We start from the raw sequence: 71,906 nt of genomic DNA on the forward strand, positions 1-71,906 counted from the left end.
AATTTTTTTTTCTGCAAGCTTTGTTCTTTGCTGCTTTTTCTTGCTTCAAGAATCATTTTTATGATTTTTCAGATTATCAAATAACATGTTTCCTAGTCATCATTCTTTCAAGAGCCAACATATTTAACATTCTTAAACAACAACTTCAAAAGACATATGCACTGTTCAAGCATACATTTAGGAAACAAGAAGCATTGTCACCACATCAATATAATTAAACTAAGTTCAAGGATAAATTCGAAACTCATGTACTTCTTGTTCTTTTGAATTAAAACATTTTTCATTTAAGAGAGGTGATGGATTCATAGGACATTCATAACTTTAAGACAAAGTTACTAACTACTAATGATCATGTAATGAAAACACAAACATAGATAAGCACATAACATAGAAAACAAAAAACAGAAGAAATAAGAACAAGGAATGAATCCACCTTAGTGATGGTGGCGTTTCCTTCTTGAGGAACCAATGATATCCTTGAGCTCTTCTATGTCTCTTCCTTGTCTTTGTTGCTCCTCCCTCATTGCTTTTTGATCTTCTCTTATTTCATGGAGCATGATGGAGTGCTCTTGATGTTCCACCCTTAATTGTCCCATGTTAGCACTTAATTCTCCTAGGGAGGTGTTGATTTGCTCCCAATAGTTTTGTGGAAGAAAATGCATTTGAGGCATCTCCGGGATTTCATGGTGATGAGCTTCATACGCCTCTTGAGCTCCATGAATGGACTCTCTTGCTTGCTCCATCTTTTTCTTAGTGATGGGCTTGTCCTCTTTAATGAGGATATCTCCCTCTATGTCAATCCCAGCTGAATTGCATAGGTGGCAAATGAGGTGAGGAAAAGCTAACCTTGCCATAGTGGAAGACTTGTCAGCCACCTTGTAGAGTTCTTGAGGTATAATCTCATGAACTTCCACCTCTTCTCCAATCATGATGCTATGGATCATGATGGCCCGGTCTATAGTAACTTCAGACCGGTTGCTAGTGGGAATGATTGAGCATTGAATGAACTCCAACCATCCTCTAGCTACAGGCTTGAGGTCCAATCTTCTTAGTTGAACCGGCTTGCCTTTGGAGTCAATCTTCCATTGAGCTCCTTCCACACATATGTCCATAAGGACTTGGTCCAACCTTTGATCAAAGTTGACCCTTCTAGTGTAGGGGCATTCATCTCCTTGCATCATGGGCAAGTTAAACGCCAACCTCACATTCTCCGGACTAAAATCTAAGTATTTCCCCCGAACCATTGTAACATAGTTCTTTGGATCCGGGTTCTTACTTTGATCATGGTTCTTGGTGATCCATGCATTGGCATAGAACTCTTGAACCATTAGGATGCCGACTTGTTGGATGGGATTTGTTAGAACTTCCCAACCTCTTCTTTGAATTTCATGTCGGATCTCCGGATACTCATTTCTTTTGAGTTTGAAAGGGACCTCGGGGATCACCTTCTTCTTGGCCACAACATCATAGAAGTGGTCTTGATGGGCTTTGGAGATGAACCTTTCCATCTCCCGTGACTCGGATGTGGAAGCTTTTGTCTTCCATTTCCCCTTTCTAGAGGATTCTCCGGTCTTAGGTGCCATCAATGGTAATGGAAAAACAAAAAGCTTATGCTTTTACCACACCAAACTTAGAATTTTGCTCGCCCTCGAGCAATACAAGAAAGAATAGATGAAGAAGAAGAAGAAATGGAGGAGAGGGAGAGTGGGGAGTGTTTCGGCCAAGAAGGGTGTAGAGGGGTGTGTTGTGTGAATTTGATGAAGAATGGAGGGCTTTATATAGGGAAGGGAGGGGGGTTAAGGTTTTGGCCATATGGGTGGGTTTGGGTGGGAAATTGGTTTTGAATTTTGAAGGTAGGTGGTGTTTATGAGGTTGGTTTATTGGGAAGAGTGGATGGATGTGAGTGGTGAAGGTTTAATAGGGAAGAGGGATGGAGGCGATAGGTGAAGGGTTTTGGGAAATAGTGTTTATGGGATTGTGTGAAAGAGGGGTGAGAAGAAGTAAGTGGAGGTAGGTGGGGATCCTGTGGGGTCCACAGATCCTGAGGTGTTCAAGGATTTACAACCTTGCACCAAATTAGGCATGTAAAATGCCCTTGCACACAACTCTGGGCGTTCAGCGCCAGGTTGGTGCCCATTTTGGGCGTTCAACGCCCATTTGCTGCCTTTTCTGGCGTTGAACGCCAGAACCATGCTTGTTCTGGGCGTTCAGCGCCAGGATGCTGCCCATTTTGGGCGTTCAGCGCCAGAACCAAGCTCTGTTCTGGCGTTGAACGCCAGGCAGATGCTCCCCCAGGGTGTGATTTTTCTTCTGCTGTTTTTGATTCCGTTTTCAATTTTTCTCTTTATTTTGTGACTCCACATTATCATGAACCTATAAAGACATATAACTAAGAAAAATATAGTTAGATAAATAAAAATTGGGTTGCCTCCCAACAAGCGCTTCTTTAATGTCAATAGCTTGACAGTTGGCTCTCATGGAGCCTCACAGATGTTCAAAGCATTGTTGAGACCCTCCAACACCAAACTTAGAGTTTGGATATGGGAGTTCAACACCAAACTTAGAGTTTGGTTGTGGCCTCCCAACACCAAACTTAGAGTTTGACTGTGGGGGCTTGGGTTGACTCTGCTTTGAGAGAAGCTTTTCATGCTTCCTCTCCATGGTTGCAGAGGGAGATCCTTGAGTTTTAAACACAAGGGAGTCCTTATTCCATTGAAGGACTAGTTCACCTCTGTCAACATCAATCACAGCTCTTGCTGTGGCCAGGAAAGGTCTTCCTAGGATGATGGATTCATCCTCTTCCTTTCCAGTATCCAGGACTATGAAATCAGCAGGGATGTAAAGGCCTTCAACCTTTACTAACACGTCCTCTACTTGTCCATAAGCCTGTTTTCTTGAACTGTCTGCCATCTCTAATGAGATTTTAGCAGCTTGCACCCCATAGATTCCCAGTTTCTCTATTACAGAGAGAGGCATGAGGTTTATTCCTGAACCAAGGTCACACAGAGCCTTAAAGATCATGGTGCCTATGGTACAGGGTATTATGAACTTTCCAGGATCCTGTCTCTTCTGAGGCAATGTCAGTTGATCCGGATCACTTAGTTCATTGATGAACAAGGGAGGTTCAACTTCCCAAGTATCAATGCCAAATAATTTGGCATTCAGCTTCATGATTGCACCAAGAAACTTGGCAGTTTGCTCTTCAGTAACATCCTCATTCTCTTCAGAAGAGGAATACTCATCAGAGCTCATGAAGGGCATAAGGAGGTTCAATGGAATCTCTATGGTCTCTAGATGAGCCTCAGAGTCCTTTGGTTCCTCAGAGGGAAGCTCCTTATTGATCACTGGACGTCCCAGGAGGTCTTCCTCCTTGGGATTCACGTCCTCCTCTCCTTCTTTGGGTTCGGCCATGGTGCTTATGTCAATGGCCTTGCACTCTCCTTTTGGATTCTCTTCTGTATTGCTTGGGAGAGTACTAGGAGGGATTTCAGTGATCCTTTTACTCAGCTGGCCCACTTGTGCTTCCAGATTTCTAATGGAAGATCTTGTTTCATTCATGAAACTTACAGTGGCCTTAGATAGATCAGAGACTAAGTTTGTTAAATTAGAAGTATTTTGTTCAGAGTTCTCTGTCTGTTGCTGAGTGGATGATGGAAAAGGTTTATTATTGTTAAACCTGTTTCTTCCACCATTATTAAAGCCTTGTTGAGGCTTTTGATCCTTCCATGAGAAATTTGGATGATTTCTCCATGATGAGTTATAGGTGTTTCCATAAGGTTCACCTAAGTAATTCACCTCTGCTATTGCAGGGTTCTCAGGATCATAAGCTTCTTCTTCATAAGAAGCCTCTTGAGTACTGTTGGATGCAGCTTGCATTCCATTCAGACTCTGAGAAATCATATTGACTTGCTGAGTCAATATTTTATTCTGAGCCAATATGGCATTCAGAGTATCAACTTCAAGAACTCCCTTCTTCATAGGCGTCCCATTACTCACAGGATTCCTTTCAGAAGTGTACATGAACTGGTTATTGGCAACCATGTCAATGAGTTCTTGAGCTTCTGCAGGCGTTTTGTTTAGGTGAATGGATCCATCTGCAGAAGTGTCCAGTGACATCTTTGATAGCTCAGATAAAACCATCATAGAATATATCCAGGATGGTCCATTATGAAAGCATGTCAGAAGGACACTTTTTGGTCAACTGTTTGTATCTTTCCCAAGCTTCATAGAGGGATTCACCTTCTTTCTGTTTGAAAGTTTAAACATCCACTCTAAGCTTGCTCAGCTTTTGAGGAGGAAAGAACTTGGCTAAGAAAGCCATGACCAGCTTATCCCAAGAGTTCAGGCTATCTTTAGGTTGAGAGTCCAACCATATTCTAGCTCTGTCTCTTACAGCAAAAGGGAAAAGCATGAGCCTGTAGACTTCAGGATCTACTCTATTAGTCTTAACAGTATCACATATCTGCAAGAATTCAGTTAAGAACTGAAAAGGATCTTCAGATGGAAGTCCATAAAACTTGCAGTTCTGCTGCATCAGAGAAACTAATTGAGGTTTCAGCTCAAAGTTGTTTGCTCCAATGGCAGGAATGGAGATGCTTCTTCCATGTAAATTGGAATTAGGTGCAGTAAAGTCACCAAGCATCCTCCTTGCATTATTATTATTTTCGGCTGCCATCTACTCTTCCTGTTCGAAAATTTCTGAAAGGTTATCTCTGGATTATTGTAATTTAGCTTTTCTTAATTTTCTCTTCAGAGTCCTTTCAGGTTCTGGATCTGCTTCAACAAGAATGTTCTTGTCCTTGCTCCTACTCATATGACAAAGAAGAGGGTACATAAAAATAATAATAATAGAGATCCTTTATACCACAGTATAGGGATCCCTTTGTGAGTGGGAGAAAAGAGGGAGACAAAGAATGTAATGTAATGGAAGAAACACAACTGTGAGGAGGGTAGAGATGTGAGATGAGATGTTAGTAGATGAATAAATAAATAGAATAAGATGGGAGAGGGAGAATTTTCGAAAATAATTTTTGAAAAAATGGTTAGTGATTTTCGAAAATAGTTTTTGAAAAAGGTTAGTAATTTTCGAAAAATTTTGAAATCAAAAATAAAAATAATTAGTTAATTAAAAAGAAATTTTTGAAAAAGAGGGAAGATATTTTCGAAAATTAGAGAGAGAGAGTTAGTTAGGTAGTTTTGAAAAAGTTAAGAAACAAACAAAAAGTTAGTTAGTTAGTTGAAACAAATTTGAAAAGATAAAAAGTTAGGAAGTTAGAAAAGATATTTTGAAAATTTTTTTGAAAAAGGTATGATGAGAAGATATTTTTGAAAAGATATGATAGGAATTAGTTTTGAAAAAGATTTGATTTTTAAAATCACAATTAATGAGTTGATTCACAAGAAATCACAAGATATGATTCTAGAACTTAAAGTTTGAATCTTTCTTAACAAGCAAGTAAGAAACTTGAAATTTTTGAATCAAAACATTAATTGTTAATATTATTTTCGAAAATTTTGATAAAGATAAGAAAAAGATTTTTGAAAAATATTTTGAAAAAGATTTTTGAATTTTTCGAAAATAATGAAAAAGGTATGATTTTTGAAAAAGGTTTTGAAAAAGATAAGATTTTCAAATTGAAAATTTGGTTTGACTCATAAGAAACAACTAAATTTTAAAAATTTTGAAAAAGTCAATTCAAATTTTCGAATTTGATGAGGAGAAAAAGGGAAAAATATTTTTTTTTATTTTTGAAATTTCTATGATGAGAGAGAAAAACAATGCAAATGATGCAATGCATGAGATTTTTAGATCAAAACAATGAATGCATGCAAGAATGCTATGAATGTCAAGATGAACACCAAGAACACTTTGAAGATCATGATGAACACCAAGAACATATTTTTGAAAAATTTTTAATGCAAAGAAAACATGCAAGACACCAAACTTAGAATTCTTTAATGCTTAGGCACTAAGAATTCAAGAATGCATATGAAAAACAAGAAAAGACACATAACATGCAAATGCAAAGATCAATCAAGAAGACTTACCAAGAACAACTTGAAGATCATGAAGAACACCATGAATGCATGAAATTTTCGAAAAATGCAAGATGCACATGCAAATGACACCAAACTTATAACATGACTCATGACTCAAACAAGAAACACAAAAAATATTTTTGATTTTTATGATTTTCAAAATTTTTTTTCGAAAATTATTTGTAAAAAAAATAAGGATTCCAAAATTTTTAATATGAATTCTAGGAATCTTGCATTCTTAGTCTAAAGCTTCAGTCCAGGAATTAGACATGGCTCACTAGCCAGCCAAGCTTTCAATGAAAGCTCCGGTCCAAAACACTAGACATGGCTCAATGGCCAGCCAAGCTTCAGCAAACATAGATACCTCTCATGTATACAACAGCTGATATTTCATCCAACTTCATATACTTATGAGTGGAAGCTTCAGTCCAAAAGAATTTAGACATGGCTTTACAGCCAGCCAGGCTTCATATGCTTCATGAAACACTAGAATTCATTCTTTAAAAATTTTGAATAAAATTATAAAATTTTTGAAAACATTTTTATTTTAAAAAAAAAAAATTTTTTCGAAAACACAGGAGAAAATTTTTGAAAGATTTTTGAAAAATTTTTGAAAACTTTTTGAAAAGAAAACAAAATGAAAATTACCTAATCTGAGCAACAGGATGAACCGTCAGTTGTCCAAACTCGAACAATCCCCGGCAACGGCGCCAAAAACTTGGTATGCAAAATTGCTACTCAGGTTGTGAATTGTTGTTCGAAATTGATTCCCTGGAAATGGCACCAGAAACGGATGCACAGGACCATGGTCTAAACATATCTTCACAACTTCGCATAACAAACCAGCAAGTGCACTGGGTCATGCAAGTAATACCTTACATGAGTAAGGGTCGAATCCCACGGAGATTGTCGGTATGAAGCAAGCTATGGTCACCTTGTAAATCTCAGTCAGGCAGATATCAAATGGTTATGGAGTTTTCGAAAATAATATAATAAAATAGGGATAGAAATACTTATGTAATTCATCGGTGAGAATTTCAGATAAGCGAATGGAGATGCTTTCGTTCCTCTGAACCTCTGCTATCTTCATCCAATCAGTCTTACTCCTTTCCATGGCTGGCTTTATGTGATACATCACCATTGTCAATGGCTACTTTCGGTCTTCTCTCGAGAAAATGATCCAAATGCCCTGTCACGGCACGGCTAATCGTCTGAAGGCATCACCCTTGTCAATGGCTTCATCTTATCCTCTCAGTGAAAATGGTCAACGCACCCTGTCACGGCACGGCTATTCATCTGTCGGTTCTCGATCATGCTGGAATAGGATTTACTATCCTTTTGCGTTTGTCACTAACACTCCGCAATCGCGAGTTCGGAGCTCGTCACAGTCATTCATTCATTGAATCCTACTCGGAATACCACAAACAAGATTTAGACTTTCCGGATTCTCTTGAATGCCGCCATCATTCTAGCTTACACCACGAAGATTCTGATTAAGAGATCTAAGAGATACTCATTCAGTCAAAGGTAGAACGGAAGTGGTTGTCAGGCACTCGTTCATAGGGAATGATGATGATTGTCACGTTCATCACATTCAGAGTGAAGTACGAATGAATATCTTAGAAGCGAAACAAGATGAATTGAATAGAAAACAGTAGTACTTTGCATTAATCTTTGAGGAACAGCAGAGCTCCACACCTTAATCTATGGAGTGTAGAAATTCTACCGTTAAAAATACATAAGTGAAAGTCCAGGCATGGCCGAGAGGCCAGCCCTCAAACGTGATCTAAGATAGCATACAACTGATCAAAGATACCTAATACAATAGTAAAAGGTCCTATTTATAATAAACTAGCTACTAGGGTTTACAGAAGTAAGTAATTGATGCATAAATCCACTTCTGGGGCCCACTTGGTGTGTGCTTGGATCCTTCTTGGAGTTGAACGCCAGTTTTTGTGCCAGTTTGGGCGTTCAACTCTGGTTTTGGATCCTTTTCTGGCGCTGGACACCAGATTTGGGCAGAGAGCTGGCGTTGAACGCCAGTTTGCGTCCTCTAAACTTGGCCAAAGTATGGACTATTATACATTTCTGGAAAGCCCTGGATGTCTAATTTCCAACGCAATTAGAAGCGCGCCATTTCGAGTTCTGTAGCTCCAGAAAATCTACTTTGAGTGCAGGGAGTTTAGAATCCAACAGCATCAGCAGTCCTTCTTCAACCTCTGAATCTGATTTTTGCTCAAGTCCCTCAATTTCAGTCAGAAAATACCTGAAATCACAGAAAAACATACAAACTCATAGTAAAGTCCAGAAATGTGAATTTAACATAAAAACTAGTGAAAACATCCCTAAAAGTAACTAGATCCTACTAAAAACATACTAAAAACAATGTCAAAAAGCGTATAAATTATCCGCTCATCAGCTGCCAAGAGGAAGAGGTTGAAATTGAAGAAGCTTGCAAAGAGGTGGTAATTATCAGAGAAGAGCATAAGAGAGTGGAGCTTGCAATTTCATTAAAAACACCTCCCCCTAAGTTGCCATCATCCTTCACAACATTCAAGTGGGTAAAATTCATATCCCATAGCTTTCTAATCCCACTTGAATATGGGCTACTGGAGACGGATGGTCAACTTAGAGCTCTTTGTGGCATTAAGAGTAAGAGGAAGATGGCCATTTGTAAGAATTGTCCTGCAAGGTTCATTATGGTTGGAAGCTTTAAGTTTAAACGCAAAGGTTGGTGTAAAGCTCAACTGAATGGGTCTAGGAAGTTGTTTGGCCGCTTTAGTGAGAATTCAGATTGCTTGCTACCCGGATGGAATCATAAGGATCAACACAAAGACGGGTGTAAAAGCAAAGTTTGGGATCCCGGAGGCCATTGGAATTACAAACATTGGTGGAGATTCCTGGATCAGTACAAGCACAAGCCACCATAACAAAGGACTCCCCAAATGTCCAACTTAAGGACTTTAACTAAAAGTGCTAGGTGGGAGACAACCCATCATGGTATGATCGTTCTTTTTAATTTTTATTTAGTTTTATTTGTTTTTGAATTTTATTTTATTTTGTTATATTGAACCTGGAGTTTTGCATCACATTCATATTAACACTACATTCTGTATTTTTCAGATTACAAAAAAAAAAAAAAAAAAGTGCCACGCGACGCGACCGCATCAGCAACGCGTCCGCGTCGCAAGGAGAGAAGAGAAAATAAAACGAACAGAGAGTCACGCTGGAGCGAGGCTGGAGGCATGCCAGTGGCACAATTCGTCCCACGCGACCGCGTTGTTGACGCGTCCGCGTCGCAGGGGAATACTGGCCTCCCACGCGATCGCGTGCCCCACGCGTCCGCGTGACCTGAAAATCGACGTCAACCAGGTGCATGGCCGAAAGTTGAGCAGGAGTTGGGCTGGACTCGTGCTGGTAGCCCAAGCCTCACCACGCGAACGCGTGCCTCACGCGTCCGCGTCATATCCCATGATGGTCACTCACGCGATCGCATGCCCCACGCGATCGCGTCACCCAGAATTTTGGCAAAAAGAGTTTCGAACAGAGAGTTGCGCGACCACGAGGCTACACTCGTGCCAATCGCACAAAATTGGCCACGCGATCGCGTGACCCACGCGTCCGCGTCACCTGACCTTATCACACACCACACGACCGCGTCACTCACGCGATCGCGTCACAGGCAGCGCACAGAATATCCAGATCAGCCAATTTTCTTATCTTTTCTTCCCTAATCCTTATTTTTCTTCTCTTTTCTTATTTCTTTCTTCTTCCTTTCTTATTTTCTTTCACTTCCATTATATTTTATTTCATTTATTTGCATACTTTCATTCATTGCATTATTTTTATTGGTGTTAGAATTTTATTTGAGTCATTATTTCTCATTATATGTTTGACAATTATTATTATCTTCTTTAAAGGATTGCTTGCATATTCACTGTAATACTTTCTATACCTTCTTCACCATGCATGCTATGTGTTTGTGAAAAAGCTCATATGGCATTATGCACTTCTCTATGTTATTCTACTATTCAATGCTTGCTTTTCATAAACTCCCTTTACTATTTTAATTGAATATAATTGTCAATACAAACATGGTAATTTATTACAAGTAATGCTTGGTCTATGCTACTCATGCCCTTTTCCGGCATGCCAATAAACACCCTACATCCACTTATCTTTCGATGCACTGGCTATTTTTCATTGTTGGCTTTTCACATGTACTCGAGAGCATGTGTTAATGTCAATTACATCCTAATGTGCATCCATCACCACTCTTCCATTCTCTTCCTTGCTATATATCTATTTGAATTTAATTTACTTTCTCTTCCCTTCTTTAGGATGGCCGCCAAGGAAGGAAAGGAGAAAGCTACTCCCAAACCGCCGGCAAGGAAAGGAACAAAAAGAGCCCAGCTAAGAAACCACAACCCCCATCCACTTGCACATCTTAGCATGCACCGAGGACGGTGCAATCTTTAAGTGTGGGGAGGTCGATACCGATCTCCATGGGTTAGTTATTTCTTGACTCAACACCAAATTTTTATTTTATTTGTTTGTTCATTGTTGCATTTGCATGTTTGATTGCATATTTGTTTAATTTTGTGCACATTTTACCACTTGGTTGAAGTAATATTTTCTTTTTCAAGAAACCTTTTAGAGCATTTCACTAATTTGAATAAAATTTAATATTACACTTGTTTGAAGAAATATTATACTGGAACATGGTTTAGAGCTTGCACACAGAAAACTTGTGAGATTTTGAGCCTATTTAAATTGGTTGCATTTTTCAACCAATATTTTATTTTTAGTGTATTTTTCTCTCTAAAATTGTGATCTTTGTCTTGTTTAATTCTATATTTTCATGGTTTGATGTATGCATGCACTTATATGATTGAGGCCTTTGTTTCACTGAGCTTACATACCCATATGGCCTTTACCCTTCATTATCCCTTGCAAACCAATTTGAGCCTATTATACCCCTTTGTTCTTTACTTTAGCACATCATTAACTCTAAGCGGAAAATAATAATGTCCTTAATTTGAATCCTTGGTTAGCTTAGACTAGTGAGAGTGCTCATGAATTAAGTGTGGGAAAAAGTGGGTTTGGAAACAATTGGTTTAAGAATTGGGTATTATATATCTTTTGAAAACAAATGTTTAGAACATGGTTCATGCATTCAATAAATTAATCATATGCATTGAAAAAAAAATATATATATATATATATATATATATAAAAGAGAGAGAAAAAGAAAAGAAAAAGAGCAAATAAGTAAAAGGAGACAAAAATGTCCCAAAATATGTGGTGAAAGCAATGCATATGAGTTGTACTTGAAATTAGAATGCATGAATATGTGAAAAACATGGTTGATGGATAGTTGGATGTTGTATTATGATTACATGGACTGTTTAAGTTAGGTGGAAAGTTTAAGTTAATTAAGGATTCAGATTTTAGTCCACTTGGCCAAATACAATCCTACCTTGACCATAATCCCATTACAACCCTTAAAAGACCTCTTGATATGTGTATCTGTGCATTAAATTTATGTTGATTGTTAGATAAAGAGCAAGCCTTAGAAAGCAAGGTTAGTAGAGAATTGAGAGATCGAACCTTAAACACCTGAGTGATTAGAGTGTATACACTACCAGTAAAGGTTCGATGCTCAATTCCTTGTTCCCTGCTTTCATAAGCTATTTTCTTCTTGCAAGTCTATTTGTGCTTCATTTTTATGATTTGAATTAGTGAAATCCAGTTCATATTTGTTCTTGAAAGATTTGTTTATTTTTAACCAAGTAAGTAGAAACATCTTAGCATGTAGTTACATTCATAGGTTGCATTTCATACTCTTTATCATTCCTCTTCATCTTTATAGTTTCTCTTGAGCTTAGCATGAGGACATGCTATTGTTTAAGTGTGGGGAAGTTGATAAACCACTATTTTATGGTTTATCTTGTGCTCAATTGAGTGGTTTTTATCTACTCTTTACCCACTTATTCATACTATTTGCATAGTTTTATATTTCCTTCCTAATTATGTGTTTTGATTGAAAACATGCTTCTTTGATCTTATATTTGCTTATTATTAATCCTCTCTTATTACCATTAGATGCCTTGATATGTGTGTTAAGTGTTTTCAGATATTATAAGGCAGGAATGGCTTGGAGGATGAGAAGAAAGCATGCAAAAGTGGAAGGAATACAAGAAGTTGGAGAAATTGCTAAGCTGCCTGACCTCTTCGTACTCAAACGGCTATAACTTTAGCTACAGAGGTCCAAATGATGCGGTTCCAGTTGCGTTGGAAAGCTAACGTCCGGGGCTTCGATTTGATATATAATATGTTATTGTTCCCTTGACGCTAGGAGACGCGACCGCGTGATCCATGCGACTGCGTCGCAGTGACGGAAATCCAGCGTGGCAAAATTCGAAACCAGCGAATTCTGGACTGATTCTGACCCAGTTTGCGGCCCAGAAAACACAGATTAGAGGCTATAAAGTGGGGGACTGCATCCATTCATGAGGGCTCTCACATTCACAATTTTAGGAGTAGATGTAATTTTTAGAGAGAGAGGTTCTCTCCTCTCTCTTAGGATTAGGATTTAGGACTTCTCTTAGTTTTAGGAGTGACTCTCAATCCCAGGTTCAATGTTCTTTTACTTTATATTTATCTCTTACTTTCAGATACTTTAATGCTTATATTAGTTATGTTGCCTATTTGGCTTATGCTACATTCATGTTATGATTTTCTTAATTAATATTATTTGAGGTATTTCAGATTTATGATTGCTTTCTTTTATTTATATAAATAATTTAGATTTTCCCCTTTTGGTCTTGGTTAAGAAATCAGTAACTCAACATTATCAAACTCAGCATAATTGATAATCGCTATCTTGCTAATTAAACTGAACTTCAATAATCCCAACTTTTTCTTAGGAAATAAATAGGATTCGAAGGTCAAACTAATTAGTCTCTTGACTTTCCTTTGGTTTAAAGGTTAACTAAGAGGAATTAAGATTCAACTTTCATTATTGTTTAGAGAGATAACCAAGCTGGACTTCCAATTTCTCATACCTTGCCAAAAGTTTATTTTACAGTTATATATTTATTTTATTTGCAATTTAAATTACTTGCTCCCTATTCTCAAAACCCCAAATTTACAATCTCCATAATCAATAATAAGAACATACTTCCCTGCAATTCCTTGAGAAGACGACCCGAGGTTTAAATACTCGGTTATCAATTTTAAAGGAGTTTGTTACTTGTGACAACCAAAACTTTTGTAAGAAAGGTTGATTGCTTGGTTTAGTAACTATACTTACAACGAGAGTTTTTATAACCTCTAAACCATCAATCTTCTGCTCTTTCAAAACTCCCATTCCACGTTAGGAGTTACGTTAATTAGATTAACGTGGCTGCTATCATGGTTCTTCCTTGCTTCCATTGTCCTGAAATCAAGCAATAGAGTGCATCAAAGTTCTAGTCCAAGTCATGGGAAATACAACATCCAATTTGTCATTAAATTCATGCAAAATCCTCATGAAATCATGTAAAGTGCACAATGTATGCTTGAATCAAGATGTAAGTGAATATCTACCCAAAACTAGCTTATTTTCTAAGGAAATGCATGAAACTCCCCTAAAAACAGTAAAGAAAAGGTCAGTGAAACTGGCCAAAATGCCCTGACATCAAAATGGCAAGCAAAAACCAAGGTAAAAAAAATACAATGTAAGCACAAATTTATGTCTTAGAATAAGACATTTTTCCTTAATACATATATATCTTATTCTAATGACTCTAATTTTGCTTTGTTTACAGCAAACCAAGGACTTGAAGTGTGCAACCCACTTGTTGAGTGAAAAATTTGGAAATATGAGCGAGAAAAAGAAAGCAATAGTTCGGGATTTAGGTTTTGGTGGACTGATGCACATCCCGCCACTAAGGGTGCATCACCAATTATTAAAGGAGTTTGCTAACTCCTTTAAACTCGGGAAAAACACACTAAAAACCGACTACGGTTCATTTAGAGTTTTACCCAGTACAATAGGGGCTGCGCTTGGGCTAAACGCATCAAGTAAATCATGAAACAAACATAGGTGTATATCAGTGATGTTGGGGTGTATATAGGGGATATTGGGGTGCATATGACTGATGTTTGAGTGATTTTCATTGTATGTTGTTTTCTTTTTTGTAGGAGATCTTTTTCCTATGAAGTCAGTTATAAGGAACTTTCTGAAGAGAACAAACAGATTTTTAGAAGATTCCAAGGGAAGACTCTAAAAAGTCTGACGGATGAGATGATGAGTATTGGTGTTGGCAATGAACAGGATCACCTCATGTTCAAGAGGATTTTCATCCTCTATATACAGATGGCGTTCCCGTTGCCAACCACAATTAACAAAATCTCTCCTGTGCACCTAGCTCCTATTTTCAAGATGGACAAAATAAAGGAGGGCAACTAGGGAGCACATGTTCTGAATTTCATCATCAAGGGCATCACTAATTACAATCTAAAAAAGAAGAAATCAATTGACGGCTGCCTATTTGTCCTGATGATAGTCTATTTCCATCTGTCAACAAAAAAGATAAGAAAGGAAAAGAAATAGTTGCACAACCATGGATTGTCAACTAGAATATAGAGCAGTTGGTTGAGAGGATGAGAGCTGAAATGGATGAACATATGGTAAGTGAACAAAATATCTTGGGTGTATTTTATTTATGTGGTTGCTGTTAACTAACGTTTCTACTGTTTCAAGGAATTGTAAAAATGGTAGAAACAAAGGAGAAAATGAAACAAATGAAGAAAAAAGAAAAAAAAAAACAAAAAACCAAAAAAACAAAAAAAAGGAAGGCAAGTTCATCATCATCTGAGAGTGAAACAACTGAAAGTGAAGTCTATTCTACCTCTGAGTCTGAGACTGAAAAAGACTCAGAAGAACCAACAAGAAAACAACCCACCCAAACAGCCAAAAAGTAAGTAACATACTTGGGTGTATTTTGTGTAATCAGTTGGGTGTATTTTGTGTAATCATTTGGGTGTATTTTGTGTATTCATTTGGGTGTATTTTGTGTATTCATTTGGGTGTATTTTGTCCCTTTTAGTATGTTTTTAAATATCAATTCTTTGCCTTCCAGAATGGAATCCAAAAAAAGGAAGAAGATTCAGGAGGATTATGATTCAGAATCTGAATCAAATGATGAGTAATGTTTTGAAATTATTATTGCTTTCCTTTGGGTTTATTATCAAAATTTCATGTATTAACAGAGCGTCTCTTATTAACTTTTAGAAGCGAAGAATCATCACCAGTAGAGAAGCAAAAAACAAAGAAAAAGACTTAGAGAACACCACAAAAGTAAGCACTTATTTGGATAGTATTTTCTGATCAATTTAATTTTGTATTTCTGATTCATACTTGTTTTTTCCCCCCAGGACACAATCTAAAAAGAAAAAGGTCATTGTTGAGGATTCATCTCCTGAGCAAGCTCAATCCTATCATGGGTACAGTACTTTGTAAGCTATATTACCGTTTATCATCAAAATTATATTTGTTAACATGTTCTTTTATGCATGTACTGTCAGATCTGAAATTGGAACTAAAGAATTAGAAAAATTCTTAAGGGAAAACAATGAAAAATTTGATGCACAGGGGTATGTCTTGTTGGGGTGTATATTTCAGATTTTAAGGTGTTTTCTTTGCTAATAAATGTTTCTTGTTTGCCAGGGAGAAGGAAGCTGACCTGCGATCGACAGAAGGTCACTATGTCTCATCTGAAACGTAAGAAGCTTTATTTGATAAAATCTTGTTATCCTGATTTAACAACATGGTATTTTTTATGAATAATATCTACTCTATGTTTAGAATACCGGAGGTAAACTTAGGAAGTGATGATCCTTCGTCTCAAGGACACACAGATCAAAGTAGCGTAAACAAACCGGCGGAGAGCATGTAATTTCTCTTTCTAATAACCGTTGCTTTTATTCTTTTATTACCTTTTACTTCTAATTCTATATATATTTTTTTTAGAAAAAAAGTCCTTTAATGTTTTATTCAAGAAAAAAAAGGCAGGAAAAAAAAAGCAAAAACTGGAAGTATGTAAGTTCTCAAAAAACAAAGCCTGTCTTTCTTTTGAATGTTTTGGGTGTATGAAAAAGCGAAACTTTCGCGCGATCTAGAATTTTTGCAAATAAATTCACGTTGTAAGTATAGCTTCTAGATCGACAAGAATTCCTTCTTTACAAACGTTTTGGTTGTCACAAGTAACAAACCCCTTTAAAATTGATAACCGAAGTATTTAAACCTCGGGTCATCTTCTCAAGGAATTCAGGGAAGTATGTTCTTATTATTGGTTATGAGTTTTGTAAATTGGGTTTTTTTAAAATAAGGGACAAGTAATTTAAATGACAACTAAAATAAATTAACAATAATAAAATCTCTTGGCAAGGTATAAGAACTGGAAGTCCTATCCTAGTTATCCTTATCAATTGTGATGAGAATTGGATTTTTCTCCCACTTTGTTAACCTCTAACTATGAAGATAAGTTAAGTGGATGAATTAATTCTGATTCCTCAAGTCCTAGTCTCTCCTTAGGAAAAGTTAGAGTTATTGGATCTCGAATTAATTCTTGAAGAATTCCAATTTTCAGTCAACACCTCGAGTTTGATAACTCAAGTGTCACCAATTATTTAACCAAAGCCAAAAGGGAAAATTCTAAATTAATTTAAAAGCATTCATGTAAATAAAGCAATCATAAATCTGAAACACATCAAATTACGTCTAAACATAAATTCAAGTCATAACATGGAAAGGTTCATAAGCCAATTGGGCAACATAAATCAAATACAAATAAATGTATTAGAGTAATAAAAGTAGAAAATAAATATTGAAGGAACATAGAACCTGGAATGAAGATGAATTGAACTAAACTAATAGAAATCCTAAAATCCTAAATCCTAAGAGAGAGGAGAGAACCTCTCTCTCTAAAAACTACATCTAAATCCTAAAATTGTGTATTATGAGCTTATGATCATGAATGAATGGATTCCTCCACTTTATAGCCTCTAATCTGTGTTTTTTGGGCCAAAAATTGGGTCAAAAATAGCCCAGAAATCGCTAGAGAAGAAATCTGTCACGCTGATTTTTGTCATTGCAATGCGTCTGCATGGAGCACGCGTTCGCATCATCTAGCGTTAGGGCAACTATGGCATATATATCAAATTAAAGTCCGGGACGTTATCTTTCCAACGCAACTGGAACCGTGTCGTTTGGACCTCTGTAGCTCAAGTTATGACTGTTTTAGTGCGAAGAAGTCAGGCTGGACAGCTTTGTAATTCCTTCAACTTCTTGTATTCCTTCCACTTTTGCATGCTTCCTTTCCATCATCTGAGCCATTCCTGCCCTGTAATCTCTGAAATCACTTAACACACATATCAAGGCATCTAATGGTAATAAGAGAGGATTAAACATAGGGAACTCAAGACCAAAGAAGCATGTTTTCAATCAAAGCACATAATTAGGAAGTTAAATGTAAAACCATGCAAATAGTATGAATAAGTGGGTAAAGAGTTGATAAAAACCACTCAATTGAGCACAAGATAAATCATAAAATAGTGGTTTATCAACCTCCCCACACTTAACATTAGCATGTCCTCATGCTAAGCTCAAGAGAAGCTATAAAGGAGTGAAGATGAATGGTAAAATATATGAAATGTAATCCTATCTATATGAATGCAACTAAATGCAAAATGTTTCTACCAACTTGGTGAAAAGTAAATAAACCTTTCAAGAACAAACATGAACTGAATTTCACTAATTCAAATCATGAAAATGAAGTACAAATAGACTTGCAGAAGAAAATAGCTTATGAAAGCCGGGAACAAAGAATCGAGCATCGAACCCTCACTAGAAGTGTATACACTCTAATCACTCAAGTGTTTTAGGTTCGATTCTCTCAATTCTCTACTAACCTTGCTTTCTAAGGCTTGCTCTTCATCTAACAATCAACATAAATTTAATGCACAGATACACATATCAAGAGGTCTTTTAAGGGTTGTAATGGGGTTAGGGTCAAGGTAGGATTGTATTTGGCCAAGTGGACTAAAATCTGAATCCTTAATTAACTTAAACTTTCCACCTAACTTTAGACAATCCATGTAATCATAATACCACATCTAACTATCCATTAACTATGTTTTCCATATATTCATGCATTCTAATTTCAAGTACAGTACATATGCATTGCTTTCACCATTTACTTTGGGGCATTTTGTCCCCTTTTTCTTATTTGCTATTTTTCTTTTCTCTTTTATATATATATTTTTTTTTTCTTTTATTTTCTTTTATTTTTCTCAATGCATATGATTAAATTATTGGATGCATGAATCATGTCCTAAACATTTTTTCACATTTCAGAAAATTCTAACATACTCAATTCTCAAACCAAATATTTCCAAATTCAACTTTTCCCATACTTAATTCATGAGCACTCTCACTAGTCTAAGCTAACCAAGAATTCAAATTAAGGGCATTATTATCTTTCGCTTAGAGTTAATGATGTGCTAAAGTAAAGAACAAAGGGGTATAATAGGCTCAACATTGGTTTGCAAAGAATAATGAAAGGGTAAGGCCATATGGGTATGTAAGCTCAGTGAAACAATGGCCTCAATCATGTAAGTGTATGCATACATCAAACCATAGAAATATATAATTAAGCAAGACAAAGATCACAATTTTAGAGAGAAAAATACACACCAAAAATAAAATATTGGTTGGTAAAATGCAACCAATTCAAATAGGCTCAAAAATCTCACAGGTTTTGTGTGTTCAAGCTCTAAACCATGTTCCAGTATAATATTTCTTCAAACAAATGTAACATTAAATTTTATTCAAATTAGTGAAATTCTCTTAAAAGGTATCTTGAAAAAAAATATTACTTCAACCAAGTGGTAAAATATGCATAAAATCAAATAATCATGCAATCAAATTTGTAAATGCAACAACTAACAAGGAAAATAAACCATTGGTGTTGTGATGGAAGAGTAACTAACCCATGGAGATCAATATCGACCTCCCCACACTTAAAGATTGCACCGTCCTCGGTGCATGCTGAGATGTGCAGGTGGACGGGTTGTTCCAACTGATGCTTTTCTTCAAGGATTGTGCAGATGGACTTGTTTGACTCCCCTTATAGAAGTTTCTCCCTTTTTCCGTCTTCGGTGGCCAGCCTGAAAGAAGAGAAAAAGAAGAACAGTAACCCAGAAATAAAGATAAAATAAATATGGTTGGATTAATGCCAGATAATAAGGGTCTCAATTACATGGTAGCTACAACATGCAAATGAGAAAACAGTAGAAGTACATGGCAAATTAAGAATGCAAAAATTTGCAAAAATAGGGAAGAGAGTGTGGGTAAGGAGAGATAATATAAATTCATGTCAATGTAAAAGTAATACAGGTATAAAAGATTGGCATTGATATAAATAATATTACCTATCCAAAAGAAAACAAGTCACTAAGCACCCAAAATAATTCAAGAGAAGATGCAACAGTTAAATAAGAAAATTAACACCAAAGGTAAAATAATGAATTTAGAAAAGAAAAGAAAAATATGCAAAAAATTAAGATGCAATGAATAAAATATGCAAATAAATTAAGTAAAATAGAATGAAGGTGAAAAGGAATGAGAAGTGAAAGAAATAAAGTAAGAAAGAAAGAAGAAAAGATAGAAGAAATTAGGATTAGAAAAGAAAAGAGAAGATAATTGGCACTGATTTGGATGAGTTGTGCGGCACAGGTGACGCAGACACGGGGTCATGCGATCGCGTGGCCTAATTTGTGCGATTGGCGCGACGGCAGCCTCGCGGTCGCGCAACTCTATGTGTAAAATTCTTTTTGCCAAATTATTGGGTGACGCGATTGCGTGGTTGACGTGATCGCGTGGATGGCCATATTTGCAAAACGACGCGGACGCGTAGGGCACGCGTTCGCGTGGTAAGGCTTGTGCTTCTAGCACCGTTCCAGCCCCATTCCATCCTAACTTGCTGTCAAACACTCGTTTACGTCGATTTTACAGGGCCACGCGTTCTCGTGGGAGGAATTTTTCCCACATGACGCGGATGCGTCAGCCACGCTCTCGCGTGACTCTCTGTTCACTTTTCTTTTCTCTTAATGCACTTGTGACGCGGACGTGTCAGCGACGCTGCCGCGTTGCGTGCGTGCTTTTTTTTTAATGCAAAATGCATAATGCAGTATGCAGATGTTATGAATAATTCCAGGTTCAATAAAATAGAATAAAACTTAAAAACAAACAAAACAAAATAAAATTAAAATTGAAAAAGGAACGATCATACCATGGTGGGTTGTCTCCCACCTAGCACTTTTAGTTAAAGTCCTTAAGTTGGACATTTGGGGAGTTCTTTGTTATGGTGGCTTGTGCTTGAACTCATCCAGGAATCTCCACCAATGTTTGTGATTCCAATGGCCTCCGGGATCCCAAACTAGGCATAGAAAGCCTTCAAGCAGGTTAAAGCAAGTGACAAGGCCCCAAGAGTGTTGATTTCTAGACTGAATTCCGGGGTCCCAGACCTTGCCTTTGCACCCGTCTTCTTATTGACCATCTTTGTTCCAACCGGGTGATAAGCAATCTGAATTCTCACTAAGACATCCAAACAACTTCCTAAACCCATTCAATTGAGAATTGTACCAACCCTTGCATTGACAACTCCAACTACTAACCATCTTCCTCTTACTCTTAAAACCACAAAGAGCTCTAAGTTGACTATTCGTCTCCAGTAGCCCATATTCAAGTGGAATTAGAAAGCTAAGGGATATGAATTTTACCCACTTGAATGTTGTGAAGGATGATGGCAACTTAGGGGGAAGTATTTCTAACGAATTTGCAGGCTCCACTCCCTTGTGCTCTTCTCTGATAACTTCCACCTCTTTGCAAGTTTCTTCAATATTAACCTCTTCTTCTTGGTAGCTTTCTTTCAATTTGATCTCTTCTTCATTGCTCACCAAGGGCATGGGAGGCTGTGCTTCTTCTTCTATAATCTCCATCTCTTGACCAACTGATGCGTGAGCATCTTGTCTATCTTTTCCTAGTGAATTTGCATCTAAATTGTTGAATTTAATTAAGAATTAATTATATTTTAGCCACTATGGATGCTATTTTGAGTTTTGTACAATACCGTTTATTTTAGGTAGCATTTGGCAGAATTTGATGGAGTTTCTGCAGAGAAAGAGAAGAAGCCAAGGAGATGACCAGCGAATACCGACGCGGACGCATGGCTCACGCGACTGCGCGGAATGGAGGAAATCACAATGACGCGATCGCGTGCCTGACGCGAACGCGTGGACGACGCGGACGCGTCACATGCGCCACGTGCAGAAAATGCAGAAAAATGCTGGGGCGATTTATGGGCTATTTTAACTCAATTTTCAGCCCAGAAAACACAGATTAGAAGCTGCAGAATGGACAGAACAAGTGGTCCCCACCCATCAACTAAAGATCTGTTAATTAATTCAAATTTAAATTCAAATCTTAAATTAGAAAAAGTTATTATTTTAAGTTTAATTTTAAATATTAGATTTTAAATTTATTAGGATTAGTTATAAAAAGGAATCTGATGCCATTAGATGGTAACGCTGTACATTTTTACCTGAATCCTTATTTTCTCTTTTCCATGAGTAACTAAACCTCCACTGTTAAGGTTAGGAGATCTGTCTATTTCTATGGATTAATTTTATTGCTTTTACTATTTTAATTTATGTATGGACTTATAATTTAAGAATTGTTTTCGCTCTTTATTTTATGAATTTGGGTGGAATGGAAGTATGACCCTCTTTCTATTTGAGTTCTTATAAAACTTGGAAAAGCTCTTTACCTGAACAACAGCTTGAAAACTATTTCTCCTAAATTTTAATTATCTGAATTTAATAGGATACGTGACATATAATCCTTTTACCTCTTAGATAATTAGAGTTTTTGTGGCATATAAACTAGGAATTGATTATCACCCTCTAATTGGAATTAATTGACCAAGGAATTGGCAGTTAATGAATTTTAGAGGAGACTAGGAAGGTCTAAGGAATTAGGGTCTAGTCATATACAGTTTGCCATAAATTAAATCCTGCATAATTAAAATAGTTAGTGAGAAAAATTAATCCAGAAAAATAGATAACTCTGAAACTTTAACTATCTTCTCCATATTTTTTTTCCAAAGCATTTACTTGCCCTTCTTCAATATTTTTGATATTGTTTAATGTCTTTTATATTGCATCTCAACACCAATTTTTATTTGTCTAACTAAGCCTATCAAACACTATTGTTGCTTAGTCCATCAATCCTCGTGGGATCGACCCTTACTCACGTAAGGTATTACTTGGTACGACCCGGTGCACTTGTCGGTTAGTAAGTGTGGTTGTAAAATACCGCACCACCAACCTCTTCCAAGTCTTCAACTATGATATACCTTGGAGGTTGTACACCCTCCTCAACATCAAATGCAACCGTCTTGGAAGGAGGTTCTATGTCTTGACTTTCCCATGGAGGTTCAGCATCTCCCAAGTCTTCAACCACTTCTTCTTCTTCAATAATTCCGGCTTCCTCCACTTGTTCTAGTACAAATTCATACTCCTTACTGTCCACCGGAGTTTCTAATGTCTCCTTCATGCTACGTTCTTCATTAGATTGTCCACATGAAGCCATGGGATTTCTTGAGTGTCCGAACGTCGGGAAGCTAATTGATGTATCGCTTGCTCCAATTGATGAAGGGTTGCATGAAATTGATCCACTGTTTCCTTGAGACGATCCGTTGATTCTTGTTCCGATTGGGTATCATAAGTAGGACCATAAGGCTCTTGGATTGATGGATATGGATATGGTGCATATGGAGGTGGTGGTTCTTGGGAGTAATTGGTTTGGAATTAGGGTGGTTCTATATATGGTTCACATGGTTCATAAGGTGGTTGGTATGGTGGATGAGGGTTAGGATCATATGAGGGTGTTTGGTGGTAAGGAGCTTGTGAGTATGGTGGTCCAAAATGATGTTGAGGAGGTGGGTCATAGGTATATAATGGGGGTTCACCATATCTATCGTCTTGGTATGCACCTCAGAATGGCTCTTGACTATAGCAGTTAGGTGGGTATTGGTTGTCACGGAAGGGTCCACCATAACTGTTGTTTTGACATGCATTGTGGAATGGTCGTGGTCTATGGTATCTTGGAGGGTGTTGTTGCCTAAAGGGTTGATCAGATCCTCGTGGCTCCTTCCATCTCTGATTGTTTTGACCTTGATGCATGTTCCTGTTATAATTTCTATTCCTTGCAACAGCATTGGAACCAAACTCAAAGCGAGAGGGGTGAGAACTCATAATAGTAAATAAAAATTAAAAATGAAAATAAAAACAAATTTTAAATTAAAAGGTTATTGAAATTTAAATTTTGAATTTGAAAATTAAATTTTAAAATTTGAAAATTAAATTTTGAAATTTGAAATTTTAAATTTTTGAAATTTGAATTTTGAAAAAGTCAATAATATAAGATAAAGTTTTGAAAAAGATTTAAATTTTGAAAAGGTTTGTTTTTTAAAATTTTAATTTGAATTTTGAAAATTGAAATTTGAAATTTGAAATTTTGAGTTTTAAATTTTGAATTTTTGAATTTAGTAAGGAAAGAGAAAAACAATAAAATGACACCAAACTTAAAATTTTTAGATCAAAATGAAGAAAACAACTCAGAACAACTTAAAGATCAAGATAAACACGAAGAATAAATTTTTGAAAAATTTTTAATAACTAAATAAAAACCAATAACCTCTTAATTAAAAAAAGCAAAAAATAAAAACAAAAATAAAAACAAATAAACAAGCAAAAAGCAAATATTTACAATAACCAATAATAAGGCACACGTTTGCAATTCTTCGGCAACGGCGCCATTTTGAAAAAGTGAAACTCTCGCGCGATCTAGAATTTTTGCAAATAAATTTGCGTTGTAAGTATAGCTTCTAGACCGACAAGAATTCCTTCTTTACAAACGTTTTGGTTGTCATAAGTAACAAACCCCTTTAAAATTGATAACCGAAGTATTTAAACCTCGAGTCGTCTTCTCAAGAAATTGCAGGGAAGTATGTTCTTATTATTGGTTATGAGTTTTGTAAATTGGGGGTTTTTTAAAATAAGGGACAGGTAATTTAAATGACAACTAAAATAAATTAACAATAATAAAATCTCTTGGCAAGGTATAAGAACTAGAAGTCCTATCCTAGTTATCTTTATCAATTGTGATGAGAATTGGATTTTTCTCCCACTTTGTTAACCTCTAACTATGAAGGTAAGTTAAGTGGATGAATTAATTCTGATTCCTCAAGTCCTAGTCTCTCCTTAGGAAAAGTTAGAGTTATTGGATCTTGAATTAATTCTTGAAGTATTCCAATTTTCAGTCAACACCTCGAGTTTGATAACTCAAGCGTCACCAATTATTTAACCAAAGCCCAAAGGGAAAATTCTAAATTAATTTAAAAGCATTCATGTAAATAAAGCAATCATAAATCTGAAACACATCAAATTACGTCTAAACATAAATTCAAGTCATAACATGAAAAGGTTCATAAGCTAATTGGGCAACATAAATCAAATACAAATAAACGTATTAGAGTAAATAAAAGTAGAAAATAAATATTGAAGGAACATAGAACCTGGAATGAAGATGAATTGAACTAAACTAATAGAAATCCTAAAATCCTAAATCCTAAGAGAGAGGAGAGAACCTCTCTCTCTAAAAACTACATCTAAATCCTAAAATTGTGTATTATGAGCTTATGATCATGAATTAATGGATTTCCCCACTTTATAGCCTCTAATCTGTGTTTTCTGGGCCGAAAATTGGGTCAAAAACAGCCCAGTAATCGCTGGAGAAGAAATCTGTCACGCTGATTTTCGTCACTGCAATGCGTCCGCGTGGAGCACGCGTTCACGTCGCCTAACGTCAGAAAAACTATGGCATATTATATATCAAATTGAAGCCCGGGACGTTAGCTTTCCAACGCAATTGGAACCGTGTCGTTTGGATCTCTGTAGCTCAAGTTATGACTGTTTTAGTGCGAAGAAGTCAGGCTGGACAGCTTTGCAGTTCCTTCAACTTCTTGTATTCCTTCCACTTTTGCATGCTTCCTTTCCATCCTCTGAGCCATTCCTGTCCTGTAATCTCTGAAATCACTTAATACACATATCAAGGCATATAATGGTAATAAGAGAGGATTAAACATAGGGAACTCAAGGCCAAGGAAGCATGTTTTCAATCAAAGCACATAATTAGGAAGGCAAATGTAAAACCATGTAAATAGTATGAATAAGTGGGTAAAAAGTTGATAAAAACCACTCAATTGAGCACAAGATAAACCATAAAATAGTGGTTTAGCAGTGTATTTTTTGACTTTCTTATGGTGTATTTCTGGTTGAGTCTCGTAGAAGAATCACCCAATGACCAAGCTGAGGAGAACATGATGGTTCTGCGGGAAGAGACACAGTCACAAACAGAAACGCTTTCTATGTGAGTTTTTCGAGTAAATTTTAACCTTATAACCATTTTATTTTCACGGGCTTTCTTAACCTTTTATTTTTGTTTTGTTTAGACTTCCAATTCAAGTTTGTCTACCTCTGTCCCAGACAATCCCAGTGCCACAAATTGAACAAACCCCTGTGACAGAAAATGAACCAACCCCTGTGCCAGAAATTGAACCAACCCATGCAAAATCTCCAAGTGAAAAAAATAATGAAGGAACTACAAAAAGGTAAGGAATAATCTTGGGGTGTATTTGGTTACAGTTTGGGTCTATATTGTCCCTGTTGGGATGTATATGATCCTTGTTGGGGTGTATATTTTCACGACTGATCTCTGACTAGTTTTTTTATAACATGATTAATTTTATGTAACCCTGCAGCACTCCAGAACCACCCCAAAAACCTGAAGAAAGCACACCCACACTTCCACCAGCTCCATCTAAAATGTAAGTTCATCAGAGTAAAATCAATGTTTCATTATCATTCATGTATTCCTATTCTTATAATACGTTATACATGATCACGCAGTAATCCAGCCCCAGTAGACGCTACTGCACTCATGATGATGGCACGGACAGCATCGTACATTCCTAAAAAAGGTCTGATGCCATCATTCAGCCTCGACTTAACTGATTCAAGCCAAGAAGAAGCAGCAACGCAGGAGGGGGCGGCAACGCAAGAGGGAGAACGGGCAAAAAATCTTGAAATGCCCAAACTACTAGAACAATTAGGGGATCTGGTGGAAAAAATTGCAAGTAGTGGGGCGAAAGCAGAAGGAAAAAGTCCACAGATTCAAAAGGAGAGTGGCGGAGAAAGTTTCGAGAAGTTTGAAACTCCTGCGAGGACGAATGAGAATACGGCTGAAATGAAAGAGAAATGCTACATCTGGGCCACACGAGTGAAGACATACGGAAATGGACTAACTAATGAGTATGACCCCATGTGCACACTCAATGCCCAAGATAGATATATTTTGTCAAAAGTCCACCTCGCATCACTCTTAGCTGATACACATATAGAAGTTGAGGTAATATTAGAATAACATTAATGTTTTTATCACCAAAATTAACTGCAATGTTGATTGATGTAAATTGATTTCGGCATCTTTTTTTAGATTGTCTCTGCCATGTGCCTCATCCTTAACCAGCAAAAGATTAAAAGGTTTCAAGAAGAAGTATACTGTCTCCCCCCTGATATTGTGGTAAGGGTTTCTTCAACAAATTTTGGGTGTATTTTCTGTATTTCTTCGGGTGTATTTTCGGTCTTAAATTGGGTGTATTTTCTGTGTTCAATTGGGTGTATTTTTTGTGTTCAATTGGGTGTAAGTTGTGTATTCATTTGGGTGTATTTTCTGTATTCATTTGAGTATATTTTCAGTATTTCATTTGTTGTTTCACAATTGTTGCAGAACATGGCCATTGGAAATCATCCAAATGGGGAATTCTTACAACCTAAAACCAATAAGCCATTCAGGGTGGAAGACTACCCAATGTTTATTCCCTTTTTGGAGCTAAAAAAATTAGCATCACATCCATATGTAAGTTTTCATTTGTAAATCTTCTTAGTACCATTCTTTACTTATATGCCAAATAAAATAAAACACTGTTCAATGTGGGCATGCTTTAGATTTTTGCACCTGTTTGCCATTTACAACATTGGTGGTTATGGGTGGCTGATACAAGAAAGCAAAAATTTTATATACTCGACCCATATCACAAGACATGTCCATCCGATGAGAGAATGGACCTAAATAAATTCATTGTAAGTTCGTTTTGTGTTCTGTATTTTAATAGTTGGGTGTATTTCTGTTCAATATAAGGTGTAAGTTTGTGCTCCTTTGGGTGTATTCCTTTATTTAATTTATTCATATATTACTGATTTGTTTTGTGTTTTAAGGGATATGTAATTTCAAGAATTAGAGTATATGCTGGGGGGAACCTCTGAAGAGAAAGGACAAGGACAAGAAAATTGAACCACCATACATTAACATCTCAGGCCAAAAGACAAGGTATAAATCTTTCACTCTGAAAATTAAACTTTTCTATATGTAATTTGTAATTTATTTTCTTGGTTTTCAGCTATGATTGTGCTATTTACATAATGAAGTGGCTTGAGATAATTCAGCCCGAAAATATTAAAAGGTTGAAGTATGAGTCGGACAATTGGACCCAGGTAAATGTGTTTAAAACTATATAACTCTGTATTACTTTACTCAATTAACATAGTTGATTAAACAGAATATTATTTTTAACTGTAGGATGAGGTGGACCACTATAGAGTAGAATATGCTTCCCAGATTCTATTCAATGAAATGAATCAAGACAAAGCTGAAGCCATTAGGGGGAGTAATGCAATAAGACCGTCCAAGCCATCCTCATTATTATTGAGTCCATATTGTCAGATATATTCTAATAATATTGACACTGAGTAATGTAACTGTTAGGTAGTCTTGTAACAAATTGAACACATGCTGCAAAAATTTGCCAATTATAAACCAGTTCTATTCAATAAAATTTTTTTCCATAGTTAGACTGTTTGTGCTGTATTCAAAAGCTCTGTATTACAGGTGGTAAAATATGAAGGAAAACATCAAACCAGATATAAAACAAAAAAAAACATTTTACACCCAAAGAAAGTTGAATATACACCCAAAGAAAGTTGAATATTACCTAAACTTTTATCCCCTGATGCTTTACCCTAAATCCTAAACCCTAAACCCCTAAACCCTAGACCCTAAACCCTAAACCCCTAAAACCCTAAACCCTAAAAACCTTAAACCATAACAAATAAAAAAATAACAATAATTTATAACATAAACAGCAGCAGCCGAATATATATATATAATGTGAAACACAAGAAAATTCAGAAATACACCCAAAAAATAGTGCTTTACACTCATATTCTGTAATTATACACCCAAAAAGTTATCCTCTGCTGCTGGTTGCCTAAACTGATAATTCATAACACGTCCTTGATATTGGCTGGAATTTGGACGCACCACTGATGCAGCATCAAAGACGTTTAACTAGAAATAATAAACTCACATATTAGCAAAACTATTAACGAGAAAATTAAACTCAATCACCACATATTTAAAGAACATCACTTTTACCTCGTTTAAAGCTTTCGTTTTCTTCTTCTTTGAGGCATTTGTAATCTGTTTGTCCAACTTTGAACCTAGCCTATTTTTTGGACGTTCTCTTGTTCGAATCCTTGGAGGGCTTTGAAGCTTGTTAATGGATTCCAAGTTGGCATCTTCGTGAGATAACGAAGATGTCCCCTTCCTTTTGGCTTTCAATGCTTCCATCTCAACCATGACGTTATCGTACGCACGGTGCAGAATGGCAGTCAGCTCCTCCGATTCTAATGTAAATTCGCAAATATTTTGTGAACGAAAAACCAATTCGTCAAACCTCTTGCTTCTTGGCTCCAACAATGGCTCATCGTGGCTGCTCTTGATGTGTGTGTGTCGCCTCTTTACCTTCTTGCTCAATCGTTCCAATATATATCTCGATGACACTTGGCTTACTCGTTCAAAGCTTAACACACTTAGTGCGTGACGGCACAATATCTCTCTTGACTTGAATAATAAGCATTGACATTTTACCTCGGCTGCAACTGAGTCGTAAGTAACTACAAACTTGTTGAATATTGAGCTGGAAACTTGTTCTCCAACTTCGTATACTGAATAGCCTAGAACAGAATTCATTAATCTAGTGATGCAATTTGTCTTTCCTCTAAATTGTGCTTGGACTTTCCTAAATTTTTTATGAGTGTACACATCTTGAAACTGAGCTTCAATGGAGGATTTGGTTGCACACGGAATGACCGTATGAAAATCTGCAGCATCTGATTCTCTCTCTGCTTGCTCCCTACTTCCGAGGCAATTATCGTATTGTTTGACAAATTGAATAAGCGAGCTGTTCCGGGTAATAAACTTGTTAAAAAATGAATGCATGCTCTCGCTCCTTTGTGTGCTTTTCATCCTTGCCCAGAAGTGATGATCCAGATAGATTGGAACCCATATATGACGGTCTTCATAAAAATCTACAGAATACACCCAAAGACATACTATAAATACACCCAAAAACATGCAATTTACACCTCTGCTATAGATTTTAAACAACATTACCTGAAAGCCACTTGTTGTCCACAAGACCAAAATTCAGCAGAAAATCATTCCAATTCCTATCAAATGAGTCTTTGCTATGAGAGTTCCAAACAACTTGGCTCATTTCTTGTTCAATTTCTGCGTGTCCCTTGTACCCATTTAATTTGCTTGGAATCTTCTTCGTGATGTGCCAAATACACCAACGGTGAATTATTGTTGGCATACAAGCCTCTATAGCCCTTTTCATTGACGCGCATTGATCGGTGAGAAACCCTTTCGGAGCATTTTCCCCCATGCAACGAAGCCAACATTGAAATAACTATTTGAATGACTCAATTTCTTCATTTTTCATCAAAGCGCATCCAAGAAGTATTGACTGACCGTGGTGATTCACCCCGACAAAAGAACCACAAACCAAATTATACCTAAACCAAATTACGACATTGCAGAATGAAAGTCATTACGTACACCCATATAATGAATTTATACACCCAAAGAACATCCAATATACACCTCTGCAGTAGATTCATAGAACAAAATTAATTTAGCAGCATAAACAAGAACAGCATATACCTGTTTGTATTGTAGGTGGTGTCAAATGAAATAACATCTCCGAAATACTCAAAGGCAGCTCTGCTCCTTGCATCGGCCCAAAAAGCAAGCTTAATCGATTGATCATCCTCGAGTTCGAGCTCAAAAAAGAAATTATGATTCTTCTCTTTCATTATCAATAAATATTTCCCGAATTCCTTTGCATCTTCTTATTCCGAAACATTTCGCACTTCTCCTGTGATGTAATTCCTCACATCCTTTTCAATAAAATTTAACTTGCGATGACCCCAGCTGCCGCAACGAATGATTGAAATGTTTTGCTTGGTCTGATACCGGTCTCCTCGTTATTCTCTATTATACGACGAACGGACATGCTTAGTTCCCTGTGCTGTTTGAGCATCTCTGCTTGAGTTGGACAGCAATGGTGTGAATGGTGCAGCACGACCTTCGAAATGATCCAAGCACCAACATCCTTCAATGTATGTATATAAATTCTTGCAGGACAATTTAAACCAACTGTAGGATTTGTCTTCTCGGTCGAAGATATTTTAGATTTCCATTTTTCCTCTTTGCTACATGTAATCAATTGATTCTTAATTTCGTTTCCCTTTTTATTTGTGCTCCGAACTCTTGTAGAAAAACCTGCAGCCTTGGCATAGTCCTTGTAAAATTTTGTAGCATCTTCAAGGGTTTTAAAAGTCATTCCAACATTGGGAACAAGGTGATCATCAACAACAAAGAGGGGCTGCAAAATACAACATGTTAAAAACAAGAAAATACTATAGAATTTCTACACCTCATAAAAAAATAACAATTGAATTAAAATACACCCAATGACTCCTGATATACACCTGAACGACAACAAGTCAACTAAAATAATAGGAAAATCCATAAACCGTAAATACACCCAAAACATCCCTAAAATACACCCAAAAAGTTCTGATCTACACCCGAGCGTCTGCTATAAATTGCAGATTATTAATCGAAACTAATACATTATATTCAATCCACAGATTATGTTCACACATTAATTTCACAGTCAATGTTCACGAATTATTCAGCTAGACAATCATAGACGAATAACTGCATCAAATTCAGAGCAATCGTAATTAGCTGAATCTAAATCAAACCTCAGGAACTTCGTTCGATTCAAATTCAAAATTCACTTCGCCATGATTCAACTGACAATTTGAGGTTGAATCATCCATTATCTTCAAAACAAGTTCAAACTTTGATTTCAGAAACCAGAAAATCCGAAAAAACGAAGCTAGAGTTACAGTGAGAGAAACTCAGCTTAATGACGAAGAACAAACCAGTGATAAAAACGCAGGTAAAAGAACGATCGAAAAGATAAGGGAAGAACGCAAGAAGGAGAACGAAGAAACTTGGCAAGAGATTCAAAAAAGGTAACGAAATCTTTTGAAAATTGGAAGTTATATATTCGCGCGTTAATTGATTTTGATTGAATTAATATTCTGTTATATAACGCGTGAAACGTACGTAACATTAGGAGCGCGTTTATGGTGTTAGTAAGTTTTAGGACTTGTAACACTTGTAAGTGTTAATCGCTTGTATGCTAAGATTAATCCTTTTCTTTAATAGATAAAGACCTAACTAAAATTTAAAAATAATTAAAATGTGCTCTATTTCACGAAAAAAATAGGATCGAACAATTTTTTTACCCTAACTTATAATAAGCAACTAAGCATACTTGGTTTCTTTTTCCTTTTCTCAAAAATTAAATAATAAATGGTTAAAATTGTATAAAATTGGATTGGGTGATTGTTTGTCTGGGACATCGAACGGTGGAAGAAAAAACTTGAATTTGGGGAAGTTGCTGGACTGAGAGTGGATCCTTCATTCATTTCTCATTTTCGTGATTGGTTTACAAAGGTCAGGTCAGAGTTAAGAAGCAGGCTTATAATATGCCTATGGTCCTTTTGCCCCTATTTTTTCGTGAAACCATGGCTTCGCACATCTTCTCCCTTCTTCTTATGTTCTTCTTCGTCACTCTCGTCTCTGCTTCTTCCTCCGACACTTCCCAACTATTCCGGAGCTGGTGTGACCACCACGGCAAGATATACTCCTCCGACGAAGAGAGAAGCTACCGCCTCAAAGTCTTCCAGGACAACTATGACTATGTCCAGCGTCACAACCAGATGGCTAATTCCCCTTATACCCTCTCCCTCAACGCCTTCGCCGATCTTACCCACCAAGAATTCAAGGCCTCTCATCTTGGCGCTCTTTCCTCTTCCTTCCTCAGATTCAAGAATCATCAAGATCACCAGTCCCGCTATCACAATGACAATGACAATGACAATAATATCCTCCGTCAGGTTCCTTCTTCAATTGATTGGAGAAATGAAGGGGCGGTTACTCCCGTCAAAAACCAAGGAAGCTGCGGTACACTACCTCATTTCTCTTCCAATTCATGCTTTTCTGTGGATTCACTATCTTTTGAATCTTACTTCAGTATCACCATCAAACAAAGACTTGTCCTTTTAGTTTTGCTTTATTCTAAAGGAATAAAATTTACAGCTTTTGGGGGAAAGGAAAAGCTTTTCCCCCGCTCTCTTTTAGTACTATGCAGACTTATATATATGTTTGAGAGATTCAGTGATGAGTATATATTACTATTATGTAGGGGCTTGTTGGGCGTTCTCTGCAACAGGAGCTATTGAAGGTATAAATAAGATTGTGACAGGGACCCTTGAAAGCCTTTCTGAACAAGAACTGGTTGATTGTGATAAAAAATACAACAGCGGCTGTGAAGGTGGTCTCATGGACTATGCTTATCAATTTGTGATTGATAACCACGGAATCGACACTGAGAGCGATTATCCATTCCTTGCTCATGATGCCGCTTGCAACAAGAACAAGGTATTTACTCGCTTAAATGTTGATTGTGCTTGTTAGCCTCTCAAAGTTGTGATTGTGAATTACATAGCAACTATTTTTTTTCTTTCAATTGATATTGATGAATAGATGAAGAGGCGTGTTGTTACAATTGATGGTTATACTGATGTGCTCCCAAGTAATGAGAAGAAGCTCCTAGAGGCTGTTGCAACTCAGCCTGTAAGTGTAGGCATATGTGGCAGTGCTAGGGCTTTTCAGTTATACTCTCAGGTTGGTCTTGTTGCTCAACAATGTATAATTTTGTTTAGTTAAAAATTGTGTAATTAAATGTTGATCATTTTTTTGTTTTCTGCAATAGGGTATCTTCACCGGACCATGTTCAACTGCTTTGGATCATGCAGTGTTGATTGTAGGGTATGGTTCAGAGAACGGAGTAGATTATTGGATTGTTAAGAACTCGTGGGGAACATCATGGGGAATGAATGGTTACATACACATGGTGCGAAACAACGGTTCTCAAGGGATATGCGGCATCAACATGCTAGCTTCGTATCCAACCAAGACGACGCCTAATCCTCCTCCTCCGCCACCACCAGGTCCTACAAAATGTAATCTGTTTACTTACTGTCCAGCAGCGGAAACCTGTTGCTGCTCGTGGCGTGTTCTTGGGTTGTGCTTATCATACAAATGCTGTGGGTTAGACTCTGCTGTGTGCTGTAAGGACAATAGCCATTGTTGCCCTCAGGATTATCCTATTTGTGATATAAGAAACGCTCAATGTCTTAAGGTTTGTATGAACTGCTCTTATTTGTTACCTACTATACTACCACACTTGTGCAAACTCTCATGCTCTAATCATATCTAAGTTATGCTATTAACAAGTTTTAAGATCAGTCATGTTAGTTGATTATTATGTTTTCTTGGCTGCAAATTTTGATTTATGCTTACTAACTGTCTGTATGCTTCCAGAGAGTTTCGAATGGGACAACAACGATGGCATATGAGAACAAAGACTCTATCCGTAGGTCAAGAGGTTGGAGCTCTGGTTAAGGGTTAATGTTCTATGTCATCCATTTGTATCATTAAGTCATTTTAGTTCCTATCTTGTTTGTATCTAAGGAGTCATTATTGTTATACTATGTAGCAGATTTTTAGGGCTTGGAAGGAAACACAATTATTTTACAAATGGATGATATGGATATAGCTATTGCTTTCCCAATCTGAATGTAATACTGGATAAAGTAGTAAGTACATCATCGTATGTTTGGAGCCTTCAGTTTTATTAGCCTATTATATTCTTTTATGTCAATTACGAGAATGAAAACATATCTGAATAACTTGCTTCCCAAGTTGCTGGGGCTATCTTCTCCTGGTTAGCCATTCGGCCCCTTTTCATTAAGCTGAGTTCTAGTTGGGAAGATTATCGCGGGCTTCCCTACGCCAAAAACGCCATTCACTCTAGGGGAAGTGGAATACCTAGCTTCCACTGCTTCCTTCCATAGTTTAACACCTTTAGACTATGTGAATTGGATTTTAGGCATAATTACTTGTGATCCGTTACACAAGCCATAACTCAGCTTAATCCGTTATACATGATGAGAATGACTTGGTTCTATTTGCTTTAATTTTGAGTTTGTAAGTAACAAGTTTAATGACTATCATGACTAAATTATCAAATGGTCATAACATCAATGTCATTATAATTTAATCTCTATATAAATTATCTTTTATCTCTTAATTTTACTATTCTGATATACTTCTCATACTAACTTGAGCGTCGAATTATCTTTTGCAGGTACCTATCCTTTGTGTTCTTTTTCTTGCCGAAGTATACGAGACAAACTCGATTCCCTCTAAGACGAGACCTCGGAGCTCTTACCATATAAGAACAACTTGGATAAATTAAAGCAATTGTTCTTCGTCTTGGTGAAAATACATGCAGGGAGGTAATTCTTGTGAGTATAAGACATTATACTTGCCCTTACAATCCCTTTTAATTGGTAATATGTCATAACTCATACAGTAAACTAAATGCAAGTTGCCAAAATTCTGTATGTTCTAGACTTCTGTTGATTGCCAAAATTTACTCTCGCTGGACGGCAAAGCGGTTAATAACCTTTTCTTCCAAACAAATCATGCTAATATCGTTAATAGTTCGTTGTTAACTTAATGATTTGTTTCCTAACAGAAAAACATTCTTTATGTAATTGACCTTTCATCTTACTCCCTTTGTCCCTATTTGTTTTGGCCTTTGCCAAATGTGCTGTGACTAAAATCCCTGAAGCAAATATATTAAAATAAATAAATAAGTAATCCATTGAGCATATGGGTGAAGAGATTGCAAAGCGAAGAGCATTATTACTAATACAGCTCAATCACAGAAATTAACATGAACGATTTAAGAATTATCATTTCATTTATTTAAGGTCAACTATAACAGAGGGTATTCAACTATAACGCAAACAATAACCCTAAAACCATCTTTAGACTTTTAGCAACCTTACAACAACACTCAGTAGCCAATAATGTGTGCAAGAAGTCATACAAGGCTAACCAGGAAGAACATTTATGTCGACATACATACGGGGCTTATGTGTTTGATAAACAACTAAAATCAATGATGAATCCATGAAGCTGCATAATGTGACCAAAAAGATTATGAAAATTGCCAATAGCAGTTATTTCCTTCGCATGTTTCAACAATCAACATTGTTATCGAGACTTGTTACAAGCTAACATGACAGATTGCTACTACCAGAGTCACCTATAATATAGTAACTGATGCGGCAGTTGCTAACAAGCAGTAGTCCTATTTGGCTATATACATCAGCAGCAAACTACTCTAAAAGATAATCTAATGCTGTCAGTGTCAGATAGCAATATTAACGCCAGATAGCTGATTCAAAATTAACTGGATGGTAAAGATAATCCCATATGCCTGTAGCTGTACAGTTGCTAAATTGATTTAATAACTCTTGCCTGTGATGAAATCCCATTATGGTTTCAAGTATTAGTTTCTTGTTATTTAACACTATAAGCAAGTCTTAATTGCAAACAAGAAGAACTAGTGTAGTTTTATATCATACGTCTGATTGATTTTCCTCCTCCTTTGGTTCATACAAATTACAATAATTGTATTTATTATTCTGTTTAACATGTATCACAAAATCAAAACAACTTTAAGGCAGGATGGTTAAGGATATAAAGGAAAGGAAAAATATAACCAAAAAAAATTTACAGATTTTTCCAATAGGTTCATGGTGGTGTTGGTTTCAGAGCAAAACAGAACATATGCAATAATAGCTTGGCGTTTTGCCCTTTGCAGCCAATATATGTAAGGAGAGAAAGAGAATATTCTAACTACAATTAATCACACTCCTTGTTTAACTAAAGAACTAACTTGTTTAAGACTATGCGATCTCAAGAGGAAGAGGAAGAAGAAGGGAAGACATCTTTGACCGCAGAAGCAGCAGTGAGGTAGTTGAGTGTGTTCCTCAGTGTCTCCTTCTCCCTCTTCAACCTCGCCGCCGTGTCCTCCAATTCCAGCAAAGCCTGCTGCTCTCTGGGTGCGCCCTCGAAGGTGCTCCCAACGAAGAACGAAAACGGCGTCGGAAACAGGTTCCTTCTCAAATCCCCAACCTCCTTCTCAGGCTTCCCGCCCAACCGATTCGACAATCGAATTACGTCCTTCATGTAAGTCTCCACCTCGCCGGCAAGCCCCTCCAGGTCAAGGTCCTCCGACGCCGACGAAGGCCTGTCCTCCAGCCACGTCACCTCCGCTACCAAATAGGGCTTGGTCCTCACAACCTTGGTGACGCGGAACCGCTCTTGGCCCTTGCAGATGAGGAAGAACCTGTCGTCGACGAGGCGCTCGTGCTTTATGACCTCGCCGACGCAGCCGACTTCGGCGGTGCCGGAGACGGCGTCCGTGTAGATAACTCCGAAGCGGAGATCGGTGTGGAGGAGAGTGTGCATCATGATGCGGTAGCGGAACTCGAAGATCTGAAGAGGGAGGATGGCACCGGGGAATAGGACGAGTGGGAGAGGGAAGAGTGGGAGCTCGACGACGTCGTCGGACTTGGGGGAGTTGGTGTGGTGCTTCTCGGAGAAGGAGGAGGCAGAGCAGCGGAGAAGAGAGAGGAGTTTGCGGCGGCGGCGGTTGGCGACATGGAGGTGGTGCGGTTTCGGTGGGAAGTTAGGGTTGTTGCAGTAACGGAATGAAGAGAGTGGTGCGTTGGGGTTTAAGGAGGGGTTGTTTGACGAAGAAGAAGGTGAAGGGATGAAGTGTAGGAATGCCATGTTCGGCTCTTCCTTGTTTTTCCAAATTGGACTTTTGGAATAAAAGAATAAATGAAGGATAATTGATTGGCGTTAGTTAATCGAATGGCCTATGTGGTTAGCATTGCTTGTTCTTGTTGCCACATAACCATTTCCATTCCAATCCAGTCCACCGCACCCTCTCTGGCTTAGTGATTGATTAGTGGGATAAGTGTCTGTAATTACTAATTACTAGTTAGAGCGACACTGTTGCGCACTTCACTTCGTTCTTGTCCTTCTCATCTCTGGAAATAAAAAATAAAAAAAATATCCAGTTGACTGTTGAGATTAGAGTAGATAGATTTCCCAAAATCTGGTGGTTTAAGCGGAAGCCTCACTTTGTGTGGATGGGATAATCGCCTCCGTGTGGTTCTGCATATTCCACGTGGGAATCCCACTCGTTACTGTCAGAATTATTTATATTTGGGCTACCTTGGAGGCTAGAAGGCCCAAAACAAACCAAGAGAAAATTGCAACACGACAGTACACTAATCATGGGCTATGAACTGAATGGTTACTCATGGACATATACCTCTTGAAATTTTGTTGCAAAAAACCTGAAATGTATTATTTATGGACACGGATGTTACGACGTTTTTAGATCCCATCTGAAATTGATGATATTGATAGTAAATTATTTTTTGTTGGAACGAAATAGATTAGCTCAAATGATTGAATAAACTAAAGCCGACCAAAAAAATAAAGCCGACCAACCACTAAATTTAATGAAAAGAAAAGAAGCAGATGAGATAATAATGTTTAATGTGAATGTGTCGTATTCACATTGGCTTCCTCTGCGTTCACCCATGACGCAGCGTGTCCAAAACAGAGAGCGCGTGTGGAACGTGTTGAATTTTCGAAGAGATATATATATATATATAGAAGGCACACAGCTTGTGCCGGAATCATCTTATCGACAGAAAAGAAAAGAAAAGAAAAGAGAATCCAATTGTTGTGAGAAGAAGAGGAAAAATGGCGGAGGAAGGAGTAGTGATTGGTTGCCACAGCGTGGATGAGTGGAAGGATCAGCTCAAGAAGGCAGAAGACTCCAACAAACTGGTTCGTAATTATTGTTCCCTTGTTCATGTATCCATATATAATTGGTTATTTATTTCTAATAATGTTATGGTACATTTTGGGCAGGTTGTAGTGGATTTCACAGCTTCTTGGTGTGGGCCGTGCCGCTTCATTGCCCCAATTGTGGCGGAGTTTGCTAAGAAGTTCACAAATGTGGCGTTCCTGAAGGTGGATGTGGATGAATTGAAGACTGTGGCTGAGGAGTGGGGAATTGAGGCGATGCCAACCTTCCTCTTCATCAAACAAGGTAAATTAGTAGACAAGGTCGTTGGTGCTAAGAAGGATGAACTTCAATCCACTATCACCAAGCATGTTGCTGCTGCTGCTTGAACCATCTTTCCATACATGACTTCGTCATCGCCATCTTATCCGTAATAATAAGTGATGAATAATTCTAGTACTAGTTTTAGATGCTCAATTTCTACCCACATTGCACTTTAATTACCTGTATTTTAAGTCAGTTCGGGACTTAGTAGTAGTACATGCACCGTTGCATTATCCTACTTGTGATTAAGTTGTAATTGTTGAAATTAAATGAGCATAATATCATTTATCAAAACAGTTGACCCCCTTCTATTCTGAATTTATCCCATCTACTACCTACTAATTTTATTCTTAGAGGACTTGAGCCTACCTATCCCCTGTAGATCTATGTACAAAAGGTGGTTGTTTCTGTAAAAATTTATTATTGTCGAGTAACAAGTATAAAGGGGGCGAAAGAAAATAGTGCCAAAGGCTGCTTTTGGTTTTGAGATTTGAGAACAATACACTGAAAACAAGAAACAAAAAATAAAAATATAAAAATTAATGTTTTTATATTTTATTTAATAATAAATTAAAATAAATTATGAAAATTTAATTTATTTTTATTTGTTTTATTAAAAAAATTAAAAAAAAATACATTAATAAAATATATAATTATAAAAAATTAATAAAAATAATAAAAAAATAAAAAATAAATTATATCCTTCGTTAGTATTTTAATATTTTTTATCAAAATAAACATAAAATATACTAATTTAATATCTCTAAATATAATATCTTTATCTATATTTTACTAATTAAATATAATTTTATGTCTCTGTATTTTTGTCTTAGTATCCTACTTTTGTAAACAAATCCAGTCAAATAAACAAGATACGAAGAAATAAAAGGTAAATAATATAAAAGACTTACAAATTTAATATTTTAAAATTGTGTTAAACGTAGTACTTTTTTTTTTCATTATGTGTATTTCTACTTAATCCATGTTGGGTAATTATGTCTTTTCGGTGCTGGAAACCTCCCAGGGTGGCTTAACAACTATAACAACAATTGGAATATAATATTTTTTTTTAAGTTGCGCTGATCAATCTTACCTCTATTCCTATGGAATAAACCACGTGATTGTAAGATTATGTGTCTAGGACAAATATGACTCATTATCTAATAACACATGGAAATTGCGTATAACTTCAATCTTATGAAACAAGCACAAATATGGATACAAGATGGCGGTACGGTACCAACAAGTGGAAGCTTCAAGAGCATTCATTCAATCATGATTGGTGAAATATCTTATATCTCTCTATAGTTCACAACACATGGGGGTAACAACGAGGATCGCGTGTAATGTGGTCGCTTTCTCACGTCACGAGTCACTTTGGATATTACTTGAAAGTGATTGAATGAATGGCTACTACATTTAAAATGAATGAATTATCATCTTCACACGAAAATACAAGTTATATGACAAATATTGAAATATATAAATTTGGCCACATAACATATTTTGCATCAACAACAGGGAGAGATGGCTAGCTAGACACATCTCACCACTTACCAAGTGAAGTTGACTTAGTAAAGGAAAAGTATAATTTATTCATCAAATAAACCCTTGGAGACAGTTTCTTTTCAGTTATTTGAATTGGGGTCTTCACTAGCTGCAGCATGATGAGTATGTACAGTTCTCTTTGCCAGCGATATCTTCCATGGATTTCCACCTAATTCTTCAAACACCACTATCAAGTTCTTTGTTGCCTTTAGCCAGGACCTAGGCACGTGGTACCTGCCAAATTCCAAACATAATTAATTGGTCAAACTCAAACATGTGATCTTATTTGTACTTAAATATAGCAACATTGGATCTCACACATTGCAACTAAAGTAATACACAAACTTCCACACCCCTTAAGCCAGAATACTTTATCAATGGCTCTGAAAGTGGCATTTTCTTGAAAGTTGTGTAAAGAAGAAAAGTGGTACCATCGTTGGGTGGGTTGTCCGCAGCCAAGTTGGCACTTGACAGCGGGGCGGAATGGCCCAGGATAGCTGCAAGAATTGCATCCACCATTTGCATAAGTCATCCAATATCTGCCTATGCTTTCTCCATTAATCCATACTTGACCCTTTCCCATGCTTCCCATGTCCAAAGCCAATGGTTCATTTCCATCCGGTGCATCGAAATAAGCCTGAAGTGTTCATTTATCATGTTAAAGTACAAACTCCCAAGTCATTAAAAGAAACTCTTGTTTACCTTGTGCCATTTCAATTGAGATTGTTTTTGGTTAGCTAGAGACTCTTGGAACCAATCAATAGATGAGACCCCATCAGGAGAGACCAAATTCACAGCTTCTCCTTTTAGTCCAATCTAGTGAAAACAAACAAACAGTAATTAGCATTTGAAGTGTGTGAGTATATATAAAAACAAAAAGCCAAACATGCACAACATTTTTTATGACCTGGTATGACCATCCATTCCATGACAGATCTTGCTGTCCATGATCAAGACCATGGAGCAAAACTGGACCAGTGATCCCTGTCTCCCATGTCTCATAATGCCGGCCAACGTTCTTACAACAAAAGGAAACCAATCAAATTGAAAACTAACAACGGAGTTGGTGAAGTTCATCAAGATGGATTCAGAAGCAAAGAAGGACTAACCGGTAATCCAACAGTTACACTGAGAAGTGCTATTTTGTTTGTTCCAGCACGTAGGTTGATGGGGCCATTAAATGTGCAACTTCTCTGTTCCCTAGTCCCAAAAGCCGACCCTGCAAACACAATTTAGTTCATATTGTTGAAGCTTGATTCAGCAAAGCTCAAACATGAGAACTACCAAGTGGCAAGATTAATGGCATGCCTGAAAATTGTCCATTTACAAACACATGGACAGCATGTCCTGCAGATTGCACACTAATGCTTGGTTTATTTCCTCCTCTAAGAAATGATTCTGTTGAACTTATGTCCATGCTGCATCATGCAAACCAAACAGATTTTGTAGCATTTATTTCAACCAACCCTCCTCCAAATAAATGTAAAAACATTTAATTTCAAGCTACTTACTTGGTTATGTACCATAGGTAATCACTGGTGTCTCTAGTAACATTAAGCTGTTCCAAGAGTCCGGGAGAAGCCATCCTTGAACTTTCAGCCAGAGAAGATAGATCTTCATCATAGGTCTCCCATGATAATGACTTGTGAATGATAGGCAGCATTATTACCTTTGAATCATGAACTCTCACCTTCATGAAAGGCAAAATGATACAATCAATTTCTTGGTACAACTAAAAAAATACTTAAATACCATTTCCAATTTTCGATCACTTAATCTTACTTTGGCAGTGTTGAACACATCGGTTATGCAATCAGGGAGGATGCTTATGGACCAAGGAGGTAAGTCATAGTTCTTGTTATTGAACATCACCTTTGCAGAAGATTGTGCATGATAATTGGCTAGAAAAGCAGCACATACTCCATTCCCTGAAGAGAACACATGAGCCTGGAAATTCACAGATACATGGTGGTGGGTTTTGCTGATAGTTTGTCTAATATAAACACATAGAAAAGTGAATTTGCTCAATATCAGAAAAACTGACCTGCTGATATGCTCCTAATGAAGTAACAGTGGGATCCGAAGAAACTAAAGCATGCTCACATCGTTTGATAGCTTTGTGAAGATCCTTCAAATGATTATATTTTGGTTGTCTAGTCAAACCTAAACATAATGAATGTTATAACATGTATCATTAAACTATCTTTGGTGTTACAAGTTACAACAGACTAAAGGAAAGTAATAGTACAGCAGTCAATTTTACTCTTAAGAACATTTACATCTATAATTTAATTTTAGAATTATGATGCATTAAATCAAGGAATATCTTATGATAATATTTGTGACATTCTTACCAAATTCATCAATTGGAGCATCATAGTCATAGCTTGTAGTAATAAATGGGCCTCCAGCTGAACGTCCAAAGTTAGTTCCTCCATGGTACTGTCATTTATCATTCAGGTTTTTAGGGGAGGAAGTGGTGTGTATCAAATTGGGAGTAAACAAAATCTCAAAAGAGGTGACCAACCATGTAATAATTAACATATGAGCCACCCTTTTGTATGAAACGTGCAACCGCAAATGCTAGATCCTCAACCGGTCGCTGATGTATTGGACCACCAAATTCAGTAAACCTTTTATGATCACAAGGAAAAGAAATAAGAAAAAAGGAACAAAATTATCAGAAGTTTCTACACTAGCTTCAAAGTTTTTAGATAGAATAGCCTACCAGCCACTCCAAGACTCAGTCCAGAGGGTAGGCTTGTATGGTTTATTTGGAGAGAAATCATCACAGTAGAAGCCATTACATGAATTTATCTGCAGTGAAGAATTGGATGGATAATTCCTCCATGAAAAGCTGAAGAACAAATGAATCAAGCAATCTCACCACAGGATCAGGGGCATCAGTTTCCTTGCACATGACCCAAGGGACACCAGTTCCCAATCCAACAGCCATCTTTGCAGCCCAGTTTATGTATGCATGGCCAGCAGCTCCCATTGCCCTCCTCTCCGGACCGTACTCGTTCTCAATCTCCAATAAACAACATAAGTGGAGAAGACAATAAAAGTTTTAGATCTTCACTTTAAGTATTATTGATTTACTCAAGGTATTACTTTCAGTTATATAATATACTACATTGTAAGGAACTGCATATTCATACCTGAGAAAGAATGATTGGACCACCCTGAGATTGAAACAAATTTTCACTCTTCATCATCTGGACAATTTTTTGGGTGAAACTTTGCATTGCTGCCTGAAGTAAAATCGGAAATGTCAATTCAGTTATCTATCTGGTAGTTAGCTAACTTAGATTTTGATGAATTGAAGTTCAAGTTCAACCTTGAACGGCCCATTATCCGTTCTGAAGCTAATTCCAGGAACATACTTCAACCAAACAGGTAATCCTCTACTCCATTAAAGAAACTAAACAAGTTAATTTACTGATATAAAACAAACAAAGACAATATAAACAACATCATTGAAAATATTTCCCAAGAGATATGGAAGGTGGAAGTACCCAAAGTTCCACTCAGCGCATACATAAGGACCAATGCGAAGATTGACATAAAGCCCCACTTTCTGCACTGTCTTAATGAAGTTTACTAGATCATATCTTCCTTCAAAATTGTACTGCAACCCAATATCATAAAAGAATAAATTTAAGTGAAAAGGAAGATAAGGAGTAGTGTTAGTACTTAAGTAGTAGTACCTTGCCAGGGGAAGGTTCATGGACATTCCAGAAGACATAAGTGTCTATAACATCAAGGCCTCCGTGCTTGGCCTTTCGGATTAGATCCTCCCACATCTAAGCATACACATATAATGTGACATTTGAAAGAAGCAAGTAGCATGAAGAAAATGGGGCATTAGAATGGACATACTTGGGGGGTACTTCTTGGGTAGTGAATGGAGCCAGATATGAGGATTCTCCTTCGGCCATTGATGAGAAGGGACTTCCTATCATAGGTCACATTGCAATGGATCACCTCAAAACCCAAATAGAAGACAGTTACCAACATCATTAGCATCTTTGAAACTGAAGTACTGGTTCCCATTGCTTGCTGATGGTGTGGAGGGAGGGAAAGTAGTTTGAAAAAATCAAAGTTGGGTGGTGGTTAATGGTTCGTGGTTGGTGGGTGGTGGTTTCTGTCTTGGGTGTATGATCTGAAACACAGTGCTTCAGCCTAAACCATTATGCTACTCCTTCCTCTCACTCTCACTCTCACTCTCACTCTCATGAACCCCCTCTTTGATGTCGTTGGAAAGTGTAACTTATTATCTTTATATCTGAAAGAGAAATGGTAGGACTATAAGAAATTCAATTTTTTTTTTCTAGTTTTTTAGTGATAAAAAATAATAAATTGTAATGGACCTCTAGCATTCTTCTATTTGAAATACAAATACTGTCTTGTTTTGCTCTTATATTTATTAGTTCTTAGTTACATTGCATTGCCATTTGGCATTGTTGGCTGCTCGGTCTTAGTTACATACATGATACATACAAGTAGTCAAGAAGATCATCGTTATTTAGCTTTCCAGGTTAAATTGCAATAAAGTGAGACTTTTCATAATTAAAAAGAAAAAGTCATTCATTTGTTCCTTTCTGTGAAAGTGACTTCTTTTTTTGGTATGTCCTGTACCCCACTGTGAAGTCCCATGTGTTCTCCGCCCTTAAATCTACGCCAAATAGGGACCCTCCTTTGTTTATTAAGATAATCGAAACGCAAGCACAAGCCATACTTTGCTCAACTTACTAACACTAGTTTGTGTAATGCGGTTTCATACCAAAGCATTCCATTTTATTTATTTGCATTTTGTGGTACATCTTAATTTTCTTTTATAGTCTTAGCTCCAAACTAAATCTATCAAATGTCAAAAATGAGTGAAAAAACTTGTCCAAATGTTGCTTTCTTTTACAGCATGGCACATTAAGAATAGAAATAAAAGGGATAAAATTTTAAATCATTGTCTTTTTAGTCACTACTTGCCGATTTTCAAAATAGACAGATAAGCACAAATATGGCATCAATGGGATAAACTTCAATCAAATATATACATTTATATGATTTTTTGACATTCTAAATTATGTTGCTTTTCTAAAAAAAAGTACTTATATATATTATTTCCATTTCTCGTGAGATCTTATGTCTCCAAAACAAAGAGATAGTATATATGAATTTTTGCACTAAGCTATACTTTGCTTCAATTACCAACATGTTTGCAGTAAGCTAGAACGAATTCAACTACAACTTGCAATTACATTACCATTTTAGTAAGCTTATTATTTTATTGATGGTTCATCGATATTTGTTGTCTCCCTGAGCTAGCTCCAAAGATACGAGGTTGGTGCACTTAAAGCTTTCTTGCTTTTCCGTTCACGTCGGTGCGAAACTTTATTTTCCTAAACATCAAATGAAGATCATGATTCATGTGTTAAAATGATCTCATAAAGTGACTGCAGCAGCACCACTATATCATCCCCCATACTGTGCAACTGCCAGCTTCTTTTTTTTAATTTTTGGTCAACGGATACTTTTGTTTACAGATAGTGGGCCCATCTCCAACGGAACCAGCCCAATAATTATGATGACTCATTATGTCCTCTGAAAAAATTAAATTAAATAGCCGTTCCGAAATTCGATAATCATGAAGCAGGTAATGAATAAGGCAAGACATCGCAACGGCCATATAAGCTCATGGTGATGGCCTTATGGATTGTATGTATCTGCCACCTCGCTGTACATAGCTGCAGTGACATAAAGATGCATCAGATGTGTGCACGTGGGGATGTAGCTCAGATGGTAGAGCGCTCGCTTAGCATGCGAGAGGTACGGGGATCGATACCCCGCATCTCCATTTATTTTTTCTGGAAGCCGACCCATTTTTATTTTTCTGGACCTGAAGGCGACCCATTTAGAAGATGAACCCACTCTGGCCCAATAAAAACTTGTAGAATACTAACGCAAGTTGGCACAAAGCTCTGTCTCTGCAGTACCCAGGAATTAGTTATTCGGTTTCGGATCAGATGGATACTCTGGTGTAAACAAAAAAAAATTTTATAAGACATAAGGATATGTATATGTATAAAAAAAAATTTTATAAGACATAAGGATATGTATATGTATAAAATATAAAGTATTTTTTAAATAAATCGTAATAATATTTGATATTTTATTGATATTAAAATTTAAATTAATATTTTTATTATTTTTAAAATTTTATTTTAATTATATAAAATATTTAAAATATTTTTTATTTTAATAAATAATAATATATACTATTTTTAAATTTATTTTAAAATTACATGTTAAGAATAACACTGGACACGCTGATAAGTGATGGTATTTAAGTGTGTTCAAGTGTATTCGATAAAGTTTTTATTTTTTATTAAAACACGGTTGGACACAGCAAATACGCGTATCGGACGATCCAACATGCATCCGACACGTGGACACGATAACTCAGCAAAGTATCAGTACTTCATAGCTAGACTGCACAAGGCCCATTAAAACAGCATCTATGTATGAATGACTAATTGACTTGCTAGAAGGTGACCAAAGTTTGTTCTCGAAAGAGAAAGGATTGTTGATGAAATTGATTTCTCCATTGAATTCTACATCGCTAGTATGAGCGAGGGCGAAGATTAGAATCCTAAATCTTCTGTACTTGTCAGATCCGGAGAAAGAACTGTGCACTGTTTTCGGCACATGAAAATAAAAATGGTAAACCATGAAAATGTTTAGGATTTATTTATTTTGTACTCTAAGATGACATATTAAATTTATAAATTAAGAAAGTTTTTATTAAAAATATTTAAATTTAAGTTTCGAATACATTTATTTTACATTTATTAAATGAAAATATTTAAAATTTTTTACTAATAATAAATTTATTATGTACAATGTATTCTTAGAACACATATTAACTAAATTCGAATATTTATAATAAGAATTTAACTATCTTATATTCTAAAAATATATTTTAAAAATATAATAATAATTTTTTTAAAAAAACATAAAAAAATTATTTTAATAATTTTTATAATATATTCTTTTATGCTATACTTTAACCTATGTCATTAGGACAATTAATAAAATCTTTATAATAATAATAATAATAAAAAATAGTGCTTATATGAAATCTCATAGGGGTGTGTCATGTGTCTGACCGTGTGAGTTTGTAAATTGGCCAAAAAATATAAAAGTGAGAACTTTTTGAATTTTTAAGGAAGAATGTTATATGTATTATCTTTTAATATTAAAAGTGCTGGTGAGAATTGGGGGAAAAATTATTTTTATACTCTATAAAAAAAGTGTAAAAAAAGTATAAACACTATTTTTCATTTTTATTTTTTTAAAGGTTTTGATTTTGATTTTTAATAATATTAACGTATAGGAGTTTTCATAACAAATAGCTACTTATGCACTTCTAAAGTGATTGATATATGAAAAAAATATAATATTATACCATAAATATATTAGAGAAAAATTATTTTGATAGAAAAAAATATCATTTTTTTTTATTAAAGAACCTTATCAATAATGAATTTGTTAGCATAAAATTTTGATATTATAAAAGTTCAACTATGATCATTGATTAGGTGATTGCACTGACTTTGTTAAAAGTTAAATTGAAATATTGTGAGTCAGAAAAAGGTAACATGGGATTGTCACATGATATAAAGGTCGAAAGATTATAGCAGGTGATTCCTATGAATGTTAACACAAAGGCTCGACTTATTATAAAAAAACGGAAAGCCAAAGAGGAGGTCGAAGCCATGACCCACAAGAGTCAAAACAAGATAATCACGTGTGGCTTTTTCAAAAAAGCACTATCCGGAACATGGAGACGTAATGACCTAGAAATTGAAGGAGAGGACGTGAGATGTCAAACTTGGAGGATAAGAGTCTTTATGGTCAAGACAGTATCGTGACCTGAAAAATAGGAGAAAGTTAGATCGTGTGTAGCGAAAAATATTCTGCAAGCATATCCTCATGGTTTATAAATTGGAGAAGTCCAGAAAAAAAGGGAGACTTGAATCAAAAACACAATATCACACACCAAATTTTGTAAATTCTCAATCTTAGCGATGCAATAGAAGATGATGAAGTGTAAGTGCATGTGAGTGTCTGGAGACGACATTTTTATTTTACTTCCTTTACTTTTTCCTTTATTGCCAATTTTTTTTCCTTTATTTTCCTTTTTAAGTATGTTGAATTCCTTTCCATTTATATTAAATTTCAATTTATTTACTGTTTATTTATATTTACCCATTTATTTTCAGTTATTTTTTTATTTCATTTTATTCAGTTTTATCTTTATTCTCTCTTTTCTATTCAAGTACTTTATTTTCGATTATTTTCATTCGCGTTCAACTTCAAATCGACATGTTAATTTATTTGCATTTCGTACTTTCATTCTTGACATAAGCACTAAGTAATTTTCGGGTTGAGCTCACTCTTCTAGAAGAGTTGTATCTGCTTCTCAAACTGAGATCTTGATACAAGCCTGATTCGACACCCTGTCAAAATTACTAAAATCAAGCGAAACAATTTGGCACGTCTGGAGGTACTTTAGTAAGATTGGTTGCTTAAAATGGTTGTTGTGTATGCGTTTGTGAATTGATAAATTTATAACCTATAGCAGTCCAAACGCATCTATTTCTATGTCATCTCAATCATCCTCTTTAACAGAAGGGTCAGACCACGATTTTGAAGAAATAGTACTATATCCACAATCACAAGTCACTAAATCGACATGAGTGCCTATGACTTTTGCTAGAAGGTCGACTAGGCATATGAAAAACACAAATGTGACTTCAGTAGCTTCTCCTAGTGTAGTCGAAGTAAATCCGACTACTTGGACTATGTATGGGTTACCTCAATATTTACCATTTTTGGCTAATCTACCTATTCCTGGGGTATATAAAAATGTTCTGTCGAACCCAATTGTTGGAATAAATCCACAAGCTTTTGTACAAGGATACAATCCGTACTTATATCAATACATGATGGCAAATCCTTCCTATTTGGGACCAATGGTATCGGGACCCATGATATCACAACTACCTCAACAAGGTATTTTGTCAATGTCGACACAACTATATGTAGGGACAATATCAACTCAAATTGATTTGCTGATTCAAACATTGACACAAATGGAGGTGCCTTGTGTGCCTCTGCTATGCCTTCAAAATCTACTGAAATACATAAAGACCCATTGTTCTCAAGAAGGTCGAGGGAATTACCAATGTCAGGGGCAGTTCTACCTAACAATGTAGATTTCTTAGCAGGTTTTAGACAGCAAATAGCAGAAAGTCATCATAGTTTAGTTAAACATTGACTCAATAGATGACAACCGTCTTAAATCCTTTGATAGAAAATAATAATGCTAAGTTTGAATAAATAACAAAGCAGATGAATGAATTGACTGGAGCAGTTCAGGGTAATTATAAGGCACCAAATCTACTAGGAAGTCATCAACCTCACTTGGAAGGTCGTCAATCACCCATAATAATTAATAAGGGTCAAAATCCTGATGATGTAATGAATGGTGCTCGAGAAAATTAGTTTGCCTAATGTGACATTGCACAAGCTGATAAGTAGAATATTTCACAAGCTGTCGAGCATATACTAAATAGGGTAGGTTTCAACGTAAAGTTGACTCACCAACCATATTCTATATCTTTATTTTTTGATCATGTATTGCAAGCAAAACTTCCTAGAAGAGTCAAAGCCCCAAATCACTCATTAAATTTTTAGGAGAAAGTGGTAAGTCAATTGTCGAGCATGTGACTCGCTACACAGTCAAAATCGAAGTTCTAGCTATCAATGAGCAACTAAAAATGAGATACTTTCTTTCTTCTTTGACTATGAATGCTTTCACTTTATTTTCAAATTTACAGCCTAAGTCGATCTATTCATGGAAACAATTAGAGAAGAGTTTTCATGATCAATATTTTAGAGGAAAACTAAAAGTTACACTCTGTGATCAATATTTTAGAGGAGAACTAAAAGTCATTATAGTTTAGTTAACACATTGACTCAATAGATGACAATTGTCTTAAACCCTTTGATAGAAAATAATAATGCTAAGTTTGAACAAGTAACGAGGTAGATGAATGAATTGACTGGAGCAGTTCAGGGTAACTATAAGGAACCAAATCCACTAGGAAGTCATCAACCTCACTTGGAAAGTCGTCAATCACCCGTAATAATTAATAAGGGTCAAAATCCTGATGATGTAATGAATGGTGCTCGAGAAAATCAGTTTGCCCAATGGGACATTGCACAAGCTGATAAGCAGAATATTTCACAAGCTGTCGAGCATATGCTAAATAGGGTAGGTTTCAACGTAAAGTTGACTCACCAACCATATTCTATATCTTCATTTTCTGATTATGTATTGCAAGCAGAACTTCCTAGAAGAGTCAAAGCCCCAAAATCACTCACTAAATTTTTAGGAGAAAGTGGTAAGTCGACTGTCGAGCATGTGACTCGCTACACAGTCAAAACCAAAGTTCTAGCTAGCAATGAGCAACTAAAAATGAGATACTTTCTTTCTTCTTTGACTGCGAATGCTTTTGCTTGATTTTCAAATTTACAGTCTAAGTCAATCTATTCATGGAAACAATTAGAGAAGAGTTTTCATGATCAATATTTTATAGGAGAACTAAAAGTTACACTCTGTGATTTGTTCTCAATTAAAAAATTCAAGGCAGAGATGGTGGAAGATTATCTTATTCGATTCAAAATTATGAGAAATAAGTGCTATAATTTGATTCTAAAACCTGAAATTGTCAAGATATTAATTAATGGACTTGACATCAAAATTAGAAAAAAAACTAGTTAATCAACAATTTATTGACCTTGCTCAATTGGTAGACAATGTTTGACAGATCGAAAAGTTACAAAAAGAAAAAGAGCAAGAAGATAAGAACTTTTTTGAAGAAGAAATAGTAGCTTTTATTAGTTGTGTAATATATTTTGAGTTGAAAGTCGAAACGGATGTGTTTGCAGTCGAAGCAAAAGACAAGTCTCATTTTATGTGTCAATCTCTTAACTTAGTTGAAGAAAAGGCATTTCCTATTAAAAGCAAGTTAAGATTTCCTTACAAAATACTAAATACAAAGGTTGGTAAAAATATTTGCAAGTTGACCTCGAACTCTGCTGAATTTGAGGAGTTTGTTGTCAATGCGATGGTGAATCAAGAAATTCAGTTTGACACCAACATGCTCAAAGTAAGATTTATATATCTTAAGGCTGGTGAAAATTTGTTAGACTTTCTCACCCATCAAAATGAATATGACTATGAGTTTTAGGCGTATTGCAAAAGTGAAAAGGAGAAGTAGTCGACAAACAGTAAAAGATAAAAAATACACTTGTGAAAATTGATATAGAAGACGGAGATCAATTTTACTACTTTGTATTGAGTTCAGAGGTGGTTTTGAAGTTTTTAATACTTCTTCATGAAAACCGAAGCCTTCCAAAACTTTGAGGAAAATTTTGTTGTGCCAAAAATTTGGCACAAATCGTTGACATCGAAAAGAATTCGACAATTAAAGTTGAAGATCATATATGCATGAAGTACATCATGGTTGAAGAAACTAAGAATGAATTAGACTTGATGGTCAAGTTACCTTATACTTGGTATCCAAATTTATTTGAGGTTCAAGACTACTTGGGGTCCAAGTTTGCTTGAGTTCCAAGACTACTTGAGGTTTAAGACTATTTGAAGTCCAAGTTTACTTGAAGTGCAAGACTACTTGAAGTGCAAGTTTACTTGAAGTCCAAAATTATATCAATTAGCTTAGGATTTTTTTTTCTATAAATAAAATCAGTTTCAATAAGCTAGGAGAGCTTCCATTTATTTACACACTCACTCACTCTAAAAATTCTTAGTCACGCTGACGCACGAAAACATGAGTTACAAGTCCATGTAAGTATTCGGAGACTCTATTTTTTCTTTCGGTCATTTCAATTATGTTATTTTCTTTTTATTATTTAAATTTTCTTATTTTCATTCAAACTTTCGTCAATTTTTATATATTTTAATACAAATTTTGTAATTTTTTATTTTTTAATTTTTGTATTTGTTCTTTCTTACTTCTTACTTTCTATAATTATTATTTTCTTTTATACTTTTATTGGGTATAATTTTTAAATTCTAAGAACAACCCACAAAAAAAGTCATATCTATTTTCGAATTGAAATCTTGATATAAATTTGATCAATATTTTTTGTCAAAATAAAAAAAAAAAAACAAAATTCAAGCGAAACAGAATTATTACCAAAACTTAAATTAAGGTCATCGATAATAACATTTATTTCCCTGGTCCATAAACATTTTTTAGGTTAAAGTTGTTAGATATCCTTTGCATATAAAATACATATATAATATATACATCTTATTTAAGATGGTTGAACTTGATGGAAAATATGTCAACTTAAACAATGGGATCAATACAATATAGTGTGAACTTCTCTATCTTTAGATTCTGAATGGATCGGAATACTTACAGGACAACAAAAATGAAATCTATACAACAAGATTGGTGGTTACATTTATTTCTTTCGGCCTTACACTTTTGTCATGTTCATACATGAGGCAAACACGAATATATATCGGAATGAATTAAATTTTATATATATAAGATCAGTTGATTGACGTGAAAATCAAGTTTTTTTTGTCAAGTGGTTAATTATACTTATATGGATATATTGCTTGCCAGAAGAAGTCATTTTATAACATTGAAATAATTAAAAGGCTTGAAAGATTCAAAAAGTTCCATAACCAAGTGATTATTCAATTAAGTCTAATCAAATTATATAATTGTTTTTCAATTTTATGCGCACTTTTTTTTTTAATCTTTCATATATTGTTGCTTCTTTTTTTATTTTTTTTATCTTTCTCTTTTGTTATTATCGTCGTTGTCGTCACCACCGTCACAACTACCACCACCGCCGTCGCTGCCGCCACTTTTTCCTTCCTTTTTCTCCTCTATTATCATCATCGTTATCGTTAGAGAGTGAAACAAAAAGAATTATAAAAAAATAAAATAAAAAGAAAAAAATAAATAAATAAGATAAAAAAAGCAGCAGCAGCATCAAAAAATAAGGAGGAGAAAGAGAAAGAGAAATAATTTTGAATTAAGCAAAATTTATCAGAAAATAAACACTGAAATTTTTTAACAATAATATATAGATATCTTAGTTTTGACACCGAAATTTTGGTGTCACTTTAAACAAATTTCGGTGTTATTATTTTTGTTTCTTACAAGAATTCAATCCAATAAATGTGAATCTACATTCATTCAATTAAATAAGATTGCAATACACATTTGTTCAAGTCTAATATGAGAAGTAATACTCCTAAAAGAAGATGTAAGAGTATAAGAAAAGAAAGAAAGAAAGAAAGAATAATAAGAAGCAGAAAATGTAGCATTAAAAAAGAGATTTTTGTGTTTTGTAACAAAATTTCGATGTTAAAAATATGAAATTTTGGTACTATTTTTATTTATGGTAAGAATTCAATCCAATAAGTGTAACTCGAAAAATTTCTATGCCACGGTAAAAAAATTTCGGTGTTACTTTTTCATAAATTTTACATAACTCAAAACTCCTCCTCCCCTTCTTTTTCATTATCGTCATCATTTTCTTCTTCTTTTTGTTTTAACTTCTCATAATTCTTTTGTTTTAGCCTCATAACAAGAATAAAAAAAATAAAAAGAGAAGAAAAAATCAAACAAAGAAAAAGAAGACATACATAATGTTGCAAAAATGCTAAGAAGAGGAGAAAAAAGAAAAAAAATGCAGCAATAGCAAAGCAATAAAAGAATGACGATGACAAGAAAATATGTAAAGAAGAAGAAGGAACACGAAGGAGAAGAAGAAGAACACAAAGAAGAAGCGCGAGATATGAAAAGATAGCCCGTTCACACGCGCTAATAATAAAGTTGGTTTTTGTTGGTTTTGAACCAACTTAGTTGAACTTGGTTACCAAAAAAATTTGAATGTGTAGCATCATTTTAAAAGATAATCCTATTTGAGTAGTGTAAGAAAGACAAATTATTCCTTATCAATTTGATTTATTTAAAGAAATCTAAAACTCAATGACCTTCCACTATAACAAAAACGTTGAGTACTGTTAGATTTACCAGCGGATTTATTAAATAAATTCGCCGGTAATTAATTTACTATTGAAATGAATTTGACGGTATAAACAATACTGAAAAATATTTACCGGCGAATTATTCCGTCCGACGCTAATTACCGACAAATTTTGCGTCGGATTTTGCAATTAATACGATGAAAATAAGCGGTTGATTACTGTCGAATTTTTCCGACGGTAACTTTGGCACCATATTATGTTTTGTGGCGCCCATTTACCATTGGACTATTCCGCCGGTATGGAAAATTTTTTTTTGCACAATTAGTGTAAAATCCGGTTAATTTATGACTAATTAATCTACAAATTAAAATTTATTCTAGGAAATTAGAAATGCGAATTTTATGGTTTAATATGATAGAGAAAATTAAAACGAGAATTTCGACACTAATTTTAAAGAATTTGGCCCAAAATTGGACCGAACAGACAAAACGATCAAACCGGATCTAAACCTGGCACGTAGGCGCAACCCATTCACATTAAATGAATGAGCTCAGCTCATTCTCTCTCCAATTGCATGCTGGAAACGCTGAAGCACTTTGGAGAAGGAAGAACACTCTTCCTTTGGCACAAACTCTTACTTGTGATTCAAAGTGACATAACTTTTGATCCGGAGCTCCGATCGCCGCACTGTTTGCAGTCACGCGACCACGGCGTCGAGCTCTACAAAAGTCCATAACTTCATTTGAGAGGTAAGCTATGATTTCACTTCAGTTTCCTCAGCCCTTGAATTCAAAATTTAGTGGGTAAAAGTGTTGAGATTTTTTAGTTTTGATGTTATAGGATCCAATTAGCTTGAAGGAAAAGCTTAGTCTTGCCTCCTTGATCCTTATCTATGGTAAGAATCTCAACTCTAAGTCAAATACCTGGGTTGTTGTGATTAGATATTGAGTTTGTATGGATGGACGCATATTATGTGTGTTAGGCAAGGTATATATGTAAATGGATTGGAGTTTGATGGAGATTTTGAGAGCTTGAAGTGATTTACAAGCTGAAAATATGATCTTGGAGGTGTTGGAGCCTTGAAAATTGAGGAAGAGTTGAATTGGAGGTGTTACGGGTTGAGCGGGGAATCGGCTAAGGTATAGTTTCGATTTCTTGTATCTAAAATGTAATGTAATGTGAAAGTTTAGGCTAGTAATCCTAGGATAGAATTTTAAAATGTTATTGTAGTTGTTAGATGATATGGATTAAGTTGAATATATGAATAATGGTTGATTGGTTGTGAGTGGTGCTAAATGTTAATAAAGTATGTAAGGTTATAAGTAATATGGATGATATGCCTAATTGTTGGTAAGGTTGAGGCTCTTATTGATGAGTATGAAAATTGTATGTGATGTTTATATGTATATATTTTGATTGATGAAATTGAACATTTATTGGGAGATTGAGATGTGAAATGTTGATTATGAATTGAATTTATTGAATTGAAATTTGGTTAAAAGTGGAAGAATTGGTGGGTTGGGGATTGAATGGGAAGTTGAGTGGCTGAGTTTTGGTTGTTTAAAAAGGGTTTGGAAGTTATGTGTTTTTGAAATTTGGAGGTTTTGCAAATTTTGTGAAAATAGTGGTTTTTGGCCCAACTTTGAAGGAGCATAACTTAGTCTCCAAACCCCCAATTTGTGTCAAATTTGTTTAGAAATGAAATTGGGGCCGAGATGTTTATGCCGTTCGAAGAATGATAGAAAATGTTTTAAAATGAGGAAGATATGCTCGATCAAAATTTGGTGTGCAAAACTAAGCATTCAGGACTTAGCAGCTTTTCAGGTTTCTGCTAAGTCCGCATACGCGAGATGCCTGCGTGACGCGACCAATGGCTACTGCCTTAAGGTTTTGTGTACGCATGGTGTGGGTCGCGTACGCGAGAATGGAATTTTTGAGGTTGCGTACACGACCACTTGGCGCGCGACGCGAGCAAACGATTTGGGTTGATAAGTTCGCGTACGTGAACCAGTGATGCGTACGCGAGAAGTCCAGCTTGGCCAGGGTGCATACGCGAGAAGGAACACGCGACGCGAGCATATGCTACTCCCTATACTCCTCACGTATGCGAGCAAGAGGCCGCATACGCGAGCCCCTCTTTCTCAGCAACTATGCTTTCTGATTTTATGCGTTCCTCCAGCGTTCAAAATCTTGTTTTCTCTTGTTTATAGCCTAATAGGTGGTTAGAGGGTTATGAAGCCTAGTGAGGGCTATGACGGAGGAAAAATATCGGTAAAGATTTTCACAAAAATTATCGCATTGCAAATTATCCTCGGTCAATGTTTAGATTGTTTGTCACAAATACAAACCCAATAAAATAACCAAAGTATTCAAACATCGGGTCGTCTCTCAAGGAATTTCAGGGAAGTATGTTTATTATTGGTTATGAGATTGTATCTTTTTAGGGTTTGAGTTTAATAAGCAAGGAATGTAAATAACAAGAAAATAAACTAATAACTAAGAAAGCTCTTAGCAAGGATTGAGAATTAGAAGTCCTATCCTTATTATCATCATCAATTGTGATGGTAAAAGTGAATTGCCTTCACTTAGTTAACCTCTAACCAATGGAGGAAGGTCAAGTGCATACAATTAACTTGAGTTTACAAGTCCTAGTCAACTCACAGTGAGAGACTAACTTTGGTGAAGTTCAACTAACCGGCAATCTCCAATTACCATTTAACAAAAGACTTTTGATAACTCAAGAGTCTCTAAATAACCAAACCAAGTTAAGAACATAAAAATCTAATTTGAAACCCAGCCAAGCATTTTATCAAACACTTGGAAGGCATAAAATAAAAACATAGAAAATTAACAAGGAATATTAAATCTAAATAACCAATTGCAAGTATTAATGACTAACAATTAAAGAGAATAACAATAAACATGGAAAACATAAATTGCATAGAAATCAAATGTAACAAGAGCTCATAAATGTAAAAATGGTGAAAAAGGGAAATTAACAAGAGAAGAAGATGAACTAAATTGCTTAAACAAATAAAAGTAAGACAAAAACTAAATTAAAGGAAGATTGAACCTGAACCTAAAGAGAAATTGAAAGAAGAAACCCTAAACCTAGAGAGAGGAGAAAGCCTCTCTCTCTAGAAACTTACATCTAAACCTAAAAGTGTGTGAATGAGAAAGTGTGAATGATTGATTCCCCTTTCTAGCTCCACTTTGCAGCCTCTAATCTTCACTTTCGGGCTTAAAACTGGGCCAAAAGCAGCTCAGAAATCGCCTCCAGCGTCTTCTGTTTAATGCAGCACGTGACGCTCTGTCACGCGTACACGTCAGCCACGCGTACGCGTCGATGGACTTTTCACTGGCCACGCGTAGGCGTCAACCACGTGTGCGCGTCGTCTGTCGAATGCACAAATCACGCGTACGCGTCGTCCATGCGTGCGCGTCGCTACCAGATTCTGAAATACTTCACTTCTTGTGTTTCTTCCACTTTCGCATGCTTCCTTTCCATCCTCTAAGCCATTTGTGCCCTATAAAACCTGAAAATACTTAACAAACATATCACGGCATCGATGGTAATAAAAGAGGATTAAAAATTAGCAATTTTAATGCCAAAGAAGCATGCTTTCAATCATAGTATAAAATTAGGAAGAAAAATGTAAAACATGCGAATTATATGCATAAGTGTGAGAATAATGGATAAAATTCACTCAATTCAATACAAAATAAACCGTAAAATAGCAGTTTATCAGGCTGTGAGAAAGGTAACTTGTGAAAGATGTAAAAGGAAAATCTATGATGAATCATGAGTGATTATAGCATGAGTTGCTGAGGAGGATGGTGAGAGTGCTATGTATGATATGAGCCAAATGGCTGCATGTGATGATGGATTATGGATGGTTATGAATTATGATTATAAGCCGGATGGCTGAGATAAATTCTGATTTATGGCTGAGTATGAATGCATATATGCTGATTAATTGATATTGTGATTATTGCACTTCCACCTATCTGAGATACGAGTTTCCCTGGGTGAAAGCAGTGGCTAGCCACCATGTGCTCCAGGTTGAGACTCGATACTCTACTGACCCTATGTCGTAAATGTGGCTGGACACTGTGAAAGTTCCGGATGAGCTCGTCCCCGTGAATAAACAGCAGTGTGGGTGTTGTGTATATGTATGTTGATAATTATGATTGAGTATAACTCGAGTTGGGGATACGCGACAGAGGGACAGTCCAATGGTTATCTACCAGGACTTGTCGGATTGGCTTTATAACCGACAGATGAGACTCATCAGCCACTAGGACAGGCATACATCATATGCATTATATGTGATTTGTTTGAAAAGCCTAATTGACCGCATAATTACTTGCTATTTGTTTAACTGTTGTATCTACTTCCTATTTATGAAATTCCTTGCTTGATATAATTGTGTTTACGATATTAAATTACCGGTGGCGGTTGGGAGGTTCGAAAGATTTGGAAAGGGGAGATTTAGTTAGACTGAAGATCCTTAGTTAGTTGCCTATTTTCATTTCTTTTGGCTTAGTTATGTTTATACACTTTAATTATGAATTGGGAGTTCTAGGATTGTCTTCGGATTTTCCAGGACATTATATGTTAGATATTTGGGCACTGTTATCATGCTGAGAACCTCCAGTTCTCACCCATGCAGATTTTGTGGTTTTCAGATGCAGGACGTGAGGCTTCTCGCTGAGGCACCCTAGAGACTTCTGATTTAGCGAAGATCCTTAGCTCTCAGAACTTTATTTTGGTTATTTGTACTTACTTAGATACTTATTATCTCCATTGTTATATATATATATATATATACTGTATTAACTCCTCTTAGAAGTTATTTTGGAGAACCAGTTTCTGTAACTTTGTCTCTTGGGTTTATTTTGGGTTCCTATTTATGTATGTATGTATACTTCTATGTTCGAACCGGTTATCTTCGCGAACCGAGTCTCGAGCTTCGTTATCTGTATTTTGGCACTCTATTATTTATATATCCACGTTAGCTTACTCTAGCTTCTTTGCTTGTTCTATCGCTTCGTGAGTCTTGCGCTTTTTAGTTTAGCAATTTTGATTTACCCCTTTTCTTCAAAGGCTACTAGTTATAAACATTTTTCATACTACTGTATATACTAAATTTTACTTTTAGAGGTTGTAATACCTCGCCACCTCTGTTTTATGACTTAAGCATAAGACTCTATGTGGTAGGGTGTTACATTATGGTGTCAGAGCAGTTCGTTTTAGCAGAGCCTGAGGGACGGACTGACTATGCTTCTGTGCATTCTCTGTGTGTGTATTTATGTGCTATTAGGATATCTGACTGATATAACTGGAATAAACGTTCATGAGCATGCATTTGGGACTTTGAAGCACTAGACTTCTGATATTGAGACTGATCAACTTGATATTGATTGTTTGGTGTGTATAGGAACCAGATGGCGCCTTGTGGACGTGGGAGAGGGCGTACTAGTACTCAGGGACCGGAAACCAACACAAATAACCCGGTGGATTTCATGGCTGTGTTAGAGAATATGGTTGCTGCTATGTAAGCCACTGCTGAGGCACTGGGGCAGAAGATGAACAACAACAGTAATGGGGGAAACGGCGGAAATGGGCCGATGACGCTGTCAGCATTCCTGAAGGTTAACCCGCTGGTGTTTAAAGAAACCACCAATCCGACTAAAGTCGATACTTAGTTTCAGGCAATGGAACGAGCACTGCAAGCACAGCAGGTGCCTGAGGAGCAGCGCGTCGGGTTCGCTACCTATCAGCTCACTAGAGAAGCGCTACATTAGTGGCAAGCTACACGACGTCTTCTGCAGCAGGGTGATGACCCTATTTCCTAGGATGCTTTTCAGGTTGAATTTTATAAGAAGTACTTCCCAAACTCTGTTAGGATGGTGAAGGAACTTGAGTTACTGCAGCTGAAGCAGGGTTCCATGTCCATTTCTAAATACACCAACAAATTCGAGGAACTGTGCAGATTTTCTCGTATTTGCCAGGGAGCTCCTGAAGACTTCGAGGAATGGAAGTGTATTAAGTACGAAGGTGATCTCCAGAGCAACATCTTCAGTTCAGTAGGGCCAATGGAGATCAGGACTTTTTCCGAATTGGTGAATAAGAGCAGAGTGGCTGAAGACTGTGTGAAGAGGGCGGCTACAGAGAAAGGAAGTCATAGAGGAGCCCTTTCAGCAGAATCGAAGAAGGAGCTTTGCTCCTAGAGGTCAGCCTTTTAAGCGTGGAGGCTTTGCACCATAGTAGACTCAGGGTCAGGCTAGTCTCAGAAGGCCTAACAACAACAATTACTCTGGGAGAAGATTTGGAAGCAGCCCCTGCATGAGAAAGCTTGTGCTAGATGTGGGAGTCATCATCCGGGTGCTCCGTGTAAAGCCAGTTGGGGCTTGTGCTATTCTTGTGGGAAAGTGGCACATAAAGCCTCAAACTTTCTAAAGAAGCAGAGGCAATGAAATGGGAGGACACAACAGCCTGATCGGGTGTTCACTACCTCAGCTGTAGGTGCCGAAGGGTCCGATACACTTATCCGAGGTAAATGTGAAATGGCCAGTCAAACTTTGAATGCTTTATTTGATTCGGGAGCAACTCATTCATTCATTGCATTTGAAAAGGCTAGCGAGTTAGGATTGAAAATTGTGGTTTCGGGCTTGATATGAAGGTGTATAATGCCACTCATGAAGCCATGGTGACTAGGCTAGGATGTCCGCAAGTTTCATTTTGGGTTAAGCAACGTGATTTTGTCCATGATTTAATTTGCTTGCCGATGACCAGTCTTGATCTTATCTTGGGGTTGGACTGGTTGTCTAAAAACCATGTTTTGCTGGACTGTTTTGAGAAATCATTGTATTTCATGCCAGAAGGATCAGAAGGGCCGGTTGTGGTGAATGGCTGTTATTTAAACTACGAGGTAGTAAATTGTTCGGGACAGGGGTGTCAGGGCGTTATGTTGTTGGCTGCGAGTGTGTCGGGTGAGGAACAAAGTTTAGAGAAAGTTCCGATTGCTTGTGAATTTCTTGAAGTGTTTCCGAACGACATTGAAGAATTTCCTCCTGCCCGGGAGGTTGAATTTGCAATTGAGTTGGTACCTGGAACAGGGCCAATCTCGATTGTCCCTTACAGAATGTCGCCTTTAGAAATGGCCGAGCTTAAGGCTCAGTTAGAAGATTTAATGGGGAAACGCTTTATTCGACCAAGTGTTTCTCCGTGGGGAGCGCCGGTGTTACTGGTGAAAAAGAAAGATGGGAGTATGCGTCTCTGTGTAGATTACAGGCAATTGAATAAGGTCACAATAAAGAATAAGTATCCACTGCCAAGGATTGACGATCTCATGGATCAGTTACAAAGAGTCGGAGTTTTCTTTAAGATTGATTTGCGATCCGGTTATCACCAAATAAGGGTGAGAGATGAGGACATTCCTAAGACCGCTTTCAAAACTCGTTATGGTCATTACGAGTATACTGTAATGTCTTTTTTGGGTTAACGAATGCTCCTGTAGTATTTATGGACTATATGAACCGAGTTTTTTGCCCATTTTTGGATAAGTTCATTGTCGTCTTTATTGATGATATACTAATTTATTCTAAAACCGAGGAGGAGCATGCAGAGCACTTAAGAACTGTATTGCAGATTCTAAAGGAAAGGAAACTCTATGCGAAGCTATCTAAGTGTGAATTCTGGAAGAGTGAGGTGAAGTTCCTTGGCCATGTAGTGAGTAAACAGGGGATAGTCGTATATCCTTCTAAGGTGGAAGCAGTGATGGAATGGGGGCGACCGACCTCAGTAACTGAGATAAGGAGTTTTATGGGCTTAGCTGGCTATTTTTGGAGATTCATCAAAGGCTTTTCTCATATGGTTTTGCCATTGACAAAGTTAACTCGCAAGAATATACCGTTTGTTTGGACTTCTGAATGCGAAGAGAGTTTTCAAGAGTTAAAGCAAAAGTTGACCACTGCACCGGTGTTGGTGTTACCTGAGCCAAATGAACCATTTGAGGTGTATTGTGATGCCTCACTAAAGGGTCTGGGGTGCATGCTGATGCAGCATCGGAATATGGTGGCGTATGCCTCGCGAAAGTTGAGACCTCGTGAAGTTAATTACCCGACGCACGACTTGGAACTTACTGCGGTTGTGTTTGCGCTAAAGGTGTGGAGGCATTACCTTTATGGGATTAAGTTCCGAGTTTTCTCTGATCACAAGAGCTTGAAGTATCTCTTTGATCAAAAAGAGCTTAATATGCGGCAGAAGATTTGGATGATTTGGATGGAGTTGCTGAAAGACTATGACTTTGAACTGAGCTACCATCCGGGAAAGGCGAATGTTGTGGCGGACGCCCTGAGTCAGAAATCATTGTATGCTACTGGGATGATGCTTTGAGAAGAGAAACTGTTTAAAGCATTTGCAAACCTGAAGTTAGATTTTCAAAAAGTGCCCGGAACTTTGTGCTTAAGTCAGTTACAAATCTCGAGTGATTTTAAGTCGGAACTCTTAAAGGGTCATCGAGATGATAATGTGTTACCAAAGGTATTACCGGCGATTGAGCAAGGAAAGCGGTGGAGAGTATCATGGGACAAGGATGAGTTATGGAGATTCAAAGGTAGGATTATTGTGCTGGATGTTGGGACTTTGCGGCAGGATATCTTAAAGGAAGCGCACAAAAGTGGATTCTCTATTCACCCGGGGAGTGCTAAGATGTACCACGATCTGAAAGCTATGTTTTGGTGGCCTGGTATGAAAAATGACATGGCGGAACATGTTTCAAAGTGCCTAACCTGTCAGAAGGTGAAAATTGAACATCAGAGACCTTCTGGGACTTTGCAACGTTTAGAAGTTTCGCAATGGAAATGGGAGAGCATCGTGATGGACTTTATGTCAGGATTGCCGAGAACTAGAGCTAGTTTTGATGCTGTCTGGGTGATTGTGGACCGACTGACGAAGTCGGTTCACTTTTTATCTGTTCGGATGAATTATAACCTTGAGGAGTTAGCACCCTTATACATAAAGGAGATTGTGAGACTTCATGGTGTGCCTACTACTATAATTTCTAACAGAGATCCCCGTTTCACTTCAAGGTTCTGGGGTGCATTTCAGAGAGCTTTCGGAACCTGATTAAGCTTAAGTAAAACTTACCATCCTTAAACAGATGGTCAATCTGAGAGGACGATCCAAACCCTAGAGGATATGTTGAGGGCTTGTGTTTTGGACCAGCCGGCGAGCTAGGATCGGTATATGCCGCTAGTGGAGTTTGCATACAATAACAGCTACCATGCGAGCATCGGATTGTCTCCATATGAGGCTCTGTATGGGAGAAAGTGTCAATCTCCGATATGCTGGTATGAAGATGGGGAGACAAGTTTATTGGGCCTTGAGATGATAGCTGAAACTACTGAATAAGTCAAGAAAATTAGAGATAGGATGCTCACTGCTCAGAGCCGTCAGAAGAGTTGCGCCGATCATAGGCGAAAGCCCTTAGAGTTTAAGGAAGGAGACCATATTTTCCTTAAGGTTACTCCAACAAAAGGAGTAGGTAGAGCGATTAAGACGAAGAAGCTGAATCCTTGATACATCGGGCCGTTTTAGATTCTCGAGAGAGTTGGACCGGTGGTATATCGGGTGGCTCTACCGCCTCACCTTTCGAACCTGCACGACGTATTTCACGTGTCGCAACTTTGGAAGTATACTCCTGATGCTAGCCATGTGCTAGAACCTAAATTTGTTCAGTTAAAGGAAGATCTAACACTCCCGGTGACTCCAGTCAGAATTGACGACATTAGTGTTAAGAAGTTGTGTGGGAAAGAGGTTTCATTAGTCAAACTAGCGTGGAATCGAGTCGGTATTGAGGAATACACTTGGGAACTTGAGTCAGAGATGCAAACAGACTACCCGCACCTATTCTCAGGTAACTGAATTCGAATTTTATGGGCAAAATTCCTATTTAGGTGGGTAGAATGTAAAACCCGATTAATTAATGACTAATTAATCCACAAATTAAAATTTATTCTAGAAAATTAGAAATGAAAATTTTATGGTTTAATATGATAAATAAAATGAAAACGAGAATTTCGACACTAATTTTAAAGAATTTGGCCCAAGATTGGGTCGAACGGGCCAATCCGGTCGAACAGGGCCCGTGTGCCCAACCCATTCACATTAAATGAATGAGCTCAGCTCATTCTCTCTCCAATTGCATGCTGGAAATGCTGAAGAACTTTGGAGAAGGAAGAACGCTCTTCCTTTGGCACAAACCCTCACTTGTGATTCAAAGTGACATAACTTTTGATCCGGAGCTCCGATCACCGCACCGTTTCCGACCACGCGACCGTGGCGTTGAACTCTACAAAGCCCACAACTTCATTTGAGAGGTAAGCCATGATTTCACTTCAGTTTCCTTAGCCCTTGAATTCGAAATTTAGTGGGTAAAAGTGTTGAGATTTTTGAGTTTTGATGTTATAGGATCCAATTAGCTTGAAGGAAAAGCTTAGTCTTGCCTCATTGATCCTTATGTATGGTAAGAATCTCAACCCTAAGTCAAATACTTGAGTTGTTGGGATTAGATATTGAGTTTGTATGGATGGATGCATATTATGTGTGTTAGGCAAGGTATATATGTAAATGGATTGGAGTTTGATGGAGATTTTGAGAGTTTGAAGTGATTTACAAGCTGAAAATCTGATCTTGGAGGTGTTGGAGCCTTGAAAATTGAGGAAGAGTTGAATTGGAGGTGTTACGGGTTGAGCGGTGAATCGACCAAGGTATGGTTTCGGTTTTCTGTACCTAAAATGTAATGTCAGGTAAAAACTTAGGCTAGTGACCCTAGGATAGGATTTTGAAATGTTAATATAGTTGTTGGATGATATAGATTAAGTTGAATATATGAATAATGGTTGATTGGTTGTGAGTGGTGCTAAATGTTGATTAAGCATGTAAGGTTATAAGTAATATGGATGATATGCCTAATTGTTGGTAAGGTTGAGGCTCTTGTTGATGAGTATGAAAATTGTATGTGATATTGATATGTATATATATTGATTGGTGAAATTGAACATTTATTGGGAGATTGAGATGTGAAATGTTGATTATGAATTGAATTTATTGAATTGAGATTTGGTTAAAAGTGGAAGAATTGGTGGGTTGGGGATTGAATGGAAAGTTGGAACATGCTTGATGTTGAGTGGCTGGGTTTTGGTTGTTTTAAAAAGGGTTTGAAGTTATGTGTTTTTGAAATTTGGAGGTTTTGCAAATTTTGTGAAAATAGTGGTTTTTGGCCCAACTTTGAAAGAGCATAACTTGGTCTCCAGACCCCCAATTTGTGTCAAATTTGTTTAGAAATGAAATTGAATGCGAGATGTTTATGTCTTTTAAAGAACGGTAGAAAAATGTTTTAAAATGAGGAATACATGCTCGATCAAAATTTGGTGTGCAAAACTAAGCAATCAGGACTTAGCAGCTTTTCAGGTTTCTGCTAAGTCTGCGTACGTGAGATGCCTGTGCAATACGACCAATGGATACTACCTTAAGGTTTTGTGTACGCATGGTGTGGGTCGCGTACGCGAGAATGGCATTTTTGAGGTTGCGTACACGACCACTTGGCGCGCGACTCGAGCAGATGATTTGGGTTGATAAGTTCGCGTACGCAAACCAGTGATGTGTATGCGAGAAGTCCAGCTTGGCCAGGGTGCGTACGCGAGAAGGAACACGCGATGCGAGGATATGCTATTGCCTATGCTCCTCACGTACACGAGCAAGAGGCCGCGGATGTGAGCCCCTGTTTCTCAGCAACTATGCTTTCTAATTTTATGCATTCCTCCAACGTTCAAAACCCTGTTTTCTCTTGTTTAAAGCCTAATAAGTGGTTAGAGGGTTATGAAGCCTAGTGAGAGCTGTGAGAAAGGTAACTTGTGAAAGAAGTAAAAGGAAAATCTATGATGAATCATGATTGATTATAGCATGAGTTGCTGAGGAGGATGGTGGGAGTGCTGTGTATGATATGAGTCGAATGGTTGTATGTGATGATGGATTATGGCTAGTTATGAATTATGATTATAAGCCGGATGGCTGAGATAAATGTTGATTTATGGCTGATTATGAATGCATATATGCTTATTAATTGATATTGTGATTGTTGCACTTCCACCTATCTGAGATACGAGTTTCCCTGGGTGAAAGCAGTGGCTTGCCACCATGTGCTCTAGGTTGAGACTCGATACTCTACTGACCTATGTCTTAAGTGTGGCCGGACACTGTGAAAGTTCTGGATGAGCTCGCCCTCGTGAATAAACAGCAGTGTGGGTGTTGTGTATATGTATGTTGATAATTATGATTGAGTATAACTCGAGTTGGGGATACGCGACCGAGGGACAGTCCAATGGTTAGCTACCAGGACTTGTCGGGTTGGCTTTATATCTAACAGATGAGACTCATCAGCCACTAGGACAGGCATACATCATATGCATTATATGTAATTTGTTTGGAATGCCTAATTGACTGCATAATTACTTGATATTTGTTTAACCGCTGTATCTGCTTCCTATTTGTGAATTTCCTTGCTTGATATAATTGTGTTTGTGAAATCAAATTACCGGTGGAGGTAGGGAGGTTCAAAGGATTTGGAAAAGAGAGATTTAGTTAGACTAAAGATCCTTAGTTAGTTGCCTGATAAGCGGATATTTTATACGCTTTTTGGCATCATTTTCATATAGTTTTTAGCATGTTTTGTTTAAGTTTTATTATGTTTTCATAGGTTTTAGTGTAAAATTCACATTTTTGGATTCTACTATGAGTTGTTGTGTTTTATGGTGATTTCAGGTATTTTCTGGTTGAAATCTGAGAGTTTTGACAAAGTCTGATTCAGAGGCAAGGAAAGCGTAGCAGATGCTGTTAGGATCTGACCTCCGTGCACTCAAACAAGCATTTCTAGAGCTACAGATATCCAAATGAAGCGTTCTCAATGGCATTGGAAAGCTAACATCTAGGGTTTCCAGAAATATATAATAGTCCATACTTGTCTTTGGAGATAAAGGCCCAAAACTAGCATTCAACGCTAGTCATCTACCCCAGTCCTTGCGTCCAATGCCCACAGAGAGGTGGCCAGCGTCCAACGCCCAAAAGGGGGCCCCTAGCCAGCGTTCAATGCCCCTAGGGAGTCCTAGCACGTGGAGACATTGTTAGCTCAGCCCAAACACTCACCAAGTGGGTCCCGAAAGTGGATTTTCGCACTATAAGCCTAAGCCTATCATATTTATTTAATCCTTAGTTATTAGAGTAGTATTTATAGGAGAAGATCAACCATGTTTAGGATAACACTTGGAGACTCCCCAGCATATCATATTTTTGAACAGCATTATGTACAATATGAGCCACTAAACCTCCTAAGTTAAGGTTAGGAGCTCTGCTGAGTTTTATGGATTAATAAAAGCACTACTGTTCTATTTCAATTCATGTTTGATTCTCTCCTAAGATGTATCTTCGTTGTTCAACCTTATGAATGAGTTGAACCGTCAAAAGTTATCTCTATTCTACATGGGTTCAGCAAGCGTCTTTCATCGTATATCAATGAACCACTAGCTTGATTATACATCTCTTAGACAGCTAATCCACGACTTCGTTGGGGACTTCTCGAGATATCAGTTCAGCCGAGGTATGGGAAGATTAGGGTCTTTGTGGTAAAGGCTAGAATCAAGGCGCATCATTCTCTGATCCGAAAGATTCGTCCTTGTCTATGGCGTTTTGAGTAGGATCACTAAGGGGATGAACTGCAGAAGCTTCACTCTAATTCAGACTGGATGTGCACTAAACCATATTTGATTAGGACTTGTGAACTCAAGTTGATTCACTCACTTGACTTTTTTTCAACTGTTAGAGGTTAACTAAGTGAGTGCAATTTGCAATTACCATCACAATTGACATTGATAATGAGGATAGGAATTCCTATTCTCAACCATTGCTAGGACTTTTCTTAGTTGTTAGTTTATTTCCTTGTTATTTATATTCCTTGCTTATTAAACTCAAAACCCAAAAATATACTATCTCATAACCAATAGTAACATACTTCCCTGCAATTCCTTAAGAGACGACCCAAGGTTTAATACTTCAGTTTATTTTTATTGGGTTTGTATTGTGACAAACAAATTAAATTTTGATTGAGGATTGTTGTTGGTTTAGAACTGTACTTGCAACGAGATTTCATTGAGAAATTCTTTACCGACATTTTTCCTCTATCAAATTTTTGGCACCGTTGCTGGGGAATTGTAAACGTGTGCCTTATTATTGGTTATTGTACATATTTGCTTTTTGCTTATTTGTTAGTTTTGTTAATTTTAGGACCTTATTGCTTATTCTTATTAGCTTTTGTTTTTACTTGTTACTATGAATTCTCACCCCTTTGGCTCTGAGTGTGGTTACAATTATGTTGTAGGAAGTGGAGATTACAATGAAGGCTTGCATCAAGGATGGGACAATCAAAGGTAGGAGGAGCCTCAAGCTTATAGACAACCCTTTTGGCAACAACCTCCACCAACTTACTAAGAGCAAGAGCCATTCCAAGGTGCATATCAAGACAATGGATATGGAGGACCCCCTTATAGTTACCAACAAGCCCCACCATATGCCTATGAACCCCCTCCTCAACATAGCTTTGAACCACCATACTCATCCTACCAAACACTTCCATATGACCCTAACACATATCTATCATACCAACCACCTTATGAACTAAATGAACCATACATAGGGCCACCCCAATTCCAACCCATTTACTCCCAAGAACCACCACCTCAATATACACCACCTCCGATGTATAAAAATTTTTAACCACAAGATGAATTTTCTTTTCCACCACAACCCTCCATAGGGGAATGTCCATATCCATCATTCCAAGAGCCATATGATCCTAATTATGTTAGTCAAGCGGAACAATAGTCAAAAGATCGTCTCAAGGAAGCAATAGATCGACTTCAAGCAACCATCCGTCAAAAGTTCGACCCATGTGAGAACCAAGAACTGAAGTGTGTTGTACAACAAGTGGAAGAGATGGAGAGTGATGAACCACCTTCCTATCATGAACCTTTCCTCCCAATCAATGAACCCTCATATCCACTCCAATCTCCAATGGATGACACTCTTGGTGTTATTCTTCAAGAGCAAAGAGAAATGCAAAGGACGACACTAGAGCTCATAGCTACTTTGACCGAGGTAGTAGATAATTTAGCTTCACTACACGTCAACACTCAAGGCACTCCCATGGCTACATGTGAGGAATCTAATGGAGAATGTAGCATGAAGGAGACACTAGAAATTCCGGTGGAAAATGAGGATTGTGACTTTGTTTTGGAGCAATTGGAGGAAGCCATACTTGTTAAAGAGGATGAAGTGGTTGAAGACTTAGGTGATGCTGAGTCTCCATGGGAACCAAGAGTTGTAGAGTACTCTGCCAAGAAGCTTGAATTTGATGTTGAGGAGGCTAGTGCACAACCTCCAAGGCATGTTCCCTATGAAAACTTGGACGGAATAGATCAAAAGGCGAGTTCCCTTGGTGATGATGATCATGAATCAAGCCATCCTAGTAATAAATTTGCATCCACGAGTGAGTTTGAAGAACCTTCTCCCGATGAAATTGAAAGCAACGTTGAGGTAGATCTCTCTCAACCTCATATTTATGATTTGAGTGACGGAGAAGAGTTGGATGAATCCGGTGAGGAAGAGCTTGAAGTCGAAGAATCTCTTTAAAAGATGGAAGTCCTTTGAAAAGAATGGAAGGGAGTTGAATATGCTTTGTCAAGAACGTTGGAGACTTCTCTACCTAGGTTGCCATCTACTCCTTCATTTGAGTGGGTAAAACTTATCTCTATTCGCTTTACTGTCCCACTTGGGTATGATATTCTTGAAACAGATGGTCAACTTAGGAGGCTTTGTGGCATTAAGTGTAAGAGAAGGATGTTTAGTGGTTGGAGTTGCAAATCAAGGCTCATTAAGGTTGAGATTTCAAGAGCTAGATGCAAGGGTTAGACTAGTGATCAATTGGTGGGATCTAAGAAAAGAGTTTGGTACTTCATTAAGAATTCGGACTGCTTGCCACCCGGTTGGAACAATGATGATCCACTTAAAGACGGGTGTAGAAACAAGATTTGGGATCCCGGCATACAAGAGGATCAACTTTGGGAGCTCGAAGCTTGTGAAAAACTTCATCAAGGCTTGGTGAATTTATTTGGAAAAGTTGAAGCTTATTGGAAGTCCAAGCGTTGGTGGAAGTTTCAAGATAAGTTCAAGCACAAGCCACCATGACAAAGAGCTCACCAAATGTCCAACTTAAAGACTCTAACCAAAAGTGCTAGGTGGGAGACAACCCACCATGGTAAATTCTCTCTAATTCTCCTTTTTGTTTATATTAGTAATGAGTTAATTTTTATTTTTAGTTATGTTTATTTCGTTTAATTTATGGTTTAGTTGTTTAATAATTTTTGGTTAAAAAAAAAGGCAACCCACGCGTGCGCGTGGACGACGCATAGGCGTCGATGCCAATTTTGCTCCCTGGTACAGACAAACAGAGAGTTGTGCTAGAACGATACGGGTGGGGTGCTGGGCGCACAACCCAACCCACGCGTGCGCGTCAATGACGCGTACGCATCATTTGAGTTTTTTTGCATCCACGCGTAGGCGTAAACGACGCGTGCGCGTCGGTTTCGAAATTTTGACCATCCAGTTTTTAACATAGAGTTGGGCTGCCACTGCGTTGGAATCGCGCAAGTAGTCACGCGTACGCGTGACCGACGCTCACGCGTCAGTGTTCATTTTTGGCCATCTACGCGTCGCATGCCTGTTTCTGTTTTCACGCGTACGCATGATGCATGCGCGCGCGTCGCGTCTGCTTCCTGTTTTTATTCTTCTTCTTTCTTCTTTCCTTTCTTCTTCCTTTTCTTCTTCCTTTCTTACTTTCTTCTTCTTCATTTCTTTAAATTATCATCCTTATTCTCTTTCAATTTCTTTTACTTATTGCATTTGCATACTTTCATTCATTGCATTTTAATTTTGTGCATGTTTTTATCTCCTTTCCTAAGTTTGCTATTTTTCCATTGGTGTTAAATTTTCTTACTCAACTGTTGCATATTTCTTGTATTATTTTGAGTGCCTCTTGACTTGTTTGGTATTTATTCCCCATGTCTTTTACCTATATTGTTTTTTCACTTGCATGTTGTAGCTACCATGTAGTTGAGAACTTTATTATCATTTAGCATTAACCCACTCATATTTTATCTGTTTACTTTGTGGGTTATTCTTCTTCCTTTTTCTCTTCTTTCAGGATGGCCACCAAGAAGGGAAAAGGAAAAGTTTCTAACTGGGGCACAACAAGTCTCTCCGCACCATTTTTGAGAAAAAGCATCAGTTGTAGCAACCCGTCCACTTGCACATCTTTGCATGCACTGAGGACGGTGCAATCTTTAAGTGTGGGGAGGTCGATACC

At 36.9% G+C, this 71,906-nt stretch overlaps 4 protein-coding genes and 2 non-coding genes across 9 annotated transcripts; 4 read left to right on the forward strand and 2 right to left on the reverse strand.

Annotated features, from left to right (window-relative positions):
• The first annotated feature begins 4,171 nt into the window (after positions 1 to 4,171).
• On the forward strand, positions 4,172 to 4,279 carry LOC112768511 (small nucleolar RNA R71). The gene has a single exon (XR_003185929.1). It is a non-coding gene; the product is annotated as a small nucleolar RNA R71 (small nucleolar RNA).
• A 27,750-nt stretch (positions 4,280 to 32,029) lies between these two features.
• Positions 32,030 to 37,431, forward strand: LOC112764498 (cysteine proteinase COT44). Of its 4 annotated transcripts, XR_003183220.3 has the most exons (7): positions 32,030 to 32,656; positions 32,898 to 33,133; positions 33,239 to 33,379; positions 33,468 to 33,896; positions 34,079 to 34,142; positions 34,257 to 34,353; positions 34,905 to 37,431. XR_003183220.3 is itself a non-coding variant. In XM_025810141.3 (6 exons), the coding sequence occupies exons 1-6, from the start codon at positions 32,179 to 32,181 to the stop codon at positions 34,964 to 34,966; spliced, it is 1,410 nt and encodes a 469-aa protein (XP_025665926.1). In that variant the 5' UTR covers positions 32,035 to 32,178; the 3' UTR covers positions 34,967 to 35,163. The 4 variants fall into 4 exon arrangements, 3 of the variants coding, with proteins under 3 accessions (XP_025665926.1, XP_025665928.1, XP_025665927.1); XM_025810141.3 differs by lacking the exon at positions 34,257 to 34,353 and having other exon boundaries at positions 32,035 to 32,656; positions 34,905 to 35,163; XM_025810143.3 differs by lacking the exon at positions 34,905 to 37,431 and having other exon boundaries at positions 32,035 to 32,656; positions 34,257 to 34,385.
• LOC112764499 (uncharacterized) lies at positions 36,303 to 37,408 on the reverse strand. The gene has a single exon (XM_025810144.3). The coding sequence runs from the start codon at positions 37,406 to 37,408 to the stop codon at positions 36,530 to 36,532; it is 879 nt and encodes a 292-aa protein (XP_025665929.1). The 3' UTR covers positions 36,303 to 36,529.
• Positions 37,432 to 38,059: 628 nt separating the features above from the next.
• On the forward strand, positions 38,060 to 39,062 carry LOC112764500 (thioredoxin H-type). The gene is made up of 2 exons (XM_025810145.3): positions 38,060 to 38,485; positions 38,570 to 39,062. The coding sequence occupies exons 1-2, from the start codon at positions 38,399 to 38,401 to the stop codon at positions 38,831 to 38,833; spliced, it is 351 nt and encodes a 116-aa protein (XP_025665930.1). The 5' UTR covers positions 38,060 to 38,398; the 3' UTR covers positions 38,834 to 39,062.
• An 883-nt stretch (positions 39,063 to 39,945) lies between these two features.
• Positions 39,946 to 44,791, reverse strand: LOC112764497 (beta-galactosidase 5). The gene is made up of 18 exons (XM_025810140.3): positions 44,199 to 44,791; positions 44,027 to 44,122; positions 43,835 to 43,947; positions 43,657 to 43,723; positions 43,478 to 43,570; positions 43,204 to 43,347; positions 43,045 to 43,133; positions 42,844 to 42,949; positions 42,671 to 42,758; positions 42,361 to 42,479; positions 42,099 to 42,263; positions 41,828 to 42,006; positions 41,625 to 41,734; positions 41,426 to 41,535; positions 41,224 to 41,334; positions 41,019 to 41,132; positions 40,748 to 40,953; positions 39,946 to 40,550 (listed from the first exon to the last, which is right to left on the reverse strand). The coding sequence occupies exons 1-18, from the start codon at positions 44,370 to 44,372 to the stop codon at positions 40,397 to 40,399; spliced, it is 2,238 nt and encodes a 745-aa protein (XP_025665925.1). The 5' UTR covers positions 44,373 to 44,791; the 3' UTR covers positions 39,946 to 40,396.
• A 1,309-nt stretch (positions 44,792 to 46,100) lies between these two features.
• Positions 46,101 to 46,173, forward strand: TRNAA-AGC (transfer RNA alanine (anticodon AGC)). Its single transcript has one exon. It is a non-coding gene; the product is annotated as a tRNA-Ala (tRNA).
• Positions 46,174 to 71,906: the final 25,733 nt, after the last annotated feature.

The sequence above is a fragment of the Arachis hypogaea genome, chromosome 17, assembly GCF_003086295.3.
Source record: "Arachis hypogaea cultivar Tifrunner chromosome 17, arahy.Tifrunner.gnm2.J5K5, whole genome shotgun sequence".
Lineage (NCBI taxonomy): Eukaryota > Viridiplantae > Streptophyta > Magnoliopsida > Fabales > Fabaceae > Arachis > Arachis hypogaea.

What these genes read in the sequence shown, in the direction of transcription:
- LOC112764498 (XM_025810141.3), top strand. Translation starts at nt 32,179, where the DNA reads ATGCCTATGGTCCTTTTGCCCCTATTTTTTCGTGAAACCATGGCTTCG. An exon ending in CAAAAACCAAGGAAGCTGCG is followed by an intron (nt 32,657 to 32,897) that starts GTACACTACCTC and finishes ACTATTATGTAG; the next exon opens with GGGCTTGTTGGGCGTTCTCT. An exon ending in GAAACGCTCAATGTCTTAAG is followed by an intron (nt 33,897 to 34,078) that starts GTTTGTATGAAC and finishes GTATGCTTCCAG; the next exon opens with AGAGTTTCGAATGGGACAAC.
- LOC112764499 (XM_025810144.3), bottom strand. Translation starts at nt 37,408, where the DNA reads ATGGCATTCCTACACTTCATCCCTTCACCTTCTTCTTCGTCAAACAAC.
- LOC112764500 (XM_025810145.3), top strand. Translation starts at nt 38,399, where the DNA reads ATGGCGGAGGAAGGAGTAGTGATTGGTTGCCACAGCGTGGATGAGTGG. An exon ending in CAGAAGACTCCAACAAACTG is followed by an intron (nt 38,486 to 38,569) that starts GTTCGTAATTAT and finishes CATTTTGGGCAG; the next exon opens with GTTGTAGTGGATTTCACAGC.
- LOC112764497 (XM_025810140.3), bottom strand. Translation starts at nt 44,372, where the DNA reads ATGGGAACCAGTACTTCAGTTTCAAAGATGCTAATGATGTTGGTAACT. An exon ending in ATGAACCTTCCCCTGGCAAG is followed by an intron (nt 43,948 to 44,026) that starts GTACTACTACTT and finishes ATTGGGTTGCAG; the next exon opens with TACAATTTTGAAGGAAGATA. An exon ending in CATTAGGAGCATATCAGCAG is followed by an intron (nt 42,264 to 42,360) that starts GTCAGTTTTTCT and finishes GTGAATTTCCAG; the next exon opens with GCTCATGTGTTCTCTTCAGG.